We start from the raw sequence: 72,089 nt of genomic DNA on the forward strand, positions 1-72,089 counted from the left end.
ATGTTTCCATGAAATTTAAACTTAAGTTAGGTGAGTAGGACACTTCATCCTAGGTTGATGGTTATGTGATGCAGAAGCATCTGACACTCTTAGTCAAACGAGGAATCGAAAGTAGAGCAAGGAGGACGTGGACCATCAGAGCTAAATAGGGGACATTTCACCTACATCAGGAACTCTTAATCAAACGAGGAATCAAAATCGGAGCAAGGAGGACATGGACCATTGGAGCTAAACAGGCAAAATTTCTATTAAAATAGAGCTAGTTTGATGGACTTAATTAAATGTAATTTGCCATATGTATGCATATAGAGAGATTAGTTGAGAAATTTGCGAGAGGAAATCATTGAAGGATTTGATCAGATTCTTCTCATGATCTGATCCAAAGGTTTCCTTATATATTATGATCCTGCGTGTTCAAGGGGGATATAGAGAGTGACAAATAGAATTTGTGTAAACCAGAGTGGTCAAAATGTAATCGAAGTGAGCTTGTTCCTAAGGATGAAATGCCTTCGATATGTATTCATATCATGTATAATATAAAATTGTGTTCCGTGTTGAATTTGTGCGTATGTGTGTTGTTTCATATATAGTCCGAATATTCTGTGTTGTAGGTTTGATAGACCATCGATCACTGTAAGGATCGATGGCAATCCAATGATAATATGAGTGACGTAAGTGTTTTCAGAGTGTGGTAGATCCATGTTAAGTGCAAATATCCATTAATAAGAAGAAGTTCAACGACATAGGTGACAAAGAACGGGAACCATCAATCGTTTAGATCTAACAGTCATCACGTGGTGGAAGAGCACGGAATATATTCAGCGAAGAGGTGGTTTCTTGAGACAAAGTGGTATTTCGGGCGAGGTAGAAGTGGTAAGTGGTAATTCGTGGTGGTCACCCGAATCCATTAACCAGTCGAAATGTAGTAGCCAAGGAGAGAGGAAAACAACTTTTCGAGTGGGTAACCACCATGCAAGTGGTCCACCTGAAATCAATGTCAACCGTTAGATCAAAAGGAGGTGAACAACGATGGAGATCGAGTGGACTAGTTGGTGATCAGGCTAACCGACAACTGTCGGATCAAGCACCAGATCAACGGTCAAGATTTAATCGTAAATCGCATTAGACAGAGGTCAAGGGACAGCGGAGATGGAATAGCAATATGCGATGAGGCGCAATCGGAGAAAGGAAGGGGTAGCACTCTGGAGATGTCTTTGATGTGCGGACCCAACGATTTATGAATGCGGGTTCAATCTTATTGAATTTTGGCCTATACTTCCGAAGCAGGGTTTTCCTTCATTCACATGTATCCATGTATTAGGATAGTTGAATGGTCTTGGATTTAAAGGCTTAAGGACTGAAATAAATGCTTCCGATAGGTTTGTGGGGCCATAAACCATAGGCCTAAGGATCAAAATATTGATATGAAAGGGATTTTGCCTTACCCCAAAATCTCCTTTCATCATTTGGTATCAGAGTAGGGAAAGGGAAGAAGATTTCTAGTGAGAAGGAGGAAGAGTTTGCAAGCAAAAGGAGAAGAGGTACAATTGTTGAAGTATGGTGATTTTATGGTCTTTACTGTCATGCAGATAGTGACAGTAGAAGATAAGAAGACTTGTAGAAAACCTAGAGCGAGGAGTGCTCAATTGGTTCCATAGGAGAGAACCAGAGGGATGCCAAAAGACTAAAGCTCAGAGGAGAAAGCTTAGTGAGGTATCGTGTAGTAGAGAAGATTGTTACTGTAGAGGTTGGTTGCAGCTCACAGAAGATCATGAATGTAGTTCCACTAAGAAGTGGGTAGAATTGCTAAGAATAAGGAGAAGCATATGACCAGGAGGTCATAAATTTTTGTGCTTCGGGAGTCTGATGCAAGAGCATCCAACACTCTTAATCAAATGAGGAATCCAAAGTAGAGCGAGGAGGACATGGACCATCAGAGCTAAATAGGGGACATTTCTGTTAAAATACAACTAGTTTGATGGACTTAATTAAATGTAATTTGCCATATGTATTCATATAGAGAGATTAGTTGAGAAATTTGTGAGAGGAAATCATTGAAGGATTTGATCAGATCCTTCTCATGATCTGATCCAAAGGTTTCCTTATATATTATGATCCTGCGTGTTCAAGGGGGATATAGAGAGTGACAAATAGAATTTGTGTAAACCAGAGTGGTCAAAATGTAATCGAAGTGAGCTTGTTCCTAAGGATGAAATGCCTTAGATATGTATTCATATCGTGTATAATATAAAATTGTGTTCCGTGTTGAATTTGTGCGTATGTGTGTTGTTTCATATATAGTCCGAATATTCTGTGTTGTAGGTTTGATCAACCATCGATCACTGTAAGGATCGATGTTGATCCAATGATAATATGAGTGATGTGAGTGTTTTAAGAGTGTGGTAGATCCGCGTTAAGTGCAAAGATCCATAAATAAGCAGAAGATTAACAGTGCAGGTGCCAAATACCGAGAACCATCAATCGTTTAGATCTAACGGTCATCGCATGGTGGAAGATCAGAGAAGATAATCAGCGAAGAGGTGGTTTCTCAAGACAAAGTGGTATTTTGGGTGAGGTAGAAGTGGTAAGTGGTAATTCGGGGTGCTCACCCGAATCCATTAACTGTTCGACGCGTAGCAGCCGAGGAAAGAGGAAAACATCTTTTCGAGCGGGTAACCACCATGCAAGTGGTCCACCCGAAATCAATGTTAATCGTTGGATCAAAAGGAGGTGATCAATGGTGGAGATAGAGCATACTGGTTGGTGATCAGGCTAAGTGAAAACCATCGGATCAAGCGCCAGATCAATGATCAAGATTTAATCGAAAATCGCATTAGACAGAGGTCAAGGGATGGTGGAGATGGAATAGCAATATGCAATGAGGTGTGATCAAAGAAAGGAATGGGCAGTGTTGCAAAGATATCTTTGATGTGCGGACTCGACGATTTATGATCATTCTTATTAAAGTTCGGCCTATGATTCCGAAGCCTGGTTTTCCTTCATTCCCGTGTATTCATGTATTCCAATAGTTGAATGGTCCCGAGTTTAAAGGCTTAAGGCCTCAAATAAATGCTTTTGATAGGTTTGTGGGGCCATAACCCATAGGCCTCAGGATCAAAAAATTTATATGAAAGGGATTTTTCCTTACCCCAAAATCTCCTTTCATCATTATGTCAGGTTCCTGTCACCATGACGATATTTGTAATTCTTGTCATTTCATGATTCTTTTGCACAAATTTTCTGTTAATGTCATCATGTGGGATGTCAACTCCCACTTAAGGAATGCTCATTGTCTTCACCTAAAATTTTTCAACGCTTAAGGAATAAAGTTTAATTTTACTATTGAACTTCCACCGTTGCATCCCACCTCAAGAAAATCTTCAACATTCGTCGAAATTTCAACCTAAAAGTGCCCATGAAATTTTCACGTACATAATATGTAAACCAATCAAAATCCTTTAAGCTTAAAAAGGGGTACATGTACATATTTTGGAAGGAAAAACAAAAAAACAAAAAAAAAAATTGTAATTGTATTATTGGCTTTTCTCCATATAAGTTTACTCAAATTTCAAGTATAGACACTCGTTGGATGCAGAATTTAGTTACGCATCCAATACGTATCTACACTTGAAGTTTGAGTAAACTTTAATTTCCCATCCAATGAGTATATATACTTGAAATTTGAGTAAACTTATAAGGAGATACGCTAAAAATACAATGAAAAAATAAAGTAATTTTCTTCTTTTCCCTCCAAAATTCATCACTATTATTTTATTATTTTCCTATTATTTCATTATTTTTGCATAGGATGCAACTTTGAGGCTAAAGTTTCCCCTAATGTCTTTGGTGTGGAAGCATAGAAGGGTCTTAATGGATCTTTTACATCATCCATCAAATAATCTCACTCGCACGACAACATGGATTGCGGTCATCTTGTTAATGTCACTTATAACATGAATCTGTCTTTGTTTAATTTTTCCTATCATAGTTTCCCTAAAAGTTGTTTCCATGATCCTATTGGATACTCTTTGGAATAATATTATTAGTATGGACCCATGTTTCATAACATTTACTTTCATGTGCTCCATTGTGTCCAATATGGCCATAGGCCTGGTGATTATTGTTGTTTTGGAGTCTTTCATTAGGTAAAGTAGTTGAGTGTGATGCACCATTGTGATTGAACAACCTATTTCTATGTATCAGTCTGAATGTTTACATTGTTTATCATTTACGCTACACTACACATAATTTGGGCTATATACGATCACATCTTTCAACCCAAAGGTTAGGAGGAGCTTGTATGGCTAGATTGAAAATTCCACTTCACATGGTCGGACCCTGTACTGTTTAGTCTAGGGTACATTTAGTTAGATACATTACATTCCTATTTTTCTCTTGCATCTTCCCTTTTTCTCTTTTGCTTTTATTGGCTCTTGAATAAAGTTGGTTTTTAGCTTCAATATTATGTGGATAATATTTTGTGAAAGAAAAGATTTGTTAACACAAAACGCTTGGATTATGCATCACCCTCTTCCTTGATTTGGTTTACATATTTCATGTCAAGGAGAAAACTTGTAGCGATCAAATCATTAGAGGTATAAAACTTGTCTCCCAAGGAACAACCTCTTCTTCTCTCAGTAATTCAGGATCTCTATTACGCCCGTTGAAGGATAATAAGTTCCTATGCATAGTCACATTGAAAAGAAATAAAAATAAAAGGTTGAAAGAAGAGAAAGGGTTCCTACATAGGGAGGTGAAGCAAGCAACTTCATTGGGGTACTGTACAAGCTCGTTGGTAAAGAAACATTTATGTTCCTGAATAGACTCTATCAGGGTATTGTTCAGGCCTATTGGAATGGGAGCAATGCCAGAGATGTAAAACTCATACTCTAGTTGTTTTAACTCACTGTACTATATTACCCTTACATATGTTGATAGGATAATGATATGGCTTGCTTTACGTTGTGTTACATCGAGTAATGAAATAGGAAAAAAAAATATTTTTAACTAGGTAAGAGTGGAGACCTAAGGTAACTCATTGATTGAATCAATACTTCCTGGAGAATTTAGAATTTGCACTTAAATAAAACCGTTTTAGAGAAAATAGATTTCTCCCAGTGCTTTGGCAAGTGTTGTTTTTGTGACAACAACCCTCCAATATTTTTTCCTTAGTCAATTTTAGAGCCTACAAGAATCGTCATTTCAATCCCCCTAGTGTTTTCATGTTGTTTGATTTGTTATTTGTATGTTTTCTCCTAGTGTTGCATCCTACTAAAGTCAATATTTCCTAAGTGTCCTCACCTAACCCTTAAAAGTTCTTCGGCTATCTATTCCATGTTTAGGTGAACGAATGCCTTATCTTGACTTAGAAACATGCCTTTATGCCATCCACGTGCTAATAAAAGCACAAAAAAGAATAAAAAATCAAACAAGAAAAAAAATGCTCTTTAAGGCAAACGCGCACTTCAAGTGTGTGAGATATGCACTTGAATTGAGCGCACTCCTCCGAGATGATGAAGTGTCCCCTCCTTGAGTGCACTCCTACATGTTGAGCAAGTGCACCCTACTTGATAACACTACTTCATGCTAAAGACATGCACTATTCTTGGTTGCATTCACTTTCCTCTTTGTTGAATGTGGGCTCACTTAGAGAAAATAGAAGCCCATTTAACTTCCCTTAAATAATCCTTTCACTTGTCGACAAGTGGCAATCATGCATGAAATATTTTTGCATGTAAAATATTTTAGATTAACCCAATTTAATCATTCGCTTTCATAATCATTGTCATTTGGGTTGGGCACACAGTTTTGGATCGAGTTTCTCTTCATCAACCTACATCACAAGTGTGTTTTGTACGTTGAATATATTCATTGCCTTTCATTATTTCACTGTCGATCTTGCTTTTCTTGCTAGTGTTTCTTTTCTTTTAGTTTATTCATTGGCATTTATGTTAAATCTTGATTCTCCAAGTGTTATTTTGTTGTCGTGTGCAGATACTTTACACATTCCTCAACCTTTCACATTCTACCATGATTGCAACAGGGTCCATATTAGCTTGCATATCCATCTTCTTTGCATTCTTATCATGAAATATTTTTGTCAAACATGATCTTGAGCAATCCTCAAGTAGAATGCACTTCTAAAACTCGAAGCCCAATCAGCCTTAAAAAGGAACCAAAAATGACCAAGTTTCCCTCTTGAGCTCACCCCTTTGTCACAAGGAATTATTCCCTACCTTGAGTGCATGAGTGCACCTCAAATACTTGAATTATTTTCATTTGACTGTTCAGCATGCACCAATGTGCCCTGCTTGACTTTGAGCACATGAGCACACCCTAAAGAATTGAAGTATTGAAAAAATGTTGCTTCATCCCTTCAAAGTGCGCTAGTGCACCCTCTCTGTCTCCTTAAGTGCATGAGCGAACTATGAAGGCCTGAATGTCCAAAAAATCACCCCTTCAACCCTTTGGAGTTTGCCATTGTTCCCTTGATGGTTTTCTTCACTTTCTTGAGTGCATGAACGCACTACAAAGCTCTCAATGACCCTTGACCTTCCTTCATCCTTTGAAGGTGCACCCTCCTAGTTTCCATGCTTATTTTCTTATGCATAAAAGTTATTTTGTGTTGTCATTGATATATTTTCATGATCACCTACATTTGATGGCTCTTTGTACATGATTTATGATATATTGTTTCTTAGTTAGCTTGCATAAAGCTAATCATGTCATTATGAGTGTGATGCCACAAATAGGTGTTTGAGCTATAAGTATTGTCTCACTTTCATCATTTGTTGGAGCCATGCCTCCTGGTAAAGTGGCCTCCAAAGAAGTCTCAGAAGTAAATAATTAGGAACTTGCTGAAGTTACCAAGAAAATCATTCCCATTTATGAAAAAAACACAGTGCTTCATTGATATGTCTACTAAGGTCACATGGAGAAGTATATAAAATACATTCGTGAAGAAACATTTTGTTGAGGACTTGGAAGACATGCAAGAATACATCAACATCAAGTGGTCTAAGATATAAAGGATCACATGTAGATTATTGGTCATCCTTTGTGTAGAAGTAATTGAGTGGATCCTGTTGGGTGTGGAGCCTGATTATCTTCTGTATTCAAAGGTTTCAACTGGATGTATATCCCAGGAAGACTGTACACCCCTCCATGCGGGTGGGTGCAGGGGGGACTTGTCCCCCCCATGGCAGTCCCGGGGGGGTAAATTCCCCCCAGCTGGGGGGTGTGGGGGCCATTGGTCACCTGGCAGGGGTTCGAGGGTAGCGCCCTCAAAGCTAAAAATAGATGTAAAATTGCCTTGTAAGAGACTAGTAATTTCTAGTCAATATGGGTCGTTCATTAGGTGGATGATCTAACGGTAGAAGTTATGTTCAGTTTAGGGTTTTTTTTCCCTAGAAGGCAACCCCTCACTATATATGAGGGAATTGTATTATGTCTATGTAGATCTATATTCTGAGTGAGGAAGAGAGAGGAGATTGAGAGTAAAGAGGGTGTTACAGTGGATCTGTTGTAGGTTGTATCTCTTCAGTTTGCTGGATAATATAATAAAAGAAGTACTAGCTGTTTCTCCATGGAGGTAGCTCAAATTGGGTGAACCACGTATATTTGTGTCTCTCTTGTTTTATGCATTTTATGTGTTTATATTTCTTCAATATTTTATGTGTTCCATTGCTTCGTAATATATAATTTTCTAGCAACTTGTATCAGAGCTAAAGGTTTATTTGGCTGATAGACTCACAGGAGAGGAGGGTTCCTGGTTCGAGTGGGAGAAATGGCGGAAGATGGTAGGTTTAGGGTCGAAAAATTCAATGGCCAAAACTACCAGTTGTGGAAGATGCAGATGGAAGATTATCTATATCAAAGATATCTGTACCTACCATTGATCAGAAAGACAAAGAAACCAACAAGTATGACAAACACAGAATGGGATATTCTCGACAGAAAGGCACTTGGAACAATACGGTTGTGCCTAGCAACGTCGGTAGAATTTAATATTTCAAAGGAAACGACAACACAGGGTTTAATGTCGGCATTGGCCAAACTATATGAAAAACCCTCGGCCTCAAATAAGGTATTTCTTATGAAGCGTTTATTTAATATGAAGATGTCAGAAGGTGGATCTGTTGCAGACCATTTAAATGATTTTAATACAGTGACAAGTTAGTTAAGTTCTGTAGGGGTAAATTTTGATGATGAAGTTAGGGCTCTGTTATTTTTGTGCTCATTTCCAGAAAGTTGGAATGGCTTAGTTATGGCCATTAGTAACTTTGTCTCTGGATCTAGTACTTTAAAGTTTGATGATGTTGTCGGTGCAATCCTTAGCGAGGAAATGTGACAGAAAAGCTCTGGTGAGACATCAGGTAATGCTTTGACTGTAGAGACTAGGGGAAGAAAAATGGAAAGAGGAAAGAGCTTAGGATATCACAGTAAGTCAAGAAAAGGCAAATCCAAGTCCAGATCGGGGATAGTGTGCTGGAAATGTGGGAAGAAAGGACACCTGAAGAAAGACTGCAAGTCTCGGAAGGGAAAAGAAGGAGATGCGCAGCAAGAAAACAATCATGAAGCGAATGTAACAGGTGATGTGTTGCAAGATGCTTTGATTCTTTCATTAGAAAATATTATTGATGCCTGGGTGGTAGATTCAAAGGCCTCATTCCATGCCACACCTGATAAGAAACATTTTCATGATTATGTTCAAGGAGATTTTGGACAAGTTCAATTGGGTGATGATAAACCCTCTAAAATCATTGGAATGGGTACATTTTTCATAAAACAACGAAATGGAAATCAGTGGCCATTGAAGAATGTAAGGCATGCTCCACATCTAAACAAAAATTTGATTTCAACAGGGCAGTTGGGAGGTGAAGGTTGCATAAGTACTTTCACAAATAAAACCTGGAAGGTCACTAAAGGATCCTTGGTAATAGCAAAAGGAGAAAAGGTTGGTACATTGTATTTATGCAATGGTATTTCTAATTCTATTAATTCTTTAACCTCTATAGGAGAAGATACAACATTGTAGCATCATAGGCTTGGGCACATGAGTGAGAAGGGGATGCAGATTCTTCACTCAAGAAATTTGTTTCCATGTTTGAAGCATGTTGATTTAAAATTCTATGAAAATTGTGTTTATGGAAAATAGAAGAGAGTCAGATTCCTTAGAGTTGGGAAAGAAAAGTAGAGCAAAAGTTAGAGCTTGTGCATACAGATGTATGGGGACCTGCTCAAGTATCATCTCTTGGTGGCTCTTGTTATTATGTTACTTTTATTGATCATGCAACCAGAAAAACCTGGATTTATTGTATTCGAAATAAATCTGATGTTTTCGATACTTTCAAGAAATGGAAAGCTTTGGTTGAAAATGAGACAAGGAAAAGGTTGAAGTGTCTCAGATCAGATAATGGAGGTGAATATTGTAGCAAAGAGTTTGATAGGCACTGTTCAGAGAATGGAATTCATAGAGAGAAGATAGTTCCAGGAACACCACAAGGAAATGGTGTGTCAGAAAGGATGAACAAGACAATCATGGAGCATGCAAGGTGCATGAGATTGCATGCAGGATTGCCTTTACAATCTTGGGCAGATGCTGTAGATACTATTGTTTATGTCATAAATAGAGGGCCTTCAAGTTCCTTGGATGGTGGTATTCCAGAGGAGGCATGGATAGGTAAAAAGGTAAACTACTCGTTTTTAAAGACTTTTGGTTGTGAAGCCTTTGTCCACATTAACAAAGAAAATAAAACAAATCTTGAGGCAAAATCAAAGAAATGTACCTTTATTGGATATGGTATTAATGATTTTGGTTATCACTTATATGATTATGAAAATCACAAAACCATTAGGAGCAGAGATGTAATATTGAATGAAAAGGTCTTGTATAAGAATCAGTTGCAGGAAAAGAAACAGGAAAAAGAAAACAAAGAATACACAGTGCTTGACGATATCACAAGAAAAGTGATGGTGCCTGAAAATCATAGTGATCAATAGCCAGAACAACAACCACAACAGCAACAAGCACTTCAAACACCTAAAAGTGGTGTTAGAAGATCTACCAGGATAAATAAACCCCCTGAATGATACTCTCCTTCATTATATTATGTATTGTTGACTGATTATGATGAACCAGAATGTTATGAAGAAGCAATGCAGGTAGAAACCAGGAAGAAGTGGGAGCAATCCATGAAAGAAGAGATGGACTCCTTAGCACATAACCAGACTTGGGACTTATTTAGGTTGCCTGTAGGTAAAACAACATTGCAGAATAAATGGGTTTATAGGCTAGAGGAAGAAGATGGAGGAAAACAGAGGTACAAAGCTAGACTTGTGGTGAAGGGGTTTGCATAGAAGAAAAGTATTGATTTTGATGAAATATTTCTCCTGTTGTTAAAATGACTTCAATCAGAACTATTTTAAGTGTAGTAGCAGTTGAAGATTTGCATCTTGAGAAATTAGATGTAAAGACAACCTTTCTCCATGGGGATTTGGAGGAAGAGATATATATGCAGCAGCCAAAAGGATATGAGGTAAAAGGGAAGGAGAAACTAGTGTGCAAGTTGAAGAAGAGCTTGTATGGCTTAAAACAGGCTCCGAGGCAGTGGTATCTAAAATTTGACAGGTTTATGTCTGAACAAGGTTATACTAGATGTCACTCTGATCATTGTGTTTATCTGAAAAAAACAAAATGATGGCAGCTATATTATATTGTTATTGTATGTAGATGACATGCTTTTTGCAGGGTCTAACATGCAAGAAATAAATTTGATAAAAAAAAATTGGCAAATTCATTTGCAATGAAGGATTTGGGAGCTACAAAACAGATCCTTGGTATGAGAATAACTAGAGACAGGAAAAATCATAAATTAACATTGTCTCAAATCGAGTACATGCAAAAGGTGTTGAAAAGATTTAATATGCACAATGCAAAACCAGTTAGTACACCTTTTGCTAGCCATTTAAAACTTACTAAGGAAATGTGCCCAAAAACCCCATAAGACATGGATTATATGTCTAAAGTTCGATATGCATCAGCAGTTGGAAGCTTAATGTATGCAATGGTTTTCACAAGGCCTGATATTGTGCATGTAGTGCAAGTTGTAAGCAGGTACATGAACAATGCAGGAAAGGAACATTGGATGGCAATGAAACGGATTCTCAAATATTTGAAAGGTACCACAAATCAAGCTTTATGTTTTGGTGGTTTAAACATTTCTCTACAGGGATATGTTGATGCAGATATGGTAGGTGAAAGAGATAACATGAGGAGCACTACAGGATATGTATTTACTGTAGGTGGAACAACTGTTAGTTGGGTTTCAAAAATCAAAAGTGTTGTTGCACTTTCAACAATAGAAGCAGAGTATGTTGCTACTACAGAGGCCAGTAAAGAAATGATTTGGTTACAAAGGTTTCTGGATGAATTGGGTAAGAAGCAGGAGTTGGGCAGGTTATACAGTGACAGCGAGAGTGCCATACATCTTGCAAAGAACTCTGCATTTCACTCCAAGACTAAACATATACAACTCAAGTACCATTTCATACGGTCAGCATTGGAAGATGGACAGTTGAAGCTGGAAAAGATACACACTAGCCATAATCCTGTAGATATGCTAACAAAAGTTGTAACCAGGGAGAAACTGAGAATCTACTGACTTTCAATTGGTCTTCAAGTATGATGAAGGAGATGAGAAACAGCTAGGTCCAAAGAGGAGTCATTGTCTAGCAAATGAAGCAGCGGTGGAGTTGCTATAATCAGTCTCCAAGTGGGAGATTGTTGGGTGTGGAGCCTAATTATCTTCTATATTCAAAGGTTTCAATTAGATGTATGTCCCAGGAAGGCTATACACTCCTCCACGCGGGGGGTGCAGGGGGATTTTCCCCCCCTGTGGGGGTCCAAAGGGGTAAATCCCCCTATCTAGGGGGTCTGAGGGCCAACGGTCCCCTGGCGGGGGTTCGGGGGCAGCGCCCCCGAAGCTAAAAATAGATGTAAAATTGCCTTGTAAAAGCCTAGTAATTTCTAGCCAAATTGGGCCGTTCATTAGGCGGATGATCTGACGGTAGAAGTTATGTTTAGTTTAGGGTTTTTTTGCTCTAGAAGGCAACCCCTCACTATATATGAGGGAATTGTATTATGTCTATGTAGATCTATATTCTAAGTGAGGAAGAGAGATGATCTATTGAGAGAGAAGAGGGTGTTACAGTGGATCTATTGTAGGTTGTATCTCTTCAGTTTGCTGGATAACATAATAAAAGAAGGACTAACTGTTTCTCTGTGGACATAGCCCAAACTAGGTGAACCACATATATCTGTGTCTCTCTTGTTTTATGCATTTTCTGTGTTTATATTTCTACAATACTTTATGTGTTCCATTGCTCCATAATATATAATTTTCTAACAAATCATTACACATATGGATGACTCTCATCTCATGCTTGTCAGTGCGAGTGGTAGTAAGCTCGCCACTTATTATGGAGATGACATGAAAATATGCTATAAGATGCTTACGCCCACGAAATATGAAAATGATGAATTCCACATTAGATGGACCAACCTCAACACATGTGACATTATCAAATCATGGTGTCGAGATCCCACTAAGTTTCAACATCACCCATCCGTAGTCTACCTGACTAAGATCCTTAGAGATGTATATCAGTATGATAGCCATGTGTTTTTAGTTGCATGGGCACATGAATGTTGCGGTGTTTGAGGAAAACTAGATATATATGCTCAATATGGTGGTAACCCATGGAAGAATCTTCAATTGAGCATATATATGGTCATTTGAGTTGCAGCGTCATGTGGGGTAGGAAAAAGCATCTTTGAGGGTAAACCAAGCCTCAAAATTCTACATGTATGCATTTCTTTTAGATGTAATATGTGCACAGTATGTGTTCCCTGGAATGTACTAGAATTGGACCCCTGAGGACAAGTTCCCAGTTTATTTCTACTACAGAGTGGTATCATAATCAAGCTTCAAAGGCGCATATGAAAATTTGGCTGAACACTTCTTTGCAGCTATCTTTCATATTATATTCAATATCAATCCTCCTTGCATGACTGATAAGGTGAAGGAGTCAATATGAGATACCACATATTGGTTTTCATCTCTCGAGGGTGCATACATTAGATATTTTCAATGTCAGATATCCCCTCATCTCATGTTGCAATATGTGACCAATAAGGGGGTCATGCAAGAATTAGAAAATTAGTTGGACAAGGGATTATCAAGAGTTCTCTATTTGAGGAAGAAATCCCCTTGGCCCACCTTCCTGTTGAGGATCGAATTAAATGTGTTGAGGTGCCACAAGCAGACAACAATATAAATACAAGAGTTGGACTGCTTACACTTCGCCACTAAATACTTTCATGGATATGATCTTGGGAGAGTGTGCAAGCAAGATTAATAAAGGATAAATTACAGTATGTGGTATTCAACAATGTCCAAAACATAGTAAGTTAATGAACTAATTCATTTCTTAGCTATGGTTTTTATTGAATTAGTGTTTTTATGCTTTAAATATTATTTCTTATTATGTGGACTAATCTGCAGGTAATCAAAAAGTCTTTCTCGTCCTTCTCGAGTCCACCTTTAGGATAGTACTACTACTTTTCTAACCGGAGGCTCATTTTCCTTTTAACAGTCATGGATTTTCCCTCATGCACCTTACATTGTGTGTATCACAAAGCTCACATACTTGATTCCCCAAAGAGGTGTTTTATTCTCTTATGCATAACCGTAACCAAGGCATATCTTTGAAACATTTCTAGTGGCCAGATTGTATGCCTAGATGGGACTACTACACCAAACTGTGTGAGGTCTAATTGGGACTTCACATCAGGAAGATCCCCTTAGAATTTTGGCAGCATCCAGAACCTTCAATACCCAATTAAAGGAATAAATGGAAAAGACATAAGATTGGAATCCATCATCAACCGAATTTGGGAGTAATTCTTCCACTTAGCATGCAAATTTGAATGGTTTCATATTAAACAAAAACACGATGAAATGGTGGACCCACACATTTGGTTATTACTTGAACAAGTGGTCTATTTGAGTGCTCTGCATGGATAATTGAACTTGATATTAACCTACTCCTAGTTTATTTTTTCTTATCCCCTTCTAAAATAAAAATCATGGATTTTGGGGAGATATGATCCACTCATAGCTCCCTCCGAAAATATGAGAAAACCATTGAAGAATTGTGATACGAACTTAAAGTGGTCTTAGTAAGATTGCTAGAAATAGAAAGATCTCTAGGAAAAGATATGGACATGGCTCTGATAATTTTAATAAACCTCAAGAAAAACATTAACTCTATAGAGAAAAGGGTTTGTAGCATCGATAATGTGATTGTAGTTGTGGTTCGTCAACATCAGGGAATAATTACTTAGAAAGACGACTTCTTCAATAGCTCCTCTAAATCAATTGTGATCATCCTAACAAATCAATTGGATGCTCATGGTTGTTTACCATCTTTTCCTCATCATTAATGTTTTATGTATATTAAATTATGTTTTTGGTTCTTAACATTTCCATAAGTTTAGTCTACAGAAAGAATTTTGGTTTTTGTGGCATTGGAAAAACATAGTTCCACCTATATGTTATCTTTTAATTTTATGTTGTGCAATTTATCCTCTATAGGAAGTTTTTGAATTTTTCGGTCAAAATATAAAGGAATCTTGCTATCTATGTATCTAAAGATAGAGAAATTCTCCTATAACATCAAAATTTTGTAATACTTTTATGAGTTTTGACCACATCGTTTTATTATTATTATTATTATTATTATTATTATTATTATTATTATTATTATTATTATTATTATATATATATATATATGGAGAGAGAGAGAGAGAGAGAGAGAGAGAGAGAGAGAGAGAGATATTGTATTTACATTTACATGTTTAAATTAATAGTTGTTGGATGTAATCTTAGTCCCTCAAGAAGAAGTTAGAAAAATGTATAATGAATAGTTAAACTTAATGTGACTAAGTATACACTTAATCAGTGTTATTTGTTAAAGCATAACTAGTAAAATAAGAAAAACTCATAGAATCTATAAACGAGGATTGAATAGTTTAACCTAAAAGTTAAAAGTGATTTAAATCTCTCTCTCTCTCACACACACACAAACACACACATATAATGAAAATAGTAAAATGTAAATAAATATATAATATATTACATACATTAATTTATATAATTTGTCAAAAATATTCTTCATAATATTATGAGTTTTAAAGGGAATAAAATTGAAACAAATTTTTTCATTACTCATGGGTTTTTCTATTTTATTTATCGACTTTAAATTTTCTAAATGAAAACCTTGCCATTTGACTAATAATTTTTCATAATTAAATTAAAATTCTTGAATCCCTATTCCAAAATAGGCATTCCCATCAATATAAGCTACGTAGACCCATCTTCACTTTGGATATATCAAGCTTTGAGAGGATAAAATATCTAAGATGTTAACCTCTTTTTTCAATGGAAAACTTGAGGAAAGGTTTGCACATTTAGAGATTTGATCCGACTCAGCCCTTGATAGGTCTAGAGTTAAGATGCATCCAGGCTATATATATATATATATATCTATATCTATCTATCTATATCTATCTATATATATATATATATATATATATATATATATATAATATATATATATATATATAGATATATATATATATATATATATATATATATATATATATATATATATATATATATATATATATATATATATATAGATATATATATCATTTTTTTAATTTAACGCAGTGAAAATGTTTACATAATATAACATTTCAACATCTCTTTCGTATTGGGAGGAGCACCTCTCAGCTCAAATAGTAGACACCAAAATACTTACTTCATGATGCATCTAATGTTGACAAGATTTGAAAGAAAATTCATACAAACTTAACTAATTTATAACTTTATTTTATATTATTATTCATTATTTAAAAATGATATATGAGTTATATATATATATATATATATATATATATATATATATATATATATATATATATATATATGAAGATCGTTAACCATGGAGATTCAATCTCACTTTACCATGGACACTTTTAACCTATAAATAAGCTTTGTTGCAATATCATGGTCTAATATCATAGTTTACTAATACCACATGCTCAAAAAGTCATAACCCATATTCATATGACATTTGTTTATTAATGAATTTAATTAAAATGGTAGAAAAGGGATGCTCCCTTTTGAGATAAATCTCAATCTTTGATCTATCACTAGTACTAGGAATATTCTACAATATCCCTTGGTGGTTAAATTCTTACCATCCACGAAATAATTATGAATAATTAAATTACAAATTTGAAATCCCTATTTCAAAATAGGCATAGTTAAATTATTATATCTATTGATGGATGCAATGTAGCCAAAAAAACATTTCACATGTTTGAGTTTCATGTAGCAATAAACAGTTGAAATAGTTTTCTTCATTAGTCATAGATTTTTTTTCTTACTTATTATATTTCAATGTATTCCATTTTAATTTTTACTTTTCTAATAATGTCACCATTTTATTTTGCTACAAGACAAGCCTAGATCCATATTAATGAGGGATTAAATCTCTTAAGGTGCGGACCTAAGTTTTGAGTGCAAAACTTGAGGAAAATTTTTCAACTCTACAGATTTGATCCCTCGCGACATTTGATAAATATGGAGTTAAGATGGATGGATTATTTTTTAATTAAGAGTGGGTCAACCTTGTCATTAATATAAATAGTTGGTTTCAAGGCCATAACCTATACATTGGTCTACATATTCAATGATTAAACTTCCTTTATATGTCCACACTATAGCTAGAGTATTATTATGGTTATTTTTTCCTACCATTCCAAAATTTAGAATTATGTCATTTCCTTACAAAAACTACCTAAGAAAATAAATAAATAAATAAATATACATATAACTGTGGGGATTCATCTAGGATTGGATGACCATTCTGAGTCAAGTGTTCCAAGCAGTTAGTTGCTTCAGTCCTTTTCTACTTTATTTTCCTACTGGGTGAAATTTCTTTTTTTAGTTGCTAACTAGTCTCAGCTTCATCCTTGATGAATTCAATCCTATTGTTGGAGCTCTATTTAATTTTAGACACTTTTTCTCCATAATTTCCAAATCAATGCAAATCTCAGTCTAGAACATCTCTACCTTACTATGTAGTAATTTGAATTTGGTGTTCATTAAGAGCTAATAAATCTCTCTCCCTTAGCTTCTACAAATCCTATATGGTTCGAATTCGCCAGCAGCCCTTGGAGTGACCCCAACAACTTGGATAGGAGTTGACCCAAATATGTCTAGTCCACCTCAGAAGCTGAAGTCCTAAGATCCATCATGGATGGGAGATGCCTTATCACTCTATGAATCTCAAAAGATGGCAATCATCATTGGTCATAGAGGGAGATGCTTATCAATATGACGAGTTGCGAGTAAGAAGAGTAAATGTGTGCCATATATATCATCTCCTACATTTGATCTACTATCATGAAGATTTGAAATTCCTTGTGTGCAAACCCATGTCTGAATCCTCACTAATTTTTTATTTTCATTTAAATGATAAACTAGAAGGATTGTTTTAGAATGCATTAATGAGCCCAAGATGCTAATCACTTGTGTGAGATGATTCCCTCCTTTAATTCTAAAAGTTTGAGACCTCCCTTGCCTACATGTTCTTTCCTCCTTTTACCAAGTATTGATCCAAAAAGCACAGGGCTTCAAGTTCCTTAGTGTTCATAGATAAAGAGTTATTTTTTGCCACCTAGCCCTCCTTACATGCATTGAAGTATTATCTAAAATTCACTTGATAGGAGAAGAGCTTACCTGATCGAATCACTTGTTGGTAATTTGAACCATGTTTTGACTATGTAAATCTTTAAAATTAAAATTTTCACACTTCATGTTATACAATTCAGGAAATGAGTGAGTTCAAGAATAATTATATTTGCTCATATATCAGAATTTGCAAAGAAATTCTTTGTATAATTAAGGGGATAGTTGAGTTGTGCAAACCTTTGCTTTCCACACCTCTCAAGTTACTATCATTGAGTTCTCAAACAAAAGGATTTTGGTAATCTTCTTTTCAATTGCTATTTCCAAACCCCTCCATTGAGCAAGATATTCTACTTGATTATTAATTACTACTCCCAGACCCCAAGCATATAGATACTCTATTTTATCGTTGTGTCAAAGAATAACACATCTCACTCCTACCACGCCTAAATGGTTTAATTATTAATAATAATAAATAATAATAATAATAATAATAATAATAATATTTTATTTTTATAATTTTATTTTTTTAAATTTCAGATTTTTTAATCTTTATCATGTAGGAAAATGTAACTACTTTTGGTCTTCAAATTATATAATGAACTATATAATTATATATATCTAGTTATATATAGTTATGTTTCATTATATAGTCTCTCTCTCTCTCTCTCTCTCTCTCTCACACACACACACACACATATAATAAAATTTAACAAAATAACAAAAAATTCTCCTTTTTGATTTATAACTTTAAAGATAATATTTAATTTTAGTTATTTTTAAAACTAATCATACTATATTTATTATTAAAAAAATTTAAAATATAAATTAATTTGAATTTAAAATAATAAAATAAAATAAAATTTCTTATTTGGTAAATAGAGGTTATAGTTTATGTTGTTTTATGTTTTGTAGTTTCTTTGGCATATCTTTTATTAAATTTGTTAGAAATTTAAAATGCGTTTTAAATAACAAAAATAAAATATTTTGAAAATTTATTTCACTAAATTCCTATGAAAAAACTTCACAACATAGAATAATTATAAAATAAAGTTTTTACCATTAAAAATTAGAAAAAAATAATAATAAACATCCTACCATTGCAACTATTGAAAACTTATTCTTGATGAAATGAAATGAAAATTTAAAACTTAAATTATATAGTTTTTTGGGGTTTTCTATGTTGCTTTTTTTATTTTCAAAGGCTTTCTTGGTGGTTTCCGTGGTATTTTTTGTGGCTTTCATGGTGGGTTTTCATTTCAAATCAAATTTCTTTGTTATAATAAAAAATAATTCAAACAGAGAAAAATGATAAGAAACCTACCTTGGTGATCTAGATTTAAATAGGAACGCAACAAATTACAGATGTAACCATAAATACAGAGTGCAACAAAAATGATACTTCATTTCATTAATGTAAAATACTAAAATATGCTTACAAACAGAAATGGTAATAAACCAACTAGGGCGATGGTGGCTTATGTCTAAGAAGAGATGTGGCAATTACATGCCTCTGAATTGTGCTATAATGAGGTTCAAAGGCCTATTTAGTTGAGAAACAATGGAAAACCATAAACATCCAAAAACCTAACCGTAGGAGATGAAGCGCCAAACTACGGGCCTCGTTTTGGGTAAATTGGTACATCAACTACTCGAGGTCAAAACTTTGGCATATGATCTCCGTTTGACACACACAATACCTCATTAGAAAGATAGATCCAAGGAAGAAAACTTTGGGAGGAACAACATCAGTCCATGGGCCCATGTTGCTCCCATTTTTCCCAAAAAACATCGTTTAGGGCCTCAAAACGACTCTGGAAGTTCCAGACCTGAAACAATGCCAAAAATAGTAAATTGTGCTACAATTAAGGAAAATGAAAAAATGAAAGAGACAGTTGTAAGGGTCCAAGTGGAATAGGTGGGTGGCCACCAACATCCACCTAGAGCATTCCTCCCCCCTTAGGAAGTAATGTTCCCCATTGCGTTGAGTTCCTCCATGAGATGAGGAAACTTCTGCTGAACTTGGTCCTTAGTGAGTTGTTCTACAGTCTCTGATGTGTCCAGTAATGGTGGGAAGCATACATTGAACACTCGAAGAAATTGAAGGAATGGCAGAATGATGTGCTCTAAAGCATTGTTTCCCACAACCTTGGTAATGGTGTAAGGACCATATCAGAGCGGTCTGAGCTTCTGATGAGCTCTTGTAAAGTATTCTTTCTACAGATGCAACCAGACTTTGTCACCCACTTGAAAATTGTGTGGTACCTGATGTTGATCATGTCACTGCGTGTACTTATCATTTTCCATAATGGAGTGGCGATATATCGACCCGTTGGTTAAAGGTGCTCTAGGAGTCAAACCAAATGAATGCTTGACCTGACAGTGCAACGGTACCCCTGTCGGTGAGGAGAAGATGTTCTTGTATTCTTTCATGACCGTATCCATCTGCTATTGCTGCTCCGTGGAGGAACCCTTCGCGGGGGTCATGGATGTGGCGTAAATCTTCCCCTTACTTTGCAGGTCAACCAGATAGAAAATAAATTTCCTGGTCTGGGAAATGATCTTACTGCCTTTCTTAATAGAGATTAAAGAAGTGGATGTAGGTGGGGCTACCTCCGGTATGCTATATAATGTATTCCAAAAAGAAATAATAATAGTAAGAGGCCTTGACTCATACATAGCATGCTGCTTCCACAAGTATGGTTGGCCTAATAATACATCACAAACATCAAGCGATGTAATATCACACAATACCTCATCTGTGAAGGGCTTGATTCTGTAGGGAAGGTGACACTGCTAGCGGATTTGGAGATCTCATCCTTCTTGAAGCCCCCCGTTCTTGTACGGTTGCGGGTGTGGTATGGTTGGTAGTCCCAGGCACTTCATGACATATGATGAAATGAGGTTCTTTTGGTTTCCACTGTCGACAATGAATTGTAACGGCAAACCCTTCACCCACATTTGTGAGTGGAAAATACGCTCCCCCTCCTCTGGATCTTCAGGCTCATTCTTCTGGACCTTGGTGGTGGCAACAGTGGCGTTGGGCTCCGTATCAATTATTTGCTTCCCTTTGTCATTCCCCTTGTCAGGTTTTGACTCAGGGTTGGAACATGCATCTAATTCTGAAGCCTTCAACTTGGGCATGAGCGAGTGCTTGGTCCAACACTCACTTGTGTTGTGAGTGGAGCTCTTATGGAACTCACACCACTTTCCTATGTCCTTCTTTGACTTCGTGGTGTTGTTCTTTTCTTGCAGCTTCGACGAGTTGTCTTGGCTCACACTGTCTTGGCTTTGTCATTGGTTCTACGGTTTGGGGAAGCCTTTTTCTTGCTTTGAATTCACGGATCCAAAGTCTCACTTATTCTGTTTAAACTTCTACTCGATCTTGACAGTGTATCAGTATTTGAGTACCAAATGCAACTCAGAATCCTGAATACCCAACTTTGTGTGAAGTGTATGAAATATATTGGTGAACTCTGGCACGTTTTGGTCCCTTTCCTGCCGCAGCGTGGTCCACTTTATGTATTTATCCTCATAACTTTTCATAGGGTAGTACTGCTCTTTAATGGCATCCTGAAACGAATTCCAAGTGGGTGCAGCTGAAAATAGTGATTTCTTACTTTCATCCTTCTGCTCACAGTAGGTTTCACACCAATCCTTCACATGGGGGACTACTTTAAGAAGGGCGAAAGTAATATTTTCCTGGCTGGAAAAATCATGAACAGAAAAATACCCTTCTAGCAGAACCATTTATCTTTGACATCTACATCTATCTGATCCTCAAATATGGGAATGTCAAAGTTAACTTGTACCTTAAAGGGTGTGTCATTTCCAAAGTAGCAGTTGGAAGCAGATGTGTCGTCCCTGGGTAGTCGCTGAAGGATCTGGGCAAAGTTTTCCATCATCGCGTTCCTTTGTCGCTTGAGGGCTTCTTCTAACAAGATTTTGATAGGATCTCCTTCCCCCTCATCTTTATTTTCATCCGCCGTGGGAGGTCATCGAGATTTGTGAGGTTGGTCTTGCAAAGGTTCGACTAGTTCAAGCCCTAACTCCTTATATCCAGACCTCGTTGGCAACATGTAAAGAAAAATAGAGAAAGAGAAGACCACTCTAATACCACTAATCCATATTTAAATAGGAACGCAACAAATTACAGATGTAACCATAAATACAGAGATGAAGTAGAAATAATACTTCATTTCATTAATGTAAAATACTAAAATATGCTTATAAACAGAAATGGAAATAAACCAGCTAGGGCAATGGTAGCTTATCTCTAAGAAGAGATGTCGTGGCTACATGCCCCTGAACTGTGTTACAATGAGGCTCGAAGGCCTATTTATTGTTGAGAAACAATGGAAAACCCTAAACATCCAAAAACCTAACCCTAGGTGATGAAGCACCAAACTATGGGCCTTGTTTTGGGTGAATTGGTACAATCTCTATTTGACACACACAACACCTCATTAGAAAGATCTATCCGAGGACTAAAACTTTGGGATGAGCAACATCAGTCCATTTGTTAAACACATACATGGAAAACACAAAGTGTAAATGATAAACATGCATGTGTATCTATTATTGACATTGATATACATTTATAGTACATTCGTGTGACTGTTGGCTTCCACATCCCAAGGTCTCTTGGACTCTCATGGTTGTTCACATTCTACACCAACCCATAGAGGATTAGGTGTCCAAAATTCCTCCCCTTAATCCGAAGGGGTATGTATGAGTCCAAAAAGAGAGATGTAATACAAAATGTGCAAAAAATGCATGGCAGCACTAGGCTAAATGTGCTCTCTCAAATGTTGGTATAAGGGAGGTGGTTTAACGATGACCACCAACAATGGAACACTTAGTGCAGTTCCCAAAACTCTTCCAAGTCTGGAATGAAGCTCAGGTCTTCTGCATGCTCATGATGTTTTGAAGAGGGAAACCTTCAACCATGAAAGGGAGGTCTCACTGCGCATAAAAGGGAGAACCTCAACCTGAAAAGGGAGGTCTCAACCTGTGACGATTTTAAGAATGACTAGTTTTATGATAGTGCTTACATGGATGAAGATCAAAGAAGTGATCTTTCACATGGCCAACTCGGTCATAGTGTTGGCATTTCACAATCTGTTGTTGTTGCCGTGGAAGAGGAGCATAATCTAGAACAACTAAAGGTGAACTGTCATGAAGAAATCCAACACTTTTAAATTGGATTGGCTTGGAGTAGTCTAGATTATGAAAGGAAACATCCTTATCATATCCAAGACCTATTATGTGCTTGTTGTGGACAAGCTCTTCCCAAGGTCTAATGATGGGCTTGGGAAGTGCAAACTAAACTTCTTCTTCTGCATGCGATTCTGCTCCTTCATTAGGTACTCGATCTACATTATTAAGTTGTTGTTGATGGAATTTTGTCTCAATGTTACTGATTCGACCACTTGCTAGCTACTGATGGATGTCATGATGCTTATGTTGTTGTAACTCATCTGGTTGAAGCTGAGATTCAGGCTGCAAAAAACAATCTTCTCTTGTGTATGTTGCAAGCAAGTTTGAATGTAAAAAAGAGTTTCCTTGCTGATGGTTATTGTGCTTTTAGTAGTTGACATAATTAGAGTTCTTAATATCTCTAATAAAGTGCCAATTTGAGTCATTTTTAAACTTCAATAGGTCAGATCAATTCATCAACAATAATCTACAATAAATAAAACGCAGTTCGTAACCTTTAATGTTTCAAACCAACACAGAGAGAAATGCCAAATTTTTACAATACTAATGCATAGAATACACCTGGTAATTTATCCCAATGGACAAAGATTGAATGGGCTGATCTGGGACTATTTGAACTCAACTTGGCACTCCAAACAAGCTGCTACAGGTGTAAGAAATCAACTCGATCTCTGATGTATAGGTGGTTGCATGTATACAAAAAATGATCCAAGAGGCACACACAAGTCTGAACTGTAGGAGAACACAAGTGATAATATTTCTTAGTGTCACTACCCTCCTAGATTCATTTGGTAAATCGTTGCTCTTAGTGCATACCTCTGCTTGCGAGTGCACCCTTCTTCAAATTGACTGCTCTAAAGAAAATGATCAAAGCCTAGAAGCTTCTGAAATGGGAAGTATGGATATTATAAGGAACTTTTGCTTGGGCCAAAAGACATTCCTATTCCTCAGTTTCAACATTAGGACGATCTTTGAGTGCTGACTCAATTGAAGGCCACTCTATTCTTCATACAAATTACTCCATAAAAAATATGTTGAATATTCACTACAGTAACCTCTTTTTCTCTGGTTAAATGGAAGACCAGGTTGCTCATCCGTTGGCTATAGAGAAACTTTGGATTGGGGCCATTTCTAGTGGAGAAGAATGCACCACACCTTCGCTTAAACAATTTTTCTTGGAATAAAGTGGCAAATATTTTATTCTTGGACTTCTCTTACACAAATAGATGCTCGGATTTGAATGAACTAGGAAACATAATTATAGCTGAGGATTCATACACTTTCCTGTTAAATTGGTTCAAAAGGTTTCCACAGTACAAATCTCGTGATTTTGACATAGCTGGAGAAAGATATGTAGGAAATTATGTGCCACAAATTTCAGAGGTCATATTCGATCGTAACAACCAAGGACATCCATCAATGCATTTCCCATCATGAAGCCTTTATGATTTCTCACCTGAATGGTATGACAGATTATGCATGGAGTCATGCAGTTATTTCAAATGTAGATTATCACAGTTTCAAGGACTCAGTTTGTACATGCTTGTTTGTGTGTACCGGCTCGATAAAACTACATCACGCCTTGTGGAATTTGACAAATCCCCTTACTCAAGACCTTAAAGCTTCAAAAAATTTTAATTCAACAATCTTGCATCTCCCAAAAAAATTTAAAACAAGCTTTTCAATCCCGAGTCTTTAAACTTCAATCTTCAAATTTCATACTCAAACTTTCAATCTTGAAGCGTCTTTCACCAAGTAAATCTCAACTGACAGTAAACTTCAAACAAAATCCACTCAACGCAAGAAATTCAATCTTTCTTTCACCAATAGCCCTCATTCTCTTAGCTCAAAAAGCTTAACCAAGCTTAACCGAATATTTTAACTTCAATCTCCCACCGATCTTTAGCCATGACTCTCAAGCTTCCCCAATCCTAAAGCTTCAAAGTTCAAGTAGCCTTATATTTCAAACCGAACTTCAATTTTAAAACTCACTCTCAATCTTTATGCTTACACTTGAACTTAGGACTTCAAACAATTCCGAGCCAGTGTTTCATACTTCAAACAACTCAACTTCAGACTCAAACCTGAGACTTCCAATCAGTTCAGTTCTAAATTGTACCTGTCATGGTTTGGACCTCGAATCAGCTCCCTTAGAGATTCGAACTTCATCTTCGAGCAAATTCCAACCTCGTGGCACCTAGCTTTAAAGGCATTAAAAGAATAGTTCAAAATCGCCTCAAAAGACACAAACGACCTCAAATTTAACAGCTGCGATGTTGAAAGAGTGTATGTATGGTGCGACTATTCGCATTCAGAGCGAAGGGTGCGACTGTTGGCACCCACAGTAAGGTGGAAGTGAGTATATACCACTGAGGGGTGTGAGGGAGAAAATTTCTAATAGAAAACAGATTAATGGAGCATTATGGACAGACCCACAGTGAGTAATAAAATGCTTGAGTTATGGCAAGTAACAAAAATGGAAGAATTGACATTAGAGATGCCACAAAATCAATATGAAACTACCACAGAAATATTGCAACTAGAATTTAGTTGGGAAAACATTTATGAGATGCAGAATTGATGGCAGAATTGACCTGCACAGAAAGGCCATAAAACAAGTGGCTCAAATATGAGCAGGGCAGGATATCACCCACTCTGATACCATGTTAAACACATACATGGAAAACACAAATTGGGATACGTGGGCAGTCACCAACATCCACCTGGATCACTTGTCTTACCAATATTGGTTGGCTTGATCTTTAGGGAGATTTGTGGGGTTTTTGCACCATCCCCCAAATGCTCAGTTGAACTCCAAACCCTCGGTTGAGAATTTATTTGCCACAGTCTACAGAAATAGTTTGGAAAATGGAAACCATAGATTTTAATGCCAAATGGAGGCTCGATTGAACTCATGCATTAACTCGGGTTACACAGGAGCTCAATCAAGATTTTGTTTGAATGCTCGATCGAACTCTGTCTAAACCCTTAAGTATTTCTATCAACTTCTTAAAAATTGCTAAATAGACCGCTTAAATGGCTTGATCAAACTCCCTATTTTCACCAAACGCTCCATCGCTTTGCAAAAATGTGTAACCCATATCCATGTATAGACCCTAGAGAATAGTACTATAGAAAAATATTTTAGAGGAACCGAGAAAAAATAAAAAAATGCGTTGATTCACCTATAAAAGAAAAATTAGGATCAACTATCTAGAAACCATTCCAACCAACCCTTCCCATCATCAAGGCTACATTATCATGGATCTTAGCTAATGAAAAACATGTTAGTTTATGGACAAATAGCATTAGAGGCCATCCTCTGATACAAGAGAAACCTTAAATCTTAACTCCTTTAATCAAATGGTTAGGTAGTATTGACAAAAAGACTCTTAAAGACATCTATCTCTGGTATACAAATGGTATATCGATCAAATGGAAGCTTGGTCATTACCCAGGTTAGTTATCTCCCATGTTCTTTATCTTTGAATCAATTTTTTGGGATGTGAACCTGAACCAATTCATAAGCAAGATGAGATGTTGGGAAAGAAGAGACTACACTATTATTAAACAAGGATATGTATGGCAATTTGATAAAGAAAACATTCTTGTAAGGCATGTGATTTGGAAAAAACTTTGGGCCAACAATGTTTCTTCAAAAATTAACATTTTTAGTTGGACATATACAGAGGGGAAGACCTTAACAATTGACATACTGGCAAGAATAGGGATCCTTGAGAAGTCTAGATGTGAGCATTCCCTAGCCTTTGAGTAAATAAAAAAAAGATAATCCAGATTTATGCAGGAATGAAATCAAAAAAAGATTCAAACATAAACACATAACTACAACAAGAAATGAATTTCAATTCATTAATAACAAAATAATGAAATTGTTTACATCCATAATGGAAATAAACTATCTTGGGTGATGGTAGCTTATCTTTGAGAAGAGATGTGACGGATACATGCCTCTGAAACTGTATGACCATGAGGCTGCAAGGTCTTATTATTATTGAAAAATAAGGGAAAACCCTAAACATCCAAAATCCTAACCCTAGGAGATGAAGCACCAAAAGTTTGTGTGCCCTGTTGGGGTTAGTTAGTACATCAACTTCCCCAGGTCATAACTTTGGCATATGATCTTCATTTGATGCATATGATATCTTGTTAGAAATATATATATGCGGTCCACAACTTTCAACTATGAAACCCCACCTCATCCTTTTGGTTTGCCCGTTTTCCAAAAAAAATGTCATTAAGGGCCTCAAAATGGTTTTGAAGTTTAGGACCTAAAAAACAGCCAAAAATAGTAAATTGTGCTACAATTAAGGAAACTGAAAGAGACAGTGTTGGGGATCCAAGTGCAATAGGTGGATGGCCACCAATATCCACCTAGATTAAAACACCTCTTCCTCAAATTCCCTTATGCCGAATAGGTATGGATTTTCTTTTCTAAAGATATTGATCCCCACATCAATTCTCCATTCACATGAACAAATCTATTTGCAAATTGGTATAAACACTATGGTGGTTCCTTTCACTCCAAGCCAAAATTCAAAATGGTTTGGATGGTTACCATGAAATTTATACTATGGAAGATAGGTTCGGCTGAAAACAAAATGATATTCAAGAAATTCATCCTTCTTCCTAAATATTTTACCAAAGGGACTTAATCTCCTCCCCACAAATTCTTTTACCATAATTTCTCATGCCAACCAGATTCCCAATTATATGAATCAAAGAAGGCATGGTGGTCTACTTCCATCGATTTGGACAATTCTAAAGAGAAAAAAATTTGAAAATTTCCATACACTTATGCTTGCAACTTCAATTAGACTCAAAGGAGTTCTCTAAATGGTGGACAATGCAAGGATCCTATGTTTTATTCTTTAATGAAGACTCGAAAGGAAATCCAAGGGATGTAGGCAGGGGCGGGCGCGAGGGGGGGGTGAGGGAGTTATTTTTTCATTGTAAGAGTAAATGAAGGAAGGCTCGCTTGTAAATTCAGGATGAAAACCAACCACTTGGCAGAAGAATATGCTCTTCTTAAAGGCATTTCCCTATGAAAACCTGTATAACCAAACTCATTAATCATGTTCAGCAATTCTTTGGTGTTAATAAAATACTCGGTTGAAGGAATAAAAGCAAAAAACATAGGTTTGGAACCCACAATCAACCAAATTTTGGAGTAAGTCTTCCACTTCGCATGCAAAGTCGAGTGGTTTCATATTAAATAGAAACACGATCAAATGGTGGATCCCTAGACTTTTGAACCAAGCATTTGGTTATTACTTTAACTAATGGTTTATCTGAGTGCTCTGCATGGATCATTGAACTTGATATTAGCCTACTGCTAGTTTATCTTGTCTTCTCCCCTACTACAATAATAATCATGGATTTTGTGGAGTTATGACCAACTCATATCTCCCTCCGAAAATACTAAACAACCATTGAAGGGTTGTGATTCAAACTAAAAGTGGTCCTAGGAATATTGGTATCAATAGAGAACTCTCTAGGAAAGGATATGGACATGGCTTTAAGAATTTTAATAAAACTCAAGCAAGAGATTAACTCTCTGGAGCAAAGGGTTTGTAGCATTGATAACCCAATTGCAGTTGTGGTTCCTCAACATCAGGAAATAATGAATTAGAAAGATGACTTCTTGAATAGATCCTCTACATCAATTGTGGTCATCCTAATGGATCAATTTGATGCTCATGATTCTTTACCATCTTGTCCCCCCTCATTGATGTTTTATCTATATTAAATTATACTTTTGGTTCATATCATATCCGTAAGTTTAGTCTAAGGAAGAATTTTGGTTTTTGGGCCATTGGAAAAACATAGTTCCACCCATGCAGACCTTTCTTTCCTTCTCTCCATGTTATGTGTTATCTATTTCTTTTATAGTGTGCAATTTATCCTCTATAGGAAATTTTTTATGTTTGGACTCAAAATACAAAGGAATCTTGATATCTATGTATCTAACAATAGAGAGATTCTCCTATAACATCAAAATTTTGTAACACTTATATGAGCTTTGAACATATATATATATAGAGAGAGAGAGAGAGAGAGAGAGAGAGAGAGAGAGAGAGAGAGAGATTTTATTTACATTTACATGAGTAAATTAACAGGTGTTGCATGTCATCTTAGTCCCTCAAGAAGAAGTTAGAAAAATACGCAATGAATATTTAAACTAAATATGAGTAAGTATATAAGTAATTGGTGTTATTTGTTTTTTTTTTTTTCTGAATAAGACTAATTCTATTAAGAAAAGAAAAGTATAGTACAATCAAGCTTGCAAGCAAGCGAAGCAGAAAAGCAAGGGAGCCATCGGTGAAAGGCTAACCACCTCGCGCTAAGAGACATTCCATGAAAGGACTAAGTAGACAAAGGAGAACAAAAAGAAAGAACTCGGCTCAGAGAACTACCCCGAGGAGTCATTTCCAGCCACACGACATTTTTTGCCTTTTTTCTTGTTTACTTTGACCCACCCAGTGGAGTTTGGCTGAGCCAAGACAATCTGAAGACTATTCTGCATTGGCGGCAGAATCTCCTTGTCAGAATCTGAGGAAGAAGACAAATGAGTACGTTTTTGAGAAAGCTGTGGGTCAGAGGATGCTGCTGGAGCACCCGAGGGAGTGTCCATCGGAATCACATCATTCTTCACATCTGCTACTGTAGCCTCATCATTCTACAAAACATCTTCAGTTTCCTCCTCCCCCGAGCTAGAGAAATCTAGATTGTACATTGAACGGGGAGGCTCACAAGGATTCCAGCGCTTGGATTTGGGTTTGCGATTTAGATTCTTCTTTTTTTGGAGGAACTGAGAACATGTATTTTGGTGGTGCCCCGTTTGATGGCAGTGGCGGCATCTGAAGGCTGTGTTCTCGTAATCTAAGGTTTGAGTCCAATGGAAATCTCCAATCTTGAGATTAATCTGATCCGGTAGTCCTTTACTGATGTCTATTTCTGCACAAAGTCTGCCGTAGGTGTAAAGACCATTTTCCTTTCTTGAGCTGTCTATAGCCAGGTACCGTCCCAAAGATTCTGCAATGGCTATGAAAACAGATGCATGCCATAGATGAGCTGGAAGATTCGGGAGCCTGACCCAAATGGGAAGCTTGGTGATGACTGCTGTAGAAGGGTCAAAATCTGGAAACCAGGGGGTGAGAAAGAGCCCAGCCGCACCCCAGAACCAAGGGCCTTCCATTAAGGCCTTCTGGTAATCTTCATTTGAGTCAAAAACCACAATGAAGAATCCTTTTGAACATAAGTAAATCTTGCTTTTTTTGGTCCAAGTGGAGTGTATCCATTGGTAAAGATCTGCTGTGCGTGGCCAAAGCCCATTAAATCTGCATATGAGTGCCGATTCTTCGAAAATCTGTAAACGATTTTCAATCTCAGGATGAGTGAAATTGAGGGAGGGAATTTCCTCTGATTTATCTACCAAAAAAGGCTTTGGAGCCCCGTTTGGATGGGCTGTTTTCGAAGAAGACTGAGGTTGGGCAGCGTCTTTGCTAGCTGCATCTTTGTAAGAGAAAAAAGGGGCAGAGGAGGTCTGCCCAAAAGAACCACCTCTTAAACGAAAAGAAGCCTCGATGGAGGCGTCCTTATGAATGTTGTAGAAAGAGAGAGGTTGGGTATTCAATAGTTGCTTACCCTTATATAACAATCTGATGAGGGAGGAGGGGATCCCCAGCTGGCATTCCAGTTTTTGCAGTAGATCCTGGACTAGATTTGTTGCTCGAACCCAATGCATCCTTGTCTTTCCCAGTAGCTTGACTTGGATTTGAAATTCCTGAGATTCTTCCAACAGATCTGGCTGAATCAAAAGAGGAATCTCTGCAAACAAGTCTGGCGAGAGTGAGGAGCAGATTCGCTGCTTGCTTCTGGCCAGAAGTGCCTTGTCCATACAGTCCTTCTGCGCATGTCCTGTATTCATGGTAGTTGAGTCTTGGGAGTTAAGCCGGAGACTTAATACCTTTCCAGCGCATTCCGTTTGAGCTGAAACAGAGAACAGGCCCCTGTTTGGGATAAAATCTCGAAGGGGCGTTTTGTCAAACATATGCCCCGCATCCTCCTCAAATTTGGCGACCTTTGCAACGACATGCTTAAATGCTTCCTCTCTGGTCGTCTCGTTCACATTAGACCACCAATCGACGCAGGCTTTCTTCCTCCAGAACACATTTGAAGCAAACCCTGCCAAATCTCTTCCATTTTTGTGCACTTCATGGCTATTCGCCGTAGAATTCATCCTGGAACTCCGTTTCTTGCTGTGAGAATGAAGCCACGAGAGCCTCAACGAGAGCTCCAGCTTGTTGGCTACGAAAGCAGCGACGCTGTAATAACCCTTGGCCTTCAGCCATGGAAGCTCCTCCCACTTGCAAGCTGACGGAGGAGACTTCGCACTTTTCAGAAAATCACAGTTAGAAATCGCGTCCATGTCTGCGAGAAAACTGTCACACTTGGAATTTCTGTAACCAATGTTACTAGACAGCGCCTGGCCATCTCTTACAGCGCCGACGACAGACGGATTTTGAACGGCGGCCATGGTTGTCGAAACCCTCGTTTTAATTGGTGTTATTTGTTAAAGGATAACTAGAAAAATAAATAAAAAATGGCATGTACTCATAGAATTTGTAAAGGAGGATTGAAGAGTTTAACCTAAAAGTAAAAAGAGATTTAAATATCTCATACAGACACGGAGATATATAATGCAACTAGTTAAATGTAAAATAAATTTATATCATATACTTGTCAATAATAAGCATATATAATATTATTATATTTATATTATATACATTAATGTATATAATATTGTCAAAAATATTTTTCATAATATTACAAGTTTTAAGGGGAAAAAACAACTCAGACAATTTTTCTTGTTAGCCATGGGTTTTTTTGTTTCTTTTTATTGACTTTTAATTTTCAAAATTAAATCCTTACCATCTATCCAATAATTTTCTATGAATAAATTAAAATTCTTGAAGTCCTATTCCAAAATTGGCATTCCTACCAATATAATCAACCTAGATCCATCTTAACTTTGGATCTATCAAGCTTCGAGAGGATTAAATATATAAGATGAAAACATCTTTTTTGAAGGGAAAACTTGAGGAAAGGTTTGCACATCTAGAGATTTGATCTCTCTCACGCTTGATAGGTTCAAATTTAAGATGCATCCCAGCTATATATATATATATATATGTATATGTATATGTATATGTATATGTATATATGTATATATATATATATATATATATATATATATATATATATAGCCCCGAGGGATAGCTCAAATGGTCGAGTTCCCGTTGATAGTACTCTCCCGGTTTGGGAGGTCACGGGGTCAAATCTCCTCGACGCCCTCGGGGTCAGGCCTGATGGCCGTGCAGCTTTACGTGGACGTAGCGGCCCACCTCCGGTGCCCCGTGAACCACATCGAAAAAAAAAAAAAAAAATATATATATATATATATATATACATATTTGTTTTATTTGACTTAGACAAAATGTTTACATAATAGAACATTACAACATCTCTTTCATATTGGGAGGAGCATCTCTCAGCTCCAATAGCAAGCATTAACACACTTACCTCATGATACATCTCACATTAACAAGATTTCAAAGAAAAATCATAAAAATTAACTAATTTATAACTTTATTCTATATTATTATTCATTATTCATTATTAAAGTCATATCCCATATTCATATGACATTTTTTTATTAATGAATTAATTAAAATGGTAGAAAAGGGATTAACCCTTTTGAGATAAATCTCAATTTTTGATCTATCACTACTACTAAGAATATTCTACAATATCCCTTGGTGGTTAAATCCTTACCGTCCACCTCGTAATCATGAATAATTAAATTAAAACTTTGAAATCCCTATTTCAAAATAAACATAGCTTAATTATTATATGCATTAATGGATACAATGTAGCCAAAAAAACATTTCACATGTTTAAGAATTTCATATAGCAATAAACAATTGAAATAATTGTTTATGTTAGCCATTGATTTTTTTCTTACTTATTATATTTCAATGTATTTCCTTTTATTTTTGACATTTCTAGTAATGTTGAAATTTTCATTTGCTACAAGAGAAACCTATATATGTCTTAATGAGGGCCCAAATATCTCAAGGTGCAAACCTACTTTTGAGTGAAAAACTTGAGGAAAGGTTTGCATGTCTAGAGACTTGATCCTTCTCGACACTTGATAAATATGGAGTTAAGATGGATGGATTAAGTTTTACTTTTTTTAAGAGCAGGTCAACATTTTCATTAATATAAAGAGTTGGTTTCAGGGCCACAACTTGTACATTGGTCTACATATTCAATGATTAAACTTCCTTCAGATGTCCACACTATAGTTAGCCTATTATTGTGGCTATTTTTGCCTAGCATTCCCAAACGAAGCCTGTTATATGCCTTACGAAAACAACATAATAGAACTATATATACATAGCATTTAAAGGATTCTAACTGTGGGGATTTATTTGGCATTGGAAGACCATTCTGAGACAAGTGTTCCAAGCCCCGCTTGAGTACTTTTCTGCTTTATTTTCCTATTGGGTGACTTTGCTTTTTTTTTTGTTTGCTCTTAGTTGGTCCCACTTCATCCTTTGATTTTAGACACTTTGTTTTCCATAGTTTTCAAATCAACCCAAATCTCAGTCTTGAACATCTCTACTTTACTCTATAGTAGTTCGAATTTGGTGTTCATTAGGAGTTGATAAGTCTCCCTCTCCTTATCTTCTACAAATCCTCTATGGTTCAAGTTTGCTAGCAACCCTTGGAGTGACTCCAACAACTTGGATAAGAGCTTACCCAAATATGACTAGTCCACCTCACAAGATGAAGTCCTAGGCTCCGTCATGGATGGGAGATGCCTTCCCACTCTACGAATCTCAAAAGATGGCAGTCATCATTAGTAATAAAAAGAAATGTTCATCAATATGATGAGCTGGGTCGAAGAAGAGTAAATGTGTACAAAATGAGTGGGTGCAAAATTATATTTTTAGTATATTACAAAAATAAAAATTTGTTTATTTAATATTTTAGACAAATATTTGTAATCAAAACATAATTAATGCAAATTCAACAATAAATAAATTTAACTAACAAACTTCAGAAATATTCGTTCCCTTATTGTAACCCATTTGTGAACTCTTCTTCCCCTTATATTAATATTGATATAAGAATATGAAAATATGATACTATTATTGAAGTGGAAACCAAACTTACACACGTCGGTCTTAAGACAAGGGTACCGGGTGAACAAGTTGTCGGCATTACTAAGCCCTAACGCATGTCATATAAAAGGAGCAAATCAGTGGCCTTGACGGGAGGGTGCGGGAGACTTACGAAGACAGATAGGATTCATGTACACGAACAACTTGTCGTGGCTCAGCTCTTTTTGGTTAAAAGAAGGAGACATCTCATCTGTAAAAGTGAAAGGATTGCCTGCAATGGACGGGTTTTACGCTGCCATTGGAAAGCGAGCACGCAGGGAAAATGAGGTTCCAGAGAACAATGATGGAAATAAGAGGCTGAACTCTGGCACCGGTAGAGAGCGAGCTTTGCCTGGCGCTGACAGTCCTGTGTATCGCATATTATGTCCTGTTAATGTGGTAGGAAGTGTTATAGGAAAGGCGGGTAAAGTTATAAAATCTCTGAGGCAGCAGACGCGTTCGAACATCAAAGTTACAGATACTGTTCCAGGCGTTGATGAGCGCGTCATAGTAATCTTCAGCTCCCCGTCAACCAACCACAAGGAGCAAGATGGCGAGGATTGCAATGAGAAGGAAGTTGAACCTGTGTGTCCTGCTCAGGATGCTCTTCTTAGAGTGCACTCTCTTATTGTCCAACAATCTTCTGGCACTGATAATGACGTCGACAGAGAGAGACAACACATTGCTCGGTTGCTGGCTGCTAATAGCCAGATTGGAGGTTTAATTGGAAAAGGTGGAAATAACATTCAAAAGTTGAGAAGCGAATCGGGGGCACAAATTCAGATACGCCCAAAAGATGAGTTGCCAGGCTTTGCTTTTAGTTTTGGTGAAGTTGTTGTCATATCTGGAGATGCAAACACTGTCAAGAAAGCACTGTATGCAGTTTCAGCTTTTCTGTATAAACACCCACCTAAAGAACAAATTCCTTGGAGTGATATTTTATCTGCAACGAACCCAAAGTCACTCGTTCCTTCTGGTGTGCCTGCATTATTTACTCCGCCAAATTATGTTCCGCAACGAGATTCTCTGTTTGCTCATCACAGTTCAGGTGCTCCAAGAGTAAATGGTACTTATGGCTCCGGCCATTTACCAGCACTGGGAGGATATGGAAGTGAAGCTGCTCGAAGTTCATGGTCTCTTAGTTATAACCCTGCTCTTCCCATTGCTCCAAAATCTGGGAATTTTGCTATTGAGAAAAGTCCGGAGGAGTTTTGTATTCGAATAGTATGCCCAAATGATAAAATTGGAGGTGTGATTGGTAAGGGCGGCAATATCATCAAAAGCATGAGGAAAGGCACAGGAGCAAGTATTAAGGTTGAAGACGCACAATCAGATTCAGATGAACGTGTAATTGTAGTTTCTTCAACAGAGTTGGCTATTGATGGGGTTTCACCTACGCTTGAGGCAGTCCTCCAATTGCAAGGAAAGACTAGTAGTGACAATGATGAAGGTAGCATTTGTACAAGGCTTCTTGTTCCGTCAAAGCACATTGGTTGCCTTCTTGGTAAAGGTGGCAACATCATCAGTGAGATGCGGAAGCACACTGGAGCAAATATTCGCATATTTCGCAAAGAGGAGCGACCCAAATGCGCCTCCCAAAATGAGGAGCTGGTTCAGGTTACTGGAGAGCGGAGTGTTGCTAGAGATGCACTCATCCAAATTACAAAAAGGATGAGGGAAAACATTTTCAAAGAGAAGTTTCATGATGCTACCAACGCCCACACAGTGCCTCTTTTGTCTAGTCTATCTGTACCCACTGCGATCCCTCTTTCATCATTAAGTTATGGCACAAGGCAATATGATCTAGGATTGCCAAGGTAGATCAGGTGCTCTATTGTAAAATTTTCTTTTTTTCATTAATTCATTTTTTAAATACATATTATTTATAAATATCTACCGTATTAAGTGATTATCAAATTTCAGTTTACTTAATTGATTTCATTTAAATTCATCAGGTTAATGAAATAAATTGAGGAAATTTATGATGTATTTTTATGTTTATAATTAAAAAATTAAAATAATTTATTTTCTATTTCATTTATAAAATGTTATATAAAATTATATTCTATAAATAATTTTAGAAAAAACTAGAGATTCAAAACATAATAATAAATTTCCATGGATGAAAAAAATTATATAAGTGAATAGAAACAGTTTCCATTTCAATAATGTTATTGTACATACTTATTAGCTTTTTATTGTGAATCTTGGTTATATTGTTCATATAGCAATGTTTACAATTCATTAAGAGGATTACGGGGATTGAGATGGCATGTATTGGTTTGTGCCTTGAACATTCTACTCATGATCTATGTGCTTATGGCAAGTGTTGGTCCATGTCCATGCATTGATATATATGCTTGTGGCAAATGTTTTTCCATGTCCATGCATTGATATGCATACTTGTGGCAAGTGTTTGTCCATGTCCATACATTAATCCACATGCTCCCATAAGTGTTGCTCCATGTCTATGCATTGTTGGGGAAAGAGAAGCATGGGAGCACTATACTAACAAAGCTTCATGTTCCTTTATTAGGGCAACAATTAAATGAAGGAAAGTAATGATGTATGGGGGTAGTTGAGGAACATTTTCAATGCTACTCATAGGAGCATTGCAAAAGCATTCATAGGAGTTGTGTAAGTGTTTTGTGACCTAAAAGAAGTGGAATTTCTTGATTGACAGAGTGTTGTTCGAACCATTCAAGGAGGATTAAATGATGAAGAAGAGAAGAATAATGTTGCAAATTGGAACAGTTTTGCATCCAATGGATCAACACCCATTTGGAGTATGCTAAACTTGTTTAGTGAAAATTGAAAAGACAAGAATTTTGTAGCTAAATACATCATCGAATAAATTATAGAAGATAAAATCATTGAAGATAATGTTGATTTGCAAGTTGTGCAAAATAGAGGCCCATCAAAAGTGAAGATTATGATGCATATCTTGGATATGGAATAAGGGGATATAATTTACAACATGGTTGTATGAAGGACCATTGTGAAGAAGATTTCCACATAAACCAAGGTGAAACTTTGCCTAAGTATGATGAGATTTGACTTCATAGAAAACAACTTGGTTACTGAGGTGAAAAAAAATGGAGGTGAATGTTTTTAATTACATACAAGGGAGCTTGATTATTGAGGTGAATAAAAATTTGGAGGTGAATATTACAGATTAGGAAACTCAGTTGACGCTTCATGCACTTGAAAAATTATCCCCGGTGGATTGAAAGAGCTTAGGAGTGATCGATGGAAAAGAACAATCTATGGAGAGAGTGAAAGGTTGGATGTGAATGTTTGAAGTGCATGAAGAGTGAGCTGCCAAAGAAAAGGGAAATAGTGCACAATGGCTCTGAATATGAAGTTTAATATTTTTTTAAAACATGGGGAGAGCTATGTGGAGCATCCATCAAATATGTTGGAGAATCTACTCATGACCTAAATGCTCATGGTAAGTGTTAATCCATGTGCATGCATTCATCTGCGTGCTTGTGGAATGTGTTGGTCCATGCCCATGCATTGACTTGCATGATCACAACAAATGTGGTTCAACATCCATGATTTGTTGAAGAAAAAGGGAACATGTGTTAGAGCCAATGGTGCGCAGCTCAAACAAAAGACAACAACAACATAAAATCACACACAAAAGGCACAAAGGTTTAACGTGGTTCACCCAACCAATCTCGGCTACGCCCACCAAACATAGGCATCGACAATCTTTTAATTATCAAACAGGAGATTACAAAATAATCAAGTTCTCACAAGCTCTCACACCCCCATCCCAATCCGTATGGACACCTGTTTTATAGCTAAGAGAATCTAACTGCCTCATAAATCCTCTTACAACAAATATAGGATGCATTAACTCTCTCCCAACAAAATAGAGCTAATATAGCAACTCAATCTTATTGTTGTCACCTGCTGAGATTTTTGCCTAATTTATTAAAACTGAAAATCTCAACAATCTCCACCTTGACAACAATTAGCCTGATACCCTGTTTCTTTATTATTTATTTTTTCTGCAAGCCAAGAGAAGCCAAACACCAACGCAGCTTCTTTAACAAAACTGGTTTCGTGAACATGTCTGCATAGTTTTCCTTTGTATGCACCTTTTCAAGAGAGACTCCCCTTTCAATGATAACCTGGCTTACAAAATGGTACTTTATTGGCATATGCTTTGATTTACTATGATAGGCCGGATTCTTAGCCAAATGTATTGCACTTTGACTATCACAAAGTAACTTGATGTTGTCCTGTAGCCTACCAAACTCACCAACCAAACCTTTCAGCCAAACCGCTTCTTTGCAAGCATGAGAAGCAGCAATGTATTCTGCTTCAGTAGTGAATAAAGCAACAATGTTTTGTAGCTTTGACATCCAACTAATATATCCACCTACAAGAGTAAAGACATACCCTGAAGTTGACCTTCTCTTATCCAAATCACCTGCAAAATCGGAATCAACATACCCGCAAACGAATTCACTACTCTTATTGTAAGTGATACAATAACTACTTGTGCCTCTCAAATACCGAAGCACCCATTTCACTGCGGACCAGTGTTCTTTACTCGGATTTTCCATATACCTGCTAACAACCCCAACTGTATGTGAAATATCTGGTCGAGTACAAACCATCGCATACATCAAACAACCTACTACATTGGCATATGGAATCTGAGACATATAATCCTTTTCTTCATCTGTATTAGGACATAAACTGGAAGAAAGCTTAAAATGGGAAGTTAAAGGGACTGACACAGGCTTCACATTGTTCATACCAAACCTCAAAAGTATTTTCTCAATATACTTCTGTTGTGATAGCCACAGCTTACCATTGCTCCAGTCTCTAAAAATCTCCATGCCCAAAATCTGTCTTGCTGCTCCTAGATCTTTCATATCAAATGTCCTCGCCATCTGAGTCTTTAACCTGTTGATTTCTTCAATGCTTTTGCTTGGTAAAAGAATATCGTCAACATACAACACTAAGATAATGAACATTCCATTACTTAATTGCTTAAAGTAAACACAATGATCATATTCACTTCCTATATATTTTTGACTCAACATGAAAGAATCAAATTTCTTGTACCATTGTCGAGGTGAATGCTTCAGACCATACCATGACTTCTTGAGCCTACAAACAAATTTCTTATTGCGATACTAAACAAACCCTTCCGGTTGTTCCATATAAATTTCCTCACCTAAATCTCCATGTAAAAATGCAGTCTTAACATCTAGTTGCTGTAATTCTAAATCAAGCAAAGCGACTAATGCTAACACAATGCGAATTGAAACTATTTTAACTACTGGTGAAAATATCTCATGAAAGTCAATGCCCGCTTTCTGAGAAAACCCTTTTGCAACCAGCCTTGCTTTGTATCTGTCCTCCGTATCATTCACACCCCGTTTCACCTTGAAAACCCATTTACATCCCACAGTTTTCCTGCCTTTCAGAAGTTCAACCAGATCCCATGTGCCATTCTTACCTAAGGCCATCATTTCGTCCTTCATAGCTACTTTCCATTTGTCACTTTTCGAACCTTCTATAGCTTCCTGATAGCATAGAGGTTCATCGTCATTAGTGGTAAATTCAACTGAAGTAACATAATCATCATATCTTTTCGGAGGGCGTTTGATTCTCGTAGACCTACTTAAGGATGTTTCTGGTGCTTCCACGATTGGCTGACTACCATCTATAGGAACTTTTTCATGATCACCATCTAGACCTGTTCATGACCTACATCTGAACCCTGTTCATAATCTGATTCTGAAACCTGTTCATGACTAGAATCTGAACTATGGTCATCATGACTATCATTAGAACTGCTGTCAAACTAAATGTGCTGAAAATCAGATACATCATCCTGTTTCAATTTATTATCTACATCTAACTGTACAAGAGAGGATTCATCAAACTTTACATCTCTGTTGATGATGATTTTGCGGGTAGTAGGATCCCACAATCTAAATCCCTTTGTTCCATCACCATACCCAACAAAGATATACCTTTTTCATTTTGGATCTAATTTAGTGCGCTGATGTTTAGGCACTAGAGCATATGCATCACAACCAAACACTCTGAGTTTATAATAATCACAAGGGTGACCTTTCCATACCTCTTGAGGAATCTTGCAACCTATCGCTGTCGATGGTGATCAATTTATCACATAACAAGCTGTAGCCACCGCTTCTATCCACAACTCCTTCTGCAAACCAGCGTTACTCACCATACTCCTTGCTCTCTCCAAAAGAGTCCTTTTCATGCGTTCAGCAACTCCATTTTGTTGAGGAGTATAAACAGTAGTCTTATGTCTCTCGATCCCTGGATCCTTGCAATAGTTTTAAAACTCCTTGGAGATAAACTCACCACCATTGTCAGTTCTTAAACATTTTATAGTTCTACCAGTGATGTTTTCTACCAATGCTCTAAACTGCTTGAAAACTGTAAAAACATCAGACTTCCTTTTCAACATGTAGACCCACACTTTCCTAGAAAAGTCATTAATAAATGATACAAAATATGACGAGCCACCATACGAGGTTGTAGGTGCTGGACCCCAAACATCTGAATGGATATAATCAAGTATTCCTTTACTAGTATGTTTGTCTGTTTTAAACTTTTTCTTACTTTGTTTGCCAAACAAACAATGTTTACAGAAATCTAACTTTCTAGACCTTAGATTAGGAAGTAACTTGCGATCAGCCAAAATCTTTAACCCTCTTTCGCTCATATGGCCCAACCTTTGATGCCATAGGCAAATGGAACTACTGTCATGTTCAGACACCGTAGACACATGAACTAACCCTATTCTTCCTTCTAACTGAAATAGATTTCCTACCTTCTTAGCTTTCATTACTAGTAAAATAACTTTATAGATTTTCATTACTCCACCTTGAATTACAGTTTTATATCCATTTGTGTCAAGTGCTCCTAGTGAAATTAAATTTTTCCTTAAATCTGGTACATGTCTCACATCAGTTAACATTTTAGTTGTCCCATCAAACATTTGCAGCTGTATACTCCCTATTCCCACAATATTAGATGTGACATCATTACCCATGTACACGACTCCATCATTAATTGATCTATATGTCTTAAACCATTCTCTATGAATACACATGTGGTTTGATGCACCGGAATCTAACAACCTATGTTGATCATGATTTGACAAATTAACTGATAACACTTCGTCGTTCATACCTGAACCAGATGCCGAACCTGTATCGGTCGTGTTTGCTTCCTTCTTCTCTGTCGATGAAGCTTCTTTAGAAGTTTGTTGTCTCTTCTAGCAATCCTTCTTCAGGTGCCCCGATTTTCCACAAAACCAACACTTTACTTTACTCTTCTTTCCTTTTGACTTTGAATGTGAATCGTTGTGCTTACCAGAGCGTTTCTCTAGAACGACCTCTAGCCATCATTGCCTCTGATGTAGAGGTGTCAGCATTCGACCGCTTCCTGGTCTCCTCGGACAACAAAGCTCCTACGACATCATCAAATTCAATGGTTTCTAATGAACTAAGACTTATAGAAGTAACAAAATGATCCCATGACTCAAGCAACGAGCACAATAAAGTTATGGCTTTATCCTCGGATTTAAATTTTACTTCTATGCTTTCTAATGCACCAGTAGAGTATTAAAAACATCCAAATGATCAGTAATCGATGTACCTTCCTTCATTCGCAAACTGTATAGCTGCGGCTTCAGAAGAATTCGATTTGTTAAGGATTTCATCATATAGAGCTTCTCAAGCTTTGACCACAGGCCTGCAGCTATTTTCTCTGACATGATGTTAAACAACACATCATCCGCCAAACACAGCCGAATAGCACTCACTGCTCTTTCATCCATCTCGGCCCACTCATTATCTGTGACATTGTATGGCTATTTGGATTTGCCCAACAACGCCTTCGCCACACCTTGTTGTACCAGCAGATCATGCATCTTTACCTTCCAGATCTCGAAGTTATTTTTGCCATTAAACTTCTCGATTTCAAATTGGGCACTCTGAGTTTTTGCCATGTCGTTTAAAACAAACAATCTCCAATTCCAACTTTTAAATAAAAGAAGTTAATAAAAAAAAAATGCCTATGCCTTATTTTACATTGCCTTTACTTTATATTAAAAATCCCTTTGCTGTTTGAATTTCAAATTACAATTAAAAAACAGTGTAAACGGATTGGCGCACAGAAAATCAGAAACTGAGCTTGGCGCTTGATGAACAACAAAAGATCCGCGCCAACTGAAAAACGGTTTAAGTGTTAAAAATTGGCACGAGTATACCTGTAATTTCGCGCCCATTCGGCTCTTAGCGCGCTGGTGCGATTAAGAATATCGGACCCGCGCCAATGCCAATGCTTGTCGCACCCGTTCAGGACTTATGCACGCCAACTGCCAAAACTGTTGGAAAACACCACCGATCCGACTGAACACTCTGAACACGCCAACACAGTCTTTGTCAATACGCTCTGAACACTCTAAACACCGTAAACAATGCTTCATCCACACCGATACTCGTGCTTTATAGAACTGGGACATCAGCGTGAAGAAAACACATGTAACTATTCATCGTTGTGTGCTTGATGACCAGCGCGCAGACAGTTTCAAATGCTCTACTCGTGGTTCAAGGATTATTCGCGTATATGCTGCATACATATATGCTACATAGGATTATATGCTGCGAGTGTTGCATACATTCTAACGCTGCACCAATTCGTGGATCATGCTAGCACCACCGTTCGGCCAGCGCAATGTCAAACAGTGCAATAAAAAAAAAATGTAAACAGCGCAATTCCAAACAGCAGGTGTAAACAGTGCCTGGAGTCTGTCCCATGGTTTCATATACGCGTAAAAGCTTTAGGCACCGCGCAGGCAGTTTCAAACGATCTCCAGCCTCCAGCAAACTTGAGCCCGCCACACCTCTGCTGTGCCACTCCTCCAACTCACTCTGATACCACTTGTTAGAGCCAACGGTGCGCAGCTAAAACAAAAGACAACAACAACATAAAATCATACACAAAAGACACAGAGGTTTAACGTGGTTCACCCAACCAATTTGGGCTACGTCCACCAAACATAGGCATCAGAAATCTTTTTATTATCAAACAGGAGATTGCAAGATAATCAAGTTCCTCACAAAATCTCACACCCCTATCCCAATCCGTATGGACAACTGTTTTATAGCTAAGAGAATCTAACTGCCTCATAAATCCTCTTACAACAAATATAGGATGCATTAACTCTCTCCCAACAAAATAGAGCTAATATAGAAACTCAATCTTATTGTTGTCACCTACTGAGATTTTTGCCTAATTTATTAAAACCGAAAATCTCAACAACATGGCGACATTATATAATAATAAAGTGTCATGTTCCCTTATTAGGATGCTTATTGAAAGAAGGAAAGAAGCATTACAAGGAGATATTGGTGGATTATTATATTTTCTTATTCATTCTATGACTAGCACAACCATGTTTACTAATGTGGTTTATATAAACCAGTTAACGTCATTCCACCAATCAGTGTATATCAACCACATAAATGTGGTTGTGATAGTTACAACTCACATGTGTGGAGTATATTGATAGTTACAATAATGATTACATTAATTGTTGAGATGCTTAATGGGTTTGACCATGCTTAAATAGGGTTGAACATTATTGACCATATTCAACCATATAGATCATGATTGATAATTATGGTTGACCATATTCAACAATAAAGACCTTGGCTAACCATTATTGTTGACCATACCCAACCATATTATAAAATGTTTCTCAAATTTCTCCATTTGACAGATTATAAACTTTTTTTTTTAATTCTAATGTACCCGTAGCTCTTAGCGCACTCCTATAGTATTATGAGCAATGGATTTAAGAAAATACAAACAAAAATTCCTTGTTGACTTCTAAAACGCTGGAATGTCGAAATAGAAATCCTGTTTCACATTAACACAGGATCTGAATCTCTTTTCTGCATTCATACAGGACGCAATAGAAATACTATCAGTCTTTTTATATCTGCGTTAAAATGCTTTTACACCATATAACAATGCCCAGAAGTTTGACGTGATATGGAATGTAATTTCAACCTGTGGAAATTCTGCCTAACGCAGGAGATCTGCGTTTTCATTTCAATGACTTAGAACGTGATATACAGAATTCTGACCTGCCTAACATCAATGCATGTGCCGGTTTGGATCGCCCCTCTAACAGGTACAAACCACTGTTTTTTTTAACAGGAACAAACATATTTGCAACATATCTACGTTGCATTTCCCTGTCATTAACAGAGAACACAAAGCCTTATTAGATTGATGCAATCCCAGTGCGATATATCCGCATTTAACAATTAACATGGTTGTAATATTTGTGAACATCTATTGACCGACATTCAACACGTTACAACGGCATCTCTTCCATCGGCGGTCACAGAAACATAGAGATATATTGTTTCCTCCGATTCTATGCAACTTTAATCGAGATCTCCCATGAGAATTCTGGAATCAATACGCTCCAACGCATGAACTGGCGGAGGATTTCAATTCACTGAACCTTTAATTACCACAAATAACACTCCACATCAAACTTCGATGCCACGATTCCAGGGATTTACCTTTAGAAATTTTCGGTGCTCTGATCCGATCCAATCTAATAGGAGATCACACCTCAAAAACTAACTCCCTCACAAAGAAAATCTCTTCGTTTTTTTATTACATTGTCTACTAACTAATCGATACACAATCTTCTAATTTAAAATTCTAACAAATAAAACTCGTAACTAGTAGCGCTCACTTACATCTGTTGTAACAATCTTATCAATAAGGTAGACACACCTATTACAATAATAACTAATTATTTATGAAATCGACCTCTTTAGCAACTGGACTTTAACACACAACAATGAATTTCACCCTGTCAGGCCACAACATGTGGACAATTTTCCACATTGCTGGCCAGGTCCAATGCTCCTGCATCAGACTCCTGGAGAAGAAAAGATTGGTTCTTTAAACTTTCAGGATTTATGTCGTATTTCTGCAATTCAGTTGCTGTCAACCAACTGGAATCTTCCATTGGCTGCTCTTTCCACTTGACAAGATACTGAAAATATGTTTGTCCTCGAGTTTTCTTGGATATCCTTTGATCTAAAATAGCTTCAAATTCTTTCTTGAATGTTTTTGGCACCTGTTCTTCCCAATCCACAGTTTGAACTTCATCACCTGTAGCTTCAGTTTGCAACTCTATTTCTGCCTCTCTCAATGGATACAAGTTTGCAATATTAAAAATGGGGGATATTCCGATCCCTTCCCGCAATTCAATCTCATATGCATTGGATGAAAATTTCCTTTTGATTTTACAGGGTCCTATCTTCTTCAGTTTCAGCTTATTGTAAGTTTTTGTAGGAAATCTTTCTTTCCTCAAATATGCCATGACCAAATCTCCTACCTGAAACTCTTTTTCTCTTCTTTTCAGATCTGCTCTCTGCTTGTATCTCTTGCTGCTTTCCTGTAGTTTACCTTTAACCTCTTCCTGTAGTTTCTGCATTTGTTCAACAAAATATTCAGCACTTGCACTTCTAGCTTCTTGTTTCCCCAAGTATCTTAGCTCATATACTCCTCTCGGATGCATTCCAAAGACAATCTGAAATGGACTCATTCCAGTGCTTCAGTTTGGTGTGTCATTGTAAGAAAATTCAGCTTGAGCTAATGCTAGATCCCACTGTTTGGGATTCTGATGTACCAAACTTCTTAATATATTCCCCAAACTTTTGTTTACAACTTCAGTTTGACCATCCGTTTGAGGATGGTAAGCTGAACTAAAACTGAGTTTAGTTCCCAGTTTCTTCCAAATTGTCCTCCAGAAATGCCCTACAAATTTAGTATCTCGATCTGATACAATGTTCACAGGTAAACCATGCAATCTTACAATCTCTGAAAAGAATAAATTTGCTATATGTGTGGCATCATTAGTCTTCTTACAAGCAATAAAATGGGCCATTTTAGAGAATCTGTCTACAACAACATAAATAGAATCGTTTCCTCTCTGAGTTTTTGGTAAACCCAGAACAAAGTCCATACTCACTACATCCCATGGTCGATCAGGTATGGGCAATGGCTGATATAGACTGGTATTCTGACTCCTTCCTTTGGCGTACTGACATACCCTGCATTTCTCAACAAACTTTTTAATATCAGTTTGCATTTTTGGCCAATAATAAAAAGCATTCACCTGAGCGAAAGTTTTGTCTTGTCCAAAATGACCAGACAATCATCCACTATGCTTCTCTTTAATGATGTTCTCCCTCATGGAACTTTTAGGAATGCATAATTTGTTGCTTTTAAATAACAGACCTCCTTGAACAAGGTAATCCATCCATTGACTTCTATTACTGCTAACCGGATTCTGCACTGTTGTGTAGATGTCTTTAAAATCCTCATCATCCTTGTACATTTCTATCATTTCATCAAAACCTACAACACCCACTTTAAATTCTTGCAAAATAAAACTTACCCTGCTTAATGCATCCACCACTTTATTAGACTTACCACTTTTATGCTTTATTACAAAAGTGAAACTATGCAGAAATTCCACCCACTTGGCGTGCTTCAGATTTAGCTTTGGCTGATTATTAATAAACTGCAAAGTGTGGTTGTCTGAATATAAGATTAACTCCTTTGGCAATAAGTAATGCCTCCACTTTTTCAATGCCTGCACAATAGCGTAAAATTCTTTATCATAAGAAGAATATTTTTTCTTTGCATCATTTAACTTTTCGCTAAAATATGCTATCGGCCTTTGCTCTTTGCTTAGCACTGCACCAACTGCTTCTCCACTTGCATCAGTTTCCACTTGAAATACTTTGTCGAAATTTGGCAATGCTAGAATAGGCTTTTCTATTATCTTCCTTTTCAACAAATTAAAATCCCTGTCAGTTGTTTCTATCCATCTAAATGGCTGATTGACCTCCTTGATTGTCTCAAGGATTGGTGCACAAACTTGACTAAATCCCTTTATAAATTTTCGGTAGAAACTAGCAAGTCCATGGAAACTTCTTACCTCAAATACACTCCTGGGAGTAGGCCAGTTTCTGATTGCTTGTACCTTCTCCGGATCCATTTTCAAACCATCTCTGGAAATCACAAATCCCAAATATACCAGCTCCTCTTTCATGAAACTACATTTCTTCAAATTGATTAGTAGTTTCTCTTTCTGCAGAGTTTTCAAAACTAACTTCAAGTGTTCCAAATGCTCCTCTTTACTTTTGCTGAAAACTAGAATATCATCAAGGTAAACAACAACAAATTTACCTGTGTATTCTTTTAGAACCTCATTCATTAGTCTCATGAATGTGCTGGGCGCATTAGTGAGCCCAAAAGGCATCACTAACCACTCATACAGTCCACTGTTGGTTTTGAAAGCTGTTTTCCACTCATCGCCTTCCCGGATTCTGATCTGATGATACCCGCTTTTCAGATCTATCTTAGTAAAGTACCTGGATCCACTTAAACAATCCATTAAATCATCCATCCTAGGCAAAGGAAATCTATACCTGACTGTTATCTTGTTGATAGCTCTGGAATCGGTGCACATGCGCCATTCTCCTCCCTTTTTCGGACTAAGCACCATTGTCACAGCACACGGACTCAGACTTTCTCGAATCAGCCCCTTTTCCATCAGCTCTTGAACCTGTCTTGCAACTTCTGCGTTTTCCTGAGGAGTTAATCTATATGAAGCTTTATTAGGTAGACTTGCTCCTGGTATTAAATCGATATGGTGACTTATACTTCTAATCGGTGGTAATTCACTCGACAATTCATCCACAATGATATCCATGTAACTATTTAACACAGATTGAATTTCTTCAGGTAAATCATTTAAATTTGTGGAGGTTAAGATTACCTTTGGCCTTCCCATGATAGCGAAATGCATCTCTTTGCTTTTATCCACCTCTTGTAGAAATTCTTTGACACTGATCAGCATAATATTATTTTCAGGCAGCTCTTTATCAGCATCATTCTTCATTGGCAGCAACGTACGCTTAACTCCATCCTTTTCTATGGTATATGTATTTCTTCTTCCATCATGAATCGCCTTTCGGTCAAATTGCCATGGTCTCCCTAATAACAGGTGACATACATCCATGGGCATTATGTCACATAAAATCACATCTCTGTATGTGCCAATCCACATTTCCACATTACATTGTTCTGTCACGATGACTTGATGACCCTTCTGGAGCCAAGATACTTTGTAAGGTGCAGGATGCGCTTTCCTTGTTAACCCAATCTTTCCCACCATCTCTGTAGACACAAGATTGTCAGTACTCCCGCTATCAATTATAACCTTACAACACTTACCCTTTGATTTGCATGTAGTCCTGAACAAGTTCTTTCTTTGCACAGGTTCTCCAATCTCTTTTTCTGATCTCAACAAAGTTCTTCTAAGCAGCAATGATTCACCTTATTCCGGTGGTTCTTCCTTCTCTGCAAGTCGAGGTGGTTTCGGCTCCCCCTCAGCCACATTTGCACCCCTCTGGCTTGCTAATTTGTTATGAGGACAGTCCTGCGACATATGTCCCCATGCTCCACAAGTATAACACCTAACATCTCTTCCTCGTCCCCTTCCTCTAGGCGTGAATCTCCCTCTACTAGATTCACCCATCTGTGGTGATCTGCTGCTTGGACTTCGTGCTTCAAACTGATGTTGTGTTCCTCTGGATCTGGCTGATCCTCTACCTCTTGCTGGGCTCTTTCCTCTGTTTCTTTGACTCTGTTTCCGCAATATTTTCTCCTCTGCTTTCAAACTTGCTTGATAGGCATCCTCAATAGTTTTCAAACTTAACAGGCTAATCTCATCTTGGATCTCATACCTTAGCCCATTAACATATCTGGCTACTTTCTCCAAATCATCTTCTACATGCCCTGTTCTGATGCTTAACCTGTAAAATTCTTCAGTATATTCTTTAACAGACATTCCTTTCTGCTTCAGATTTTGCATCTGCTTAAAAAGATTTAAATGATAGTCTTTAGCAAAAACTTGGCTTTCAGTTTGCTTACCATTTTATCCCACTGCTTGATCTTAGATTTCCGCTTTCTCGTTCTTGATGAATGTAACTCGTCCCACCAGATGGCTGCATGGCCCTTCAGTCTAGTGACTGCAAACTTCACCCTCTTATTCTCCTCAACCTCTTCATAATCAAAATACTGATCTATGGATCTGATCCAATCCATGAGCTCCTCTGCACTCAAACTCCCTTCATACATCAGAATTTCTATCTTGGATTTGCTTCCAACTTTTGCCAGCATCTTGAGGACTTTGGCAGTTTTGTTTTCTTCTCCTGCTTCCACCTGTTCAGTAGATTCTTCTGAAGAACTCTCAGTTCTCTCATCAGGTGCTCTTCTTTGGGCCGTTTCCATTGTCTCCATTCGTTCAAGCAGTCTCCGCACTTCTTCTATCAAGACTGCATTTGGTTCTGGTCTTCCTCGACCAATTCCTCGCCTTGGCGGCATCTTGGCTGCAAACACCTGTATCTTTTGGCTCTGATACCAAAATAATGTACTCTTAGCTCTTAGCGCACTCCTATAGTATTATGAGCAATGGATTTCAGAAAATACAAACAAAAAATCCTTGTTGACTTCTAAAACGCTGGAATGTCGAAATAGAAATCCTGTTTCACATTAACACAGGATCTGAATCTCTTTTCTGCATTCATACAGGACGCAATAGAAATAATATCAGTCTTTTTATATCTGCATTAAAACGCTTTTACACCATATAAAAATGCCCAAAAGTTTGACGTGATATGGAATGTAATTTCAACCTGTGGAAATTCTGCCTAACACAGGAGATCTGCGTTTTCATTTCAATGGCTTAGAATGTGATATACAGAATTCTGACCTGCCTAACATCAACGCATGTGCCGGTTTGGATCGCCCCTCTAACAGGTACAAACCACTGTTTTTTTTTAACAGGAACAAACATATTTGCAACATATCTACGTTGCATTTCCCTGTCATTAACAGAGAACACTAAACCTTATTAGATTGATGCAATCCCAATGCGATATATCTGCATTTAACAATTAACATGGTTATAATACTTGTGAACATCTATTGACTGACATTCAACACGTTACAACAGCATCTCTTCCATCGGCGGTCACACAAACATCGAAATATATTGTTTCCTCCGATTCTATGCAACTTTAATCGAGATCTCCCACGAGATTTTTGGAATCAATACGCTCCAACGCATGAACTGGTGGAGGATTTCAATTCACTGAACCTTTAATTACCACAACTAAAACTCCACATCAAACTCTGATGCCGCGATTCCGGGGATTTACGTTTACAAATTTTCGGTGCTCTGATCCGATCCGATCTAATAGGAGATCACACATCAAAAACTAACTCCCTCACGAAGAAAATCTCTTCGTTTTTTTATTACATTGTCTACTAACTAATCGATACACAATCTTCTAATTTAAAATTATAACAAATAAAACTCCTAACTAGTAGCGCTCACTTACATCTGTTGTAACAATCTTATCAATAAGGTAGACACACCTATTACAATAATAACTAATTATTTATGAAATCGACCTCTTTAGCAACTGGACTTTAACACACAGTAATGAATTTCACCCTGTCAGGCCACAACATGTGGACAATTTTCCACATTGCTGGCCAGGTCCGATGCTCCTGCATCGGACTCCCGGAGAAGAAAAGATTGGTTCTTTCAACTTTCAAGATTTATGCCGTATTTCTGCAATTCAGTTGTTGTCAACCAACTGGAATCTTCCATTGGCTGCTCTTTCCACTTGACAAGATACTGAAAATATGTTTGTCCTCGAGTTTTCTTGGATATCCTTTGATCTAAAATAGCTTCAACTTCGTTCTTGAATGTTTTTGGTACCTGTTCTTTCCAATCCACATTTTGAACTTCATCACCTGTAGCTTCAGTCTGCAACTCTATTTCTGCCTCTCTGAATGGATACAAGTCTGCAATATTAAAAATGGGGGATATTCCGATCCCTTCCGGCAATTCAATCTCATATGCATTGGCTGAAAATTTCCTTTTGATTTTACAGGGTCCTATCTTCTTCAGTTTCATCTTATTGTAAGTTTTTGTAGGAAATATTTCTTTCCTCAAATATGCCATGACCAAATCTCCTACCTGAAACTCTTTTTCTCTTCTTTTCAGATCTACTCTCTGCTTGTATCTCTTGCTGCTTTCCTATAGTTTACCTTTAACCTCTTCCTGTAGTTTCTGCATTTGTTCAACAAAATATTCAGCACTTGCACTTCTAGCTTCTTGTTTCCCCAAGTCTCTTAGCTCATATACTCCTCTCGGATGCATTCCAAAGACAATCTGAAATGGAGTCATTCCAGTGCTTCGGTTTGGTGTGTCATTGTAAGCAAATTCAGCTTGAGCTAATGCTAGATCCCACTGTTTGGGATTCTGATGTACCAAACTTCTTAATATATTCCCCAAACTTCTGTTTACAACTTCAGTTTGACCATCCGTTTGAGGATGGTAAGCTGAACTAAAACTGAGTTTAGTTCCTAGTTTCTTCCAAAGTGTCCTCCAGAAATGCCCTACAAATTTAGTATCTCGATCTGATACAATGCTGACAAGTAAACCATGCAATCTTACAATCTCTGAAAAGAATAAATTTGCTATATGTGTGGCATCATTAGTCTTCTTACAAGCAATAAAATGGGCCATTTTAGAGAATCTGTCTACAACAACATAAATAGAATCGTTTCCTCTCTGAGTTTTTGGTAAACCTAGAACAAAGTCCATACTCACTGCATCCCATGGTCGATCTGGTATGGGCAATGGTTGATATAGACCGGTATTCTGACTCCTTCCTTTGGCGTACTGACATACCTTGCATTTCCCAACAAACTTTTTAATATCAGTTTGCATTTTTGGCCAAGAATAAAAAGCATTCACCTGAGCGAAAGTTTTGTCTTGTCCAAAATGACCAGACAATCCTCCACTATGCTTCTCTTTAATTATGTTCTCCCTCGTGGAAATTTTAGGAATGCATAATTTGTTGCTTTTAAATAACAGACCTCCTTGAACAAGGTAATCCATCCATTGACTTCTGTTATTGCTAACCGGATTCTACACTGTTGTGTAGATGTCTTTAAAATCCTCATCATCCTTGTACATTTCTATCATTTCATCAAAACCTACGTCACCCACTTTAAATTCTTGCAAAAGAAAACTTACCCTGCTTAATGCATCCGCCACTTTATTAGACTTACCACTTTTATGCTTTATTACAAAAGTGAAACTTTGCAAAAATTCCACCCACTTGGCATGCTTTGGATTTAGCTTTGGCTGATTATTAATAAACTGCAAAGCGTGGTTGTCTGAATATAAGATGAACTCTTTTGGCAACAAGTAATGCCTCCACTTTTTCAATGCCTGCACAATAGCGTAAAATTCTTTATCATAAGAAGAATATTTTTTCTTTGCATCATTTAACTTTTCGCTGAAATATGCTATCGGCCTTTGCTCTTGGCTTAGCACTACACCAACTGCTTCTCCACTTGCATCAGTTTCCACTTGAAAGACTTTGTCGAAATTTGGCAATGCTAGAATAGGCTTTTCTATTATCTTCCTTTTCAACAAATTAAAATTCCTGTCAGTTGTTTCTGTCCATCTAAATGGCTGATTGACCTCCTTGATTGTCTCAAGGATTGGTGCACAAACTTGACTAAATCCCTTTATAAATTTTTGGTAGAAACTAGCAAGTCCATGGAAACTTCTTACCTCGAATACACTCCTGGGAGTAGGCCAGTTTCTGATTGCTTGTACCTTCTTCGGATCCATTTTCAAACCTTCTCTGGAAATCACAAATCCCAAATATACCAGCTCCTCTTTCATGAAACTACATTTCTTCAAATTGATTAGTAGTTTCTCTTTCTGCAGAGTTTTCAAAACTAACTTCAAGTGTTCCAAATGCTCCTCTTTACTTTTGCTGAAAAGTAGAATATCATCAAGGTAAACAACAACAAATTTACCTGTGTATTCTTTTAGAACCTCATTCATTAGTCTCATGAATGTGCTTGGCACATTAGTGAGCCCAAAAGGCATCACTAACCACTCATACAGTCCACTGTTGGTTTTGAAAGCTGTTGTCCACTCATCGCCTTCCAAGATTCTCATCTGATGATACCCGCTTTTCAGATCTATCTTAGTAAAGTACCCGGATCCACTTAAACAATCCATTAAATCATCCATTCTGGGCAAAGGAAATCTATACCTGACTGTTATCTTGTTGATAGCTCTGGAATCGGTGCACATGCGCCATTCTCCTCCGTTTTTCGGACTAAGCACCGTTGGCACAGCACACGGACTCAGACTTTCTCGAATCAGCCCCTTGTCCATCAGCTCTTGAACCTGTCTTACAACTTCTGCGTTTTCCTGAGGAGTTAATCTATATGCAACTTTATTAGGTAGACTTGCTCCTGGTATTAAATCGATATGGTGACTTATACTTCTAATCGATGGTAATTCATTCGGCAATTCATCCACAATGATATCCATGTAACTATTTAACACAGATTGAATTTCTTCAGGTAAATCATTTAAATTTGTGGAGGTTAAGATTACCTTTGGCCTTCCCACGATAGCGAAATGCATCTCTTCGCTTTTATCCACCTCTTGTAGAAATTCTTTGCCACTGATCAGCATAATATTATTTTCAGGCAGCTCTTTATCAGCATCATTCTTCACTGGCAGCAACGTATGCTTAACTCCATCCTTTTCTATGGTGTATGTATTTCTTCTTCCATCATGAATCGCCTTTCGGTCAAATTGCCATGGTCTCCCCAATAACAGGTGACATACATCCATGGGCATTATGTCACATAAAATCACATCTCTGTATGTGCCAATCTGCATTTCCACATTACATTGTTCTGTCACGATGACTTGATGACCCTTCTGGAGCCAAGATACTTTGTAAGGTGCAGGATGCGCTTTCCTTGTTAACCCAAGCTTTTCCACCATCTCTGTAGACACAAGATTGTCAGTACTCCTGCTATCAATTATAACCTTACAACACTTACCCTTTGATTTGCATGTAGTCCTGAACAAGTTCTTTCTTTGCACAGGTTCTCCAATCTCTTTTTCTGATCTCAACAAAGTTCTTCTGAGCAGCAATGATTCACCTTCTTCAGGTGGTTCTTCCTTCTCTACAAGTCGAGGTGGTTCCGGCTCCGCCTCAGCCACATTTTCACCCCTCTTTCTTGCTAATTTGTTATGAGGACAGTCCCGCGACATATGTCCCCATGCTCCACAAGTATAACACCTAACATCTCTTCCTCATCCTCTTCCTCTAGGCGTGAATCTCCCTCTACTAGATTCACCCATCTGTGGTGATCTGCTGCTTGGACTTCCTGCTTCAAACTGATGCTCTGTTCCTCTGGATCTGGGGTATCCTCTACCTCTTGCTGGGCTCTTTCCTCTCTTTCTTTGACTCTATTTCCACAATATTTTCTCCTCTGCTTTCAAACTTGCTTGATAGGCATCCTCAACAGTTTTCAAACTCAACAGGCTAATCTCATCTTGGATCTCATACCTTAGCCCATTAACATATCTGGCTACTTTCTCCAAATCATCTTCTACATGCCCTGTTCTGATGCTTTACCTGTAAAATTCTTCAGTATATTCTTTAACAGACATTCCTTTCTGCCTCAGATTTTGCATCTGCTTAAAAAGATTCAAATGATAGTCTTTAGCAAAAACTTGGCTTTCAATTTGCTTACCATTTTATCCCACTGCTTGATCTTAGATTTCCCATTTCTCGTTCTTGATGTCTGTAACTCGTCCCACCAGATGGCTGCATGACCCTTCAGTCTAGTGACTGCAAACTTCACCCTCTTATTCTCCTCAACCTCTTCATAATCAAAATACTGATCTATGGATCTGATCCAATCCATGAGCTCCTCTGCATTCAAAGTCCCTTCATACATAGGAATTTCTATCTTCGGTTTGCTTCCAACTTTTGCCAGCATCTTGAGGACTTTGGTAGTTTTATTTTCTTCTCCTGCTTCCGCCTCTTCTTCAGATTCTTTTGAAGAACTCTCAGTTCTCTCATCAGGTGCTCTTCTTTGGGTTGTTTCCATTGTCTCCATTCGTTCACGCAGTCTCCGCACTTCTTCTATCAGGACTGCATTTGGTTCTGGTCTTCCTCGACCAATTCCTCGCCTTGGCGGCATATTGGCTGCAAACACCTGTATCTTTTGGCTCTGATATCAAAATAATGTACCCGTAGCTCTTAGCGCACTCCTATAGTATTATGAGCAATGGATTTCAGAAAATACAAACAAAAATTCCTTGTTTACTTCTAAAACGCTGGAATGTCGAAATAGAAATCCTGTTTCACATTAACACAAGATCTGAATCTCTTTTCTGCATTCATACAGGATGCAATAGAAATACTATTAGTCTTTTTATATCTGCGTTAAAACGCTTTTACACCATATAACAATGCCCAAAAGTTTGACGTGATATGGAATGTAATTTCAACCTGTGGAAATTCTGCCTAACGCAGGAGATCTGCGTTTTCATTTCAATGGCTTAGAACGTGATATACAGAATTCTGACCTGCCTAACATCAACGCATGTGCCGGTTTGGATCGCCCCTCTAACAGGTACAAACCACTGTTTTTTTTTAACAGGAAAAAACATATTTGCAACATATCTACGTTGCATTTCCCTGTCATTAACAGAGAACACTAAACCTTATTAGATTGATGCAATCCCAATGCGATATATCCGCATTTAACAATTAACATGGTTATAATATTTGTGAACATCTATTGACCGACATTCAACACGTTACAACGGCATCTCTTCCATCGGCGGTCACACAAACATAGAAATATATTGTTTCCTCCGATTCTATGCAACTTTAATCGAGATCTCCCACGAGAATTCTGGAATCAATACGCTCCAACGCATGAACTGGCGGAGGATTTCAATTCACTGAACCTTTAATTACTGCAACTAACACTCCACATCAAACTCCGATGCCGCGATTCCGGGGATTTACGTTTACAAATTTTCGGTGCTCTGATCCGATCCAATCTAATAGGAGATCACACATCAAAAACTAACTCCCTCATGAAGAAAATCTCTTCGTTTTTTTATTACATTGTCTACTAACTAATCGATACACAATCTTCTAATTTAAAATTCTAACAAATAAAACTCCTAACTAGTAGCGCTCACTTACATCTGTTGTAACAATCTTATCAATAAGGTAGAGACACCTATTACAATAATAACTAATTATTTATGAAATCGACCTCTTTAGCAACTAGACTTTAACACATAGCAATGATTTTCACCCTGTCAGGCCACAACATGTGGACAATTTTCCACATTGCTGGCTAGGTACGATACTCCTGCATCAGACTCCCGGAGAAGAAAAGATTGGTTCTTTAAACTTTCAGGATTTATGCCGTATTTATGCAATTCAGTTGTTGTCAACCAACTGGAATCTTCCATTGGCTGCTCTTTCCACTTGACAAGATACTGAAAATATGTTTGTCCTCGAATTTTCTTGGATATCCTTTGATCTAAAATAGCTTCAACTTCTTTCTTGAATGTTTTTGGTACCTGTTCTTCCCAATCCACAGTTTGAACTTCATCACCTGTAGCTTCAGTCTGCAACTCTATTTCTGCCTCTCTGAATGGATACAATTCTGCAATATTAAAAATGGGGGATATTCTGATCCCTTCTGGCAATTCAATCTCATATGCATTGGCTGAAGAATTCCTTTTGATTTTATAGGGTCCTATCTTCATCAGTTTCAGCTTATTGTAAGTTTTTGTAGGAAATCTTTCTTTCCTCAAATATGCCATGACCAAATCTCCTACCTGAAACTCTTTTTCTCTTCTTTTCAGATCTTCTCTCTACTTGTATCTCTTGCTACTTTCCTGTAGTTTACCTTTAACCTCTCCCTGTGGTTTCTGCATTTGTTCAACAAAATCTTCAGCACTTGCACTTCTAGCTTCTTGTTTCCCCAAGTCTCTTAGCTCATATACTCCTCTCGGATGCATTCCAAAGACAATCTGAAATGGACTCATTCCAGTGCTTCGGTTTGGTGTGTCATTGTAAGCAAATTCAGCTTGAGCTAATGCTAGATCCCACTGTTTGGGATTCTGATGTACCAAACTTCTTAATATATTCCCCAAACTTCTGTTTACAACTTCAGTTTGACCATTCGTTTGAGGATGGTAAGCTGAACTAAAACTGAGTTTAGTTCCCAGTTCCTTCCAAAGTGTCCTCCAGAAATGCCCTACAAATTTAGTATCTCGATCTAATACAATGCTCACAGGTAAACCATGCAATCTTACAATCTCTGAAAAGAATAAATTTGCTATATGTGTGGCATCATTAGTCTTCTTACAAGCAATAAAATGGGCCATTTTAGAGAATCTGTCTACAACAACATAAATAGAATCATTTCCTCTCTGAGTTTTTGGTAAACCCAGAACAAACTCCATACTCACTGCATCCCATGGTCGATCTGGTATGGGCAATGGCTGATATAGACCGGTATTCTGACTCCTTCCTTTGGTGTACTGACATACCTTGCATTTCTCAACAAACTTTTTAATATCAGTTTGCATTTTTGGCCAATAATAAAAAGCATTCACCTGAGCGAAAGTTTTGTCTTGTCCAAAATGACCAGACAATCCTCCACTATGCTTCTCTTTAATGATGTTCTCCCTCATGGAACTTTTAGGAATGCATAATTTGTTGCTTTTAAATAACAGACCTCCTTGAACAAGGTAATCCATCCATTGACTTCTATTATTGCTAACCGGATTCTGCACTGTTGTGTAGATGTCTTTAAAATCCTCATCATCCTTGTACATTTCTATCATTTCATCAAAACCTACAACACCCACTTTAAATTCTTGCAAAAGAAAACTTACCCTGCTTAATGCATCCGCCACTTTATTAGACTTACCACTTTTATGCTTTATTACAAAAGTGAAACTTTGCAAAAATTCCACCCACTTGGCGTGCTTCGGATTTAGCTTTGGCTGATTATTAATAAACTGCAAAGCGTGGTTGTCTGAATATAAGATGAACTCTTTTGGCAACAAGTAATGCCTCCACTTTTTCAATGCCTGCACAATAGTGTAAAAGTCTTTATCATAAGAAGAATATTTTTTCTTTGCATCATTTAACTTTTCGCTGAAATATGCTATCGGCCTTTGCTCTTGGCTTAGCACTGCACCAACTGCTTCTCCACTTGCATCAGTTTCCACTTGAAAGACTTTGTCGAAATTTGACATTGCTAGAATAGGCTTTTCTATTATCTTCCTTTTCAACAAATTAAAATTCCTGTCAGTTGTTTCTGTCCATTTAAATGGCTGATTGACCTCCTTTATTGTCTCAAGGATTGGTGCACAAACTTGACTAAATCCCTTTATAAATTTTCGGTAGAAACTAGCAAGTCCATGGAAACTTCTTACCTCGAATACACTCCTGGGAGTAGGCCAGTTTCTGATTGCTTGTACCTTCTCCGGATCCATTTTCAAACCGTCTCTGGAAATCACAAATCCCAAATATACCAGCTCCTCTTTCATGAAACTACATTTCTTCAAATTGATTAGTAGTTTCTCTTTTTGCGGAGTTTTCAAAACTAACTTCAAGTGTTCCAAATGCTCCTCTTTACTTTTGCTGAAAACTAGAATATCATCAACGTAAACAACAACAAATTTACTTGTTTATTCTTTTAGAACCTCATTCATTAGTCTCATGAATGTGTTGGGTGCATTAGTGAGCCCAAAAGGCATCACTAACCACTCATACAGTCAACTGTTGGTTTTGAAAGCTGTTTTCCACTCATCGCCTTCCTGGATTCTGATCTAATGATACCCGCTTTTCAGATCTATCATAGTAAAGTACCTGGATCCACTTAAAAAATCCATTAAATCATCCATCCTGGGCAAAGGAAATCTATACCTGACTATTATCTTGTTGATAGCTCTGGAATCGGTGCACATGCGCCATTCTCCTCCCTTTTTCGGACTAAGCACCATTGGCACAGCACACAGACTCAGACTTTCTCGAATCAGCCCCTTGTCCATCAGCTTTTGAACCTATCTTGCAACTTCTGCGTTTTCCTGAGGAGTTAATCTATATGCAGCTTTATTAGGTAGACTTGCTCCTGGTATTAAATCGATATGGTTACTTATACTTCTAATCGGTGGTAATTCATTCGGCAATTCATCCACAATGATATCCATGTAACTATTTAACACAGATTGAATTTCTTCAGGTAAATCATTTAAATTTGTGGAGGTTAAGATTACCTTTGGCCTTCCCACGATAGTGAAATGCATCTCTTCGCTTTTATCCACCTCTTGTAGAAATTCTTTTCCACTGATCAGCATAATATTATTTTCAGGCAGCTCTTTATCAGCATCATTCTTCACTGGCAGCAACATATGCTTAACTCCATCCTTTTCTATGGTGTATGTATTTCTTCTTCCATCATGAATCGCCTTTCGGTCAAATTTCCATGGTCTCGCCAATAACAGGTGACATACATCCATGGGGATTATGTCACATAAAATCACATCTCTGTATGTGCCAATCTGCATTTCCACATTACATTGTTCTGTCACGATGACTTGATGACCCTTCTGGAGCCAAGATACTTTGTAAGGTGCAGGATGCGCTTTCCTTGTTAACCCAAGCTTTTCCACCATCTCTGTAGACACAAGATTGTCAGTACTCCCGCTATCAATTATAACCTTACAACACTTACCCTTTGATTTGCATGTAGTCCTGAACAAGTTCTTTCTTTGCAGAGGTTCTCCAATCTCTTTTTCTGATCTCAACAAAGTTCTTCTGAGAAGCAATGATTCACCTTCTTCTGGTGGTTCTTCCTTCTCTACAAGTCGAGGTGGTTCCGGCTCTGCCTCAGCCACATTTGCACCCCTCTGGCTTGTTGATTTGTTATGAGGACAGTCCCGCGACATATGTCCCCATGCTCCACAAGTATAACACCTAACATCTCTTCCTCGTCCTCTTCCTCTAGGCATGAATCTCCCTCTACTAGATTCACCCATCTGTGGTGATCTGCTGCTTGGACTTCCTGCTTCAAACTGATGCTGTGTTCCTTTGGATCTGGCTGATCCTCTACCTCTTGTTGGGCTCTTTCCTCTGTTTCTTTGACTCTGTTTCTGCAATATTTTCTCCTCTGCTTTCAAACTTGCTTGATAGGCATCCTCAACAGTTTTCAAACTTAACAGGCTAATCTCATCTTGGATCTCATACCTTAGCCCATTAACATATCTGGCTACTTTCTCCAAATCATCTTCTACATGCCCTGTTCTGATGCTTAACCTGTAAAATTCTTCAGTATATTCTTTAACAGATATTCCTTTCTGCTTCAGATTTTGCATCTGCTTAAAAAGATTCAAATAATAGTCTTTAGGCAAAAACTTGGCTTTCAGTTTGCTTACCATTTTATCCCACTGCTTGATCTTAGATTTCCCCTTTCTCGTTCTTGATGTCTGTAACTCGTCCCGCCAGATGGCTGCATGGCCCTTCAGTCTAGTGACTGCAAAATTCACCCTCGTATTCTCCTCAACCTCTTCATAATCGAAATACTGATGTATGGATCTGATCCAATCCATGAGCTCCTCTGCATTCAAACTCCCTTCATACATAGGAATTTCTATCTTCGGTTTGCTTCCAACTTTTTCCAGCATCTTGAGGACTTTGGCAGTTTCGTTTTCTTCTCCTGGTTCCACATCTTCATCAGATTCTTCTGAAGAACTCTCAGTTCTCTCATCAGGTGCTCTTCTCTGGGTTGTTTCCATTGTCTTCATTCGTTCACGCAGTCTCCGCACTTCTTCTATGAGGACTGCATTTGGTTCTGGTCTTCCTCGACCAATTCCTCGCCTTGGCGGCATCTTGGCTGCAAACACCTGTATCTTTTGGCTCTGATACCAAAATAATGTACCCGTAGCTCTTAGTGCACTCCTATAGTATAATGAGCAATGGATTTCAGAAAATACAAACAAAAATACCTTGTTGACTTCTAAAACACTGGAATGTCGAAATAAAAATCCTGTTTCACATTAACACAGGATCTGAATCTCTTTTCTGCATTCATACAGGACGCAATAGAAATACTATCAGTCTTTTTATATTTGCGTTAAAACGCTTTTACACCATATAACAATGCCCAGAAGTTTGACGTGATTTGGAATGTAATTTCAACCTGTGGAGATTCTGCCTAACGCAGGAGATCTGCGTTTTCATTTCAATGGCTTAGAACGTGATATACAGAATTCTGACCTGCCTAACATCAACGCATGTGCCGGTTTGGATCGCCCCTCTAACAGGTACAAACCACTATTTTTTTTTAACAGGAACAAACATATTTGCAACATATCTACGTTGCATTTCCCTGTCATTAACAGAGAACACTGAACCTTATTAGATTGATGCAATCCCAATGCGATATATCCACATTTAACAATTAACATGGTTATAATATTTGTGAACATCTATTGACCGACATTCAACACGTTACAACAGCATCTCTTCCATCGGCGGTCACACAAACATAGAAATATATTGTTTCCTCCGATTCTATGCAACTTTAATCGAGATCTCCCATGAGAATTCTGGAATCAATACGCTCCAACGCATGAACTGGCGGAGGATTTCAATTCACTGAACCTTTAATTACCGCAACTAACACTCCACATCAAACTCCGATGCCGTGATTCCGGGGATTTACGTTTACAAATTTTCGGTGCTCTGATCCGATCCGATCTAATAGGAGATCACACATCAAAAACTAACTCCCTCACGAAGAAAATCTCTTCGTTTTTTTATTACATTGTCTACTAACTAATCGATACACTATCTTCTAATTTAAAATTCTAACAAATAAAACTCCTAACTAGTAGCGCTCACTTACATCTGTTGTAACAATCTTATCAATAAGGTAGACACACCTATTACAATAATAACTAATTATTTATGAAATCGATCTCTTTAGCAACTGGACTTTAACACACAGCAATGATTTTCACCCTGTCAGGCCACAACATGTGGACAATTTTCCACATTGCTGGCCAGGTCCAAAATAAATAAATTGATTATAAATAGAATTTGAAATGTAATTATATATTTATAATAAAAAAAATTGTAAAATAATTTATTTTTCAACACAAAATTTAATATAAACATTATATTTTATGAATAATTAAAAAAAAAAATTCAAAGCATAATAACTTTCTTTTGATGAATGAATTTCATAAGTTAAGAGAAATTTCTTTGCTTTCAAAAATATTATTGTACATACTAATTAGCTTTTGATTGTGTAATTATGTTTTTTTTCCAATCTTATTTATGTTTTAGATATATAAATGTTTAAAAAGCACACAATTCTAGATATAACCTTATTTAATAGGAAATAGAATTAGCTAGTTGATGATCCTTATTGTGCATCCCAACTTTCCAAATTTTCAAGTGCAGGTGTAGGTAATTTTTTTATATTTTGTGGTTGAACAAAGGACCATTATGAAGAAGATTTCTATAGAAACCAAGGCAAAAATTAAGGGAAAATGGGTTGGAAATTCATGTACTCAACAAATTATCCCCAATGGATTGGGACAATACCAATGAATCTCAACAATTTATTGAGAGTTAAAAATTGGATGTTGATGTTCAAAGTGTATTAATTGGACATTATGAGAAATAGCTCATGGTTCAATAGGTGGAGAAGCAGAAGAAAATAAAGAACAATAATCTAAACATGGAGGAATTTTTAAAAAGATAGGGAGAATTATGTTCAACATCCATCAAACCCTCTATATATCCTATAAATTTGACTCGTAATCTCTTCTCATCAATTGTAGTTTTACTAGAAATGCTCCTTATTTCCTTTTCTAATTCCAAAGTTTCTTGCATTGTTTCAAATAGTATGTTCGTTCTACCTCTTTCAAAAAACATAAAAATGGAAGATGATAAAGCAGTTGCAAAATCCTCTATTAACACATTAGCTATAGGTCTGGAATCAATAGGAATATTATTTTGTGACATATCAATGAAACTCAACTATAGAAAAGACCTTTTTTTTTAAACAAGAACTTTTAATAGATCTCTGATACACAACTTATATCTCAATCCCATATATATAATTTCTCTTTCTATTCCATTACCCACTTAGAAACAATGTCCACATATGAATACAATTGTTTATAAATATATTTTTATATACTCAACATTTACATCGATAACCTCTTTGCAGATGAAAATGGGTAATGACTCTAGCTTCTACGTAATATATATATTTAAAAGTATGGGTGCCAGTCCACCACTCTAAAGTAGTCAGACTAACTTAATTTTGCATGTATATATCATCTTTCCTTTAATGTACTACTCAACCTATTCATTTATGTTCTCCTATATTAGGCGTCCTTAATACTTCGTTGTATAGTTCTATTATTTTCCTTCGTCAATCTAATAAATAAATCTTGGTATACAGTTCTAGTTCACTACACTTTATAGTGCATATGGGATTTTATTAATCATTTCTATTAATGGTATCATGGGGATTTTTAATCACCCTTTCAACCACCATACATACATATGTTACCTATATGACACTGGCATTTGCAATTATGTATTGAATTTTGAATTCTCTAGAGTTTTGTATGCTCCCTTCATTGGTAACTTCGAGGGTAACAACATAGAAATTAATTATACTATTATGGAAATTTTAATCTTGATCATACATCCTATCATCATGAAAAATTAATGGTCATCATTCCTTCTGCTCCGTTCTAGGGTAACCACCTTAGGGGTTGCCTTGGGCTCAGTTCATTGTAACATCTGTGTTCGAAGAAAAACTAGTGCTCTTCTTATGTTCACATTAGGGTTTCTTGATGATGCCTTATCACGCAAACCCACCACAGTGACTGTACTATTGTGTTTGGTTGCCCCAAGTTCATAGTTTTCAGAGTTTGCCTCCCTCAAAGGTTCTTCACAAACGTAACTTATTTTTTTGCTCACAAATTTGTTCTCCTGCTTTTGCTTCTATCAGCGATTTACCTTGTAAATCCATATCTAATAGTGGTTTGGTTTAAGTGATTAACAGGCCATGTCAATCATATGAAGAGAATTTCTCTGGGGTAGAGTATGCTTAAAAATTGTATCCCAACGGTCATGTCTCACTCTAGGTAATGGTAAACTTCTTACAGGTTTCTCTTTCTTTTTATTTAATGGTTATACGGTTGAGAATTTTTGTTCTATTTCACAATAAAGGTTGTTTTCAATAAATAGGTGGTTCTACTCTTTGCAATAGGGCTAGTATAAATGGTGAGGAAAGGGGATATACACCACTACAGTTAATCTACATTATGTAGGAACCATGGCTTTTAGGTCGTGAATTCTTTTATTTTTTCTCATGAGTTTTAATATCAATAATTCCCATTCTTCTTGGGTTTTCTTCAATTGACTAATTTGATCACAATTCAATGTTGTTAGAGGACCCTGGAGGCTGACTTAGCGCAATGTGTAAGAGTCCATTCTTACTTGGTTTACTTCTTTTCGGTGACTTAGATTTTCCAATTTTCCCATGTTTTTAATTTCATGTTCCTTCTCTTTCCAAGCCTACACTTGTTGATGGACAAGCCTTTGTTTCTAAATTTAAAAGGTGATCTAAAGTATTCTCTAAATTGATACTATTTATCATAAAGGTCTAACACTTAAGGTTTGACCCTTGATTCTCCTTTGTGTTATTAGGGGCTTGCGACTTGAATTGGCCATGAAATTTGACTACAGTATGTTTAATAGGAATGGGTACTTTTTAATGACTGTTGTCTTTAATTCTTAAGTTGTCTCATTCGACATACTGTAGCTTTCAATGGAATGTAAAAAAAAAATCTTTGGATTATAATGTAGTCTTTTTACATGGTTGGTGGTGTTATGTACAATTGTTAATTTTTCTTGGGGCATCTTTCTTGTTTTGGTTATCTGTTGTTAATTAAAACATATTTTGATGAGGTATTAGTTACTCAACCAGTTGTTGACTTTGTTTATATCTATATATACCAAATTTGGTTTCTCTATTTTTGGCAAGGAAACTTCTTTTCACCAGTATGACTGAATAGCTGAGTGGTTAATCAACTATCTATTTTTTACTGTCAATATAAAGGAATTAGAAAAGCTTACTAGTTTATGTCTACTTCCTCAAAATTTTCTATGAACAATTTCTTTTTTAAGTTTTCCCAATCTCTCGTGGTATTATGGCACACCAGTCGAACCATTATTGACTTTAAAGAATTTTATTGATGTTTTCTCATGTAAATGAATTACCAAAATGTAATTTATAGTTTTTCATTTTCTATTGTATTGATTTAGGGCTTCAACACATTATTCCTCTTTTTCTTGGTCCTATTCAAACCCTGCGAGAAATGCAACTCTTTGCTTGTCCTGGCGATGAACCACACTAGTTTGTTCGAAACGCATCGACAAATGATAGATCTTGTGATTTATGCCGAAAAATCTCTCGTAAACCTGATATGGATCACAGAAGCCTCAACTCATCAAATGAAACTCTTGTTTTCCTTTAGTTTGGTTGTGTGGTAATAAGAAAATGTTGTTGTAAATTATTATTCTTGTCTAAAAATACGGTTGTTGTTTCTCTTACCTCTGAAAATCATTATGTTGTTCTCGATAATGACCCACATAATTACTATGTTTATTTTTTATTCGCACTCATGTAACATTATATCAAAATAAGGAAAAGTATCCTTTCCTTTATCTTATAAAGGATATTTTCTATTGCCTATCAGTTAAAACTACATCATTTTTCTTTTCTTTTTTATAATTTTTTTTCTAAACAATAGGCAAGGGGACCTTGTTATGGGTTCTCCTAACCCTATTGTTGTAGCTTTTGGGATTGATGCTAAGGAAACTTCTAATGTAGTATCTAACCCAATGTCTTGTTAATATTTTAGGATATTCTTATAATAATAAGCTACTCTATGATAATATTTTTTTTAATCAATTGTACTAATGCACAAAGATATTTTCTTTCATACATTCTACAACTCTTACATCTAAAAATAATATTTTAATTTTCTATTTTTCTTCAACCATTACTTCTATAATTCAAAATATCTTACCAGGGTTGGACCGAAAATGGTTGTAGCTAATTTATCCTACCATGAGAGTGATTAGTTCTTTGCCTCAAAACCACTCCTTATTTTGTATCTAATTCATGTTCAAAATTAGCTACTACATTAATAGGACATTCTTAGCTAAACAAATCTACATAACATTAACCATGCTTTCTAGAAATGGAACTATTACATTAGTAGGACATTCTTAGCCAAACAAATCTACGATAATTATCCATACCTTCTAGAAATGTGAGAAAAACTATTACAGCCATCTGAACCTTAAGTTAGCTTTTCCACTGACTACCCCCAAGCTCTTCTCTCCCTCATAAGAAAAGTTCTTTCAGGAAAGCATCTTCTTGCAAATGGATTTTGTTCTTTCTCCCTCAGACCCCTTGACCAGGGTCCTTCCCACTTATCTTGGTTAGAAGCAGTGTTTATCTCCCATTGGTTCCATCCAAAATCTTATTGTTATCTCCCACAATATTTCTATTGAGAATCACTGTCTTTTTCTCCCACAACATTCTCTTCTCCCTAGGAAAAATTGTGGCATTCTTCTCTAGCCACTTTTCCTTTATGCTCCTTGTAGTGTAACTACTTCCCAATTGTCTCTTGTTAGTTTAAGTTATGTCTTACCCTATCAATCCTTAACACATTTCTAAATTTAATTTCTCACATCATTTATTTCTTTTGAAAATAGAAATAAAATAAAATTTCATCACATGTCATTTTTATTTATTTACTCTCACTAACTTTTTCAACCAAAATTTAAAAGTTATAATTAAATTTATTGGGGATATTACATATCCCCTTCCCTTAAAAGGGACACTATCACTTGTGTTTTAGATTCCATTCTTCTTTGGAATCTCATAGAGAAAGGATCCTCCATTTTATCCTTCATCTTTTCACTAATCTCTACATGCCCAAAAGTGTTTCACTTTGTTTCGAAGGATGGTTTAGTTTCTAGAGTAAATCTCACTCCTTTTCAAATTCTACACTCCATTTACAACACGTTCTCATCCATGTTAATTAGGAACCATCAGTTGGATTCTATGTACCCAAAAAGGGTAATGCATCTTAGCCCAACAAGGGTTAAGAGTCTACACATAACATGAGTTAGGAACATTACTATAAGTACATCAACAACACCAAATATTTTTTCTGTTGATTACCCAATGGTTTATGCCAAATTATATGGACCCCACTACATGGTTCCACTATAATTTCAGACCATGGAAATACCAATTTCATTTGCTCTATTTACATAGTGGAAATAATATTTCAAAAATTGTTTATTATTCTTGCATTGGGTAGCATTGTTATTCTTTTATCTTGATTTTAATTTTTTCATATGCATTAGTAATGCATGATAAAAGTTTTTGATAACCTCATTTTTCCCACCATTTTCAAGGTGGCTACATTGTTGTCTACTTTTCCAAGAAGACTTAGCTATGCCCATCTGGGGCTTCTTTTCTATTCTCCTTTAGACAAAAACCATGAGTTCACATTGCAACATTGTTTTTTAATTTTGGCCCTTTGTCGTTCAACATTCAAAGTTATTAATGAGGGTTATATGTATTTTTATTCTATGTACAATTGTATGGTTTCTCCCCTCCTGCACTCATATGCACACTGACACAACTACAAAAAACTAGACTTAGAGTTTTCTCCTCATGTTTACAAATACAACACTCGGCCATAACCTTTTTTTTCACTAGGTTGGTCCAAGAACCCAATTTATGTTTACCTATTTATCCCTTGATGTTAACCCAAATTAGTCTTTAGTTAAATTCCATCAATTAATTAACTCTCTTGGTTATTTTATTTTAGGTTAGTTCAACTCTTTTCCATATGCATAGGACTATAAGTAAGTTAGTTAGTGAACTTTCCATTGAGTAAACAATACCAATCTATTACTGTATACAGATCTTATGTCCATTCCATCCATCAGAGTTAAACCAATCGTAGTTGCTTGTTATTTTAAGGGTTCATTGTTTCTTCTTTGAAGTTATGTGCTCACAATGCCACATACACATTGCATTGTGCAACAATGAACCTATACACATGTACACACATGCACGTATAACTATGACTCAACACTTTACACATTATCAAATAGAGTCCAAAGATTACTCTATCTCTCTTCACGTGAGCCATACAATACCACCTCCTATGCTTTTCAATGATCACAATATAAAAGTCCTACTTGGTAGGAATTCCTTTTTGGCCAGTATATAATTCTTTCCATGTCATCTACAACATTCATCTTCCAATTCCGACGACCACTCCTGATAACCATATCAAACATAATGGAATTTTCATATATATATATTCTGCATTATTATGTTTGTAACATATACACAATTTAAGTCGGGGTTAAGTTAAATCCCTTAAATGTTTTTTATTATTCTTTATTTCCATGGACACAACCAACCAACTAGGTTGTCACGTTATTGTTTCCACTCTGAATTTTAGCCTTGGTCAATTCCACCTCAATACAAGGATGTGTAACATTATCATCACATAAAATATTTTTTAATATACATCTACGTGATTTCTTACTTTTCTTTTGTCCCCAAGCACAACCAACATACTATTATCACTCTTACTCTTTAATTAAAGAGTCAAAAAATGTTTTTTTATTTTTATTTTGTTACCTCAATAAATGATCTTCACATTTTTTCTTAGCTCACTAACAGTTTGTGGGTTTGATAAGGATTTTTAAACTATAATTTCGTTTGCATCACATAGTTACCTATTACCACACACATAGTTTTCCTTGAAATGTTATTGGCCATTCTTGTTCCCTCATTCTTTAGATTGTTCTGATATCTGAAACTAAAATTTTAGATTATAAGTATGCTGATTCCTGACATTCCTAAATCAAGAAAGCCTCAAAAGATTTCTTTTTAAATTTTTCATATATATATATATATATATATATATATATATATTATAGGTATATGATTAGTTCTTCCACTATCTTATCAATGTGAAAAACCAAACCTATTCGTGATAGCCATGGAATTTGACTCATAGTTATAAGTTGCAACATTTAGCATGTTCTTACTTGAGTTATGTTTCTATTATATATTTCTCCTTTGATGAATATATTCAGTTTATCATGTTCACTTGTAACACATATTAACATTAGTTACCTCTTCTGTTTTTATTACACTCTATTCTACATAATGTAGGGTTTTCTTTTCATCCTCTTCACAATAATTTCCACAGGTACTTACATCCTTATGCAACATATTGCATATATTTTATTATATATTTATACCCTCAAACCAGAGTATTCATAGTGAAGGTTCCCATCCTTCCTAGTCTTTTTGGTATATTAATTCTTTTAACAAGGCTCTTGCATATACAAGCATAAATTCATGTAATTATTATTTAACTTGCATACCATACATCTATCAATGTCTACCTTAGGGCTCACAATACTTCCCTGAACAACAATACATCACATTTTTGGTTCTATTTTAGCCTTAAAATTAAAACACCGATTATTGCATACATATTTCCATAGAAATTTTACATGATAGGTCCAATTTTTCAACTTTTCCGTCCAGGTTTCATGTACATATTAACTTTTAGCATGAACGAGTTATTATTATTATTTTTATTACAGAAAACATCATCCATTTATGGCTATCCACAATTTTAATCTCCACTTCATTATTTTCCACGTCGTTTTTGAACCCTCTTAAGTGTCACGTACATAAATATTTTAAGCATTACTATATTTGATCTTGGGTATGTTAGCATTCTCTAGATTTGTTACATTGATATCTACATAGTCCATTTTCACAACTACTGTTGGAAAAAAGAAATTGTATTTCCATTTATGCTTCTCTTTATCTCATTGATACCCATCACTTCTATGCATAGGTTTTGGACTTAACCTCTAGGTAACAACCTCTCTTGGGTAATTTTTTGTTTTCTTTCCTCTAGTACTCTCACTCCATGATTCCAAATTTATGATGGTACAAGTGTAATAAATTAGACTGATTCCTTTCTGATTAACCAATAACATCCTAGTTATCTTTGCTTTTGTATGGACACTACTTGTTGTCTATATTTTCCTTTTGAAATTGACTCTCGACAAGGATTACTCTATAATCCTACTACTAAGGATATTTCCTCACATCAATTATATAGGTGCAATGATTTAATCTTATAGTTATGCAGTTTTCCAACTTTGCTTCTACCCCCATTTTGATTCTTTTAATTTTTCATTTCCTTCATGATAGAATATCAATTTGCTATACTAATATTGTTGTCACAAGTACATTCAAGGCCACGCCAATTTTTTCCTCAATATAAATTATTAACAAAATGTACAGATGATGAATTCATTCCAAGATAATTATGATAGTCATTCTAATGAAAACCTTCGTTATTGTTCCATACACAGGTTTATGGAAATGCATACCCATGCAATTATTAGAGTGTACATATTTCCAGTTCATGACCCCTTTCCCTTTCAGGATACTTTCTTTTATCTTGGCCTACTAGGATTGGGTTCCATGTATGAACTGAGTAGCCAACATTTAGATTCTTATCTTAAACATCTTACATTTTCCTTGAAAGGGTTTTATTATCTATAAGAAAACTTGAATACGAGTTTTTAAAATTATCTTGATCTTAATACTAGGTTTGGTTACAACTTACCAGATATAACTATCATAATTTTTTTTATATCATTCATTTCCAGTTGATAGAATTTTAAAAAACTAAAAATTTTAGGTACCAATCCTACTTGGTATATTTGGTCTTGTTCTTTCAAGTTCCAAATTTTCAACATATCCATCTAAAAACATAAAATGCATTAGGAAATCTCTGGTTAGTAATAGAAAGGACACTTTTGTCATAAACAAGGCATAGAACAAAGGATTTGCTGATTTTTTTAGTAAATTTATGTTTGTGGCATATAGTGTCTTACATGGAAATTTAACACCCATAATGTTTCCAAAATTTGAAAGGCTTTTATAGCTAAGTCTAGAAACAAAAGTTGGACATTGGTTTTTATATGAAAATCATATAATTATAAGAGTATATGGTTCATAATTGAAACATTTTAAGATATTATCTTTCTTGACACCCATAATATTTTCTTTGGAGTACATAAAACAAAGACTTGATTCAAACTACATACATTTTTCTTCTAAGAAACATAAAGTTTCTTTTATATTAAAATGGAAGTTAGTCCATTCATAGATAACCCAAGAGTTTCTCAGGGGATACTTGAAAAAATGCTTCTAGACTTGGATCTTCAATCAGGAGAAAAGTTAATTATGGCCCTTATTAGGTTATTTCAAATAAGTGGACCGTGCAACCTAGATCTACCCATTATGACCATGATATATAAGTAGCATTGTATGAACTTGTAAATCAAGACAATTGGGAATGGGTACAACATCTACTACAAGAAGATAGAATTTTAATATTACAAAATCAAATAGGTAATCTTGATTAGGAAGAAATGATGCATCAAGCACTAGTTATTTAGACTTCCCAACAAAAAGAGTATACAAATAAAAGAACATGTCCATAATCATTTCAAACTATTTCAAATATTTAATAAATTGAAAA

At 36.5% G+C, this 72,089-nt stretch overlaps 1 protein-coding gene across 1 annotated transcript; it reads left to right on the forward strand.

Annotated features, from left to right (window-relative positions):
* The first annotated feature begins 34,441 nt into the window (after positions 1 to 34,441).
* Positions 34,442 to 36,112, forward strand: LOC149207089 (KH domain-containing protein At4g18375-like). Its single transcript, XM_089397923.1, has one exon. It carries the CDS (start codon positions 34,442 to 34,444, stop codon positions 36,110 to 36,112), a length of 1,671 nt encoding a protein of 556 aa, XP_089254049.1.
* Positions 36,113 to 72,089: the final 35,977 nt, after the last annotated feature.

The sequence above is a fragment of the Pinus tabuliformis genome, chromosome 1_2 (genome assembly GCF_031772625.1).
Source record: "Pinus tabuliformis cultivar Carrire ecotype Pingquan chromosome 1_2, CPIR1, whole genome shotgun sequence".
In the NCBI taxonomy this organism is placed as follows: domain Eukaryota; kingdom Viridiplantae; phylum Streptophyta; class Pinopsida; order Pinales; family Pinaceae; genus Pinus; species Pinus tabuliformis.

Coding starts and splice junctions, on each gene's coding strand:
- LOC149207089 (XM_089397923.1), top strand. CDS start 34,442: ATGTACACGAACAACTTGTCGTGGCTCAGCTCTTTTTGGTTAAAAGAA.